This window comes from Zingiber officinale, chromosome 3B, assembly GCF_018446385.1.
Source record: "Zingiber officinale cultivar Zhangliang chromosome 3B, Zo_v1.1, whole genome shotgun sequence".
NCBI classification, from domain to species: Eukaryota; Viridiplantae; Streptophyta; class Magnoliopsida; order Zingiberales; family Zingiberaceae; genus Zingiber; species Zingiber officinale.
The window spans coordinates 88,173,800-88,245,888 of record NC_055991.1 but is presented as its reverse complement, the minus strand read 5'-3'; the positions used below and the strand labels follow the sequence as shown (position 1 = coordinate 88,245,888).

At 36.9% G+C, this 72,089-nt stretch overlaps 3 protein-coding genes and 1 long non-coding RNA gene across 5 annotated transcripts; 2 read left to right on the top strand and 2 right to left on the bottom strand.

The window, feature by feature from the left end:
* The first annotated feature begins 10,408 nt into the window (after positions 1-10,408).
* Positions 10,409-11,776, top strand: LOC121968427 (phenolic glucoside malonyltransferase 2-like). Its single transcript, XM_042518807.1, has one exon. It carries the CDS (start codon positions 10,412-10,414, stop codon positions 11,756-11,758), a length of 1,347 nt encoding a protein of 448 aa, XP_042374741.1. The 5' UTR covers positions 10,409-10,411; the 3' UTR covers positions 11,759-11,776.
* A 26,020-nt stretch (positions 11,777-37,796) lies between these two features.
* Positions 37,797-40,396, top strand: LOC122056736. Of its 2 annotated transcripts, none has more exons than XR_006133369.1 (3): positions 37,797-38,027; positions 38,871-38,931; positions 39,744-40,396. It is a non-coding gene; the product is annotated as an uncharacterized LOC122056736 (long non-coding RNA). The 2 variants fall into 2 exon arrangements; XR_006133370.1 differs by having other exon boundaries at positions 37,797-38,478.
* A 3,810-nt stretch (positions 40,397-44,206) lies between these two features.
* LOC122056735 (alpha carbonic anhydrase 7-like) lies at positions 44,207-45,892 on the bottom strand. Its single transcript, XM_042618826.1, has 7 exons — positions 45,642-45,892; positions 45,350-45,567; positions 45,153-45,259; positions 44,968-45,070; positions 44,707-44,874; positions 44,557-44,610; positions 44,207-44,443 (listed from the first exon to the last, which is right to left on the bottom strand). The coding sequence occupies exons 1-7, from the start codon at positions 45,727-45,729 to the stop codon at positions 44,342-44,344; spliced, it is 840 nt and encodes a 279-aa protein (XP_042474760.1). The 5' UTR covers positions 45,730-45,892; the 3' UTR covers positions 44,207-44,341.
* Positions 45,893-46,884: 992 nt separating this feature from the next.
* On the bottom strand, positions 46,885-71,530 carry LOC122056734 (nucleobase-ascorbate transporter 11-like). Its single transcript, XM_042618825.1, has 10 exons — positions 70,756-71,530; positions 69,985-70,082; positions 69,735-69,905; positions 55,899-55,999; positions 50,348-50,483; positions 50,131-50,181; positions 49,750-50,037; positions 48,811-49,045; positions 48,266-48,546; positions 46,885-47,425 (listed from the first exon to the last, which is right to left on the bottom strand). The coding sequence occupies exons 1-10, from the start codon at positions 71,414-71,416 to the stop codon at positions 47,207-47,209; spliced, it is 2,241 nt and encodes a 746-aa protein (XP_042474759.1). The 5' UTR covers positions 71,417-71,530; the 3' UTR covers positions 46,885-47,206.
* Positions 71,531-72,089: the final 559 nt, after the last annotated feature.

Below are 72,089 nucleotides of genomic sequence, written 5' to 3'. Positions count from 1 at the left end.
TCATTATGAATTCTAGATTTATGGTTAAGTAGGTAGGTAGATTTTAGATAAGCTTAATATACAGATTTTAGTTAAGTTTAGTATGCAGATTTTGTTAAGCTAGTATGCAGATTTCTGTTAAGCTATTAGCAGATTTTTATAAGTATAGCATGCAGATTTTTATAAGTATAGTATGCAGATTTTTAATAAGCAGATTTTCATAAGCATTGCTTGCAGATTTTGATAAGTATTGCATGCAGAACTTCAATTTTATGACAGATTTTTATTAAGCTTAATATGCAGAATTTTATTAGCATAGTAGGCAGTTTTTTTTTGTTTAAGCATTTCAAAGATAGAATTTGCTTAAACATTTCAGTTTCTCTTTAAAGAAGTATTCTGTTAGAAGTATTAACAAGTATAAGAAAGATAAAGAAAAGAAAGAAAAAGGCCAATGCCTTAAGTAGATCCCAAAGTCAAGACTTTAGGGATTTTTGGCACACAAGGTGCTTATTAAAATGCCAAGGCATTTAAAGAAGAAGTAATTAAGATAATAAGTATTTTACTTTTAAAGGGCATGTATCGGACACAAGGTCCAAGGGATGGGCTCCAAGATGCCCCTAGGCACAAGGCCTAGAAGTATCTTAGTAGTTTCGGGATTAGCTACCTCGATTCTTATTAAGAATGCGCGCAAAGTGGTACAATGCCGGGCCCAAGAGAAGTTGATTATTATTTTAAAGTATAAGTTTTGAAACAAATGAAACAAGCTTCAAATATGTTTAGAATTAGAAAGTTTAGTTTCTTGTTATTTGAAGCATGCAGTAGTAGTTTTATTTGTTTCTTGCTATTAGATTATTCAGCATGTTTAGCTTTATTTGCTCTCAGCATGCAGTTATAGTTTTATTGGTTTATGAGCATGATTAGCTATACATGTTAGTATTTCAGTTAGTATGATTCCTTCATTGGATTATGAGCATGATCAGCTATACATGTTTAGTATTTCAGTTAGTATGATTCCTTTATTTGATTTTGAGCATGAATAGCTATACATGTTTAGTATTTCGGTTAGTATGATTCCTTTATTGGATTATGAGCATGATTAGCTATACATGTTAGTATTTCAGTTAGTATGATTCCTTCATTGGATTATGAGCATGATTAGCTATACATGTTTAGTATTTTAGATAGTATGATTCCTTTGCTATTTATGAGCATGAGTAGCTTTACATGTTAGCATTCAGTTTTAGCATGTTTTTATTTATATACATGCATATCGAGTTTTTGTGAGTAGATAGCGCTCACTAAGCTTTATGCTTATAGACTGCACTTCCTCCTACTGCAGATAAAGGAAAGGAAAAGATTTAGCAAGGAAGGCGACAAGGTGGTGGTGATGAAGGTGTGTGATGGTTGGACTATGGGGAGATCAAGAGTTTGCTAAGTAATTGTTAAGACTTTTCTGTTTAGAGTTCTTTAGTTTTCTTTAAATGCTATTATGAGTCAAGATTGTAATTAAGTTTATTCCGCATTTGTAGTTGGGTTCTATTGATGGAGTGATATTGTTGTTTGCTATTATTAGGGTAGTTTCCTTCCTTTATTTGCGATATTATACTGCGTGGTTGTGAAGATATATGTTCCAGCCGCCTGTGGCTGAGTATAGTTTGTTTGTATTGATGATTTAGTCATCGGTACAGGGGAGACTCTGTCGAAATTTTTCGGTAGAGATTCCTCATGGTTTTTAATTATACCGGTTAAGTAGAGTTAGTAGTTAAGTAACGGTCACTCTTAGAGAATAGTAGTAGTAGTAAGAAGGTGTCACTCTTAGAGAATAGTAGTAGTAGTAAGAAGGGTGGTCGTTCTGTAACGACCACCCTTCTTACTACTACTACTACTCTCTAAGAGTGACCGTTACTTAACTACTAACTCTACTTAACCGGTATAATTAAAAACCACGAGGAATCTCTACCGAAAATTTTCGACAGAGTCTCCCCTGTACCGATGACTAAATCATCAATACAAACAAACTATACTTAGCCACAGGCGGCTGGAACATATATCTTCACAACCACGCAGTATAATATCACAAATAAAAGAAGGAAACTACCCTAATAATAGCAAACAACAATATCACTCCATCAATAGAACCCAACTACAAATGCGGAATAAACTTAATTACAATTTTGACTCATAATAGCATTTAAAGAAAACTAAAGAACTCTAAACAGAAAAGTCTTAACAATTCCTTAGCAAACTCTTGATCTCCCCATAGTCCAGCCATCACACACCTTCATCACCACCACCTTGTCGCCTTCCTTACTAAATCTTTTCCTTTCCTTTATCTGCAGTAGGAGGAAGTGCAGTCTATAAGCATAAAGCTTAGTGAGTGCTATCTACTCACAAAAACTCGATATGCATGTATATAAATAAAAACATGCTAAAACTGAATGCTAACATATAAAACTACTCATGCTCATAAATAGCAAAGGAATCATACCAACTGAAATACTAAACATGTGTAGCTAATCATGCTCATAAGAATAAAACTATAACTGCATGCTGAAAGCAAATAAAGCTAAACATGCTGAATAATCTAATAGCAAGAAACAAATATAACTACTACTGCATGCTTCAAATAACAAGAAACTAAACTTTCTAACTCTAAACATATTTGAAGCTTGTTGCATTTGTTTCAAAACTTATACTTTAATACTTCAAAATAATAATAAACTTCTTTTGGGCCCGGCATTATACCACTTTGCGCGCATTCTTAATAAGAATCGAGGTAGCTAATCCCGAAACTACTAAGATACTTCTAGGCCTTGTGCCTAGGGGCATCTTGGAGCCCATCCCTTGGACCTTGTGTCCGGTACATGCCCTTTAAAAGTAAAATACTTTTTTTTTATCTTTAAATACTTCTTATAATAAAATGCCTTGGCATTTATTTAAGCACTTAGTGTGCTGCTGATCCCAATTCTTAAACTTAGGGATCCTATTAAGACCTTGGTCTCTCTTTCTTATAGCTTACTTATAAAAATCTGCACTTAATGCTTAACAGAAAACTAAAATTGAGGTTCATGGCAGCATAACAAAGAAATCTAAATCAGGAAATCTCTATCTGAAATGCTAACTATAAGGGCTGTTCAAACTTAAATCTAACAGCAATAAAGAAAACTAACTACATGCTCAAAATTTAATCAAGCTATCTTATGTTCATTGCTTATTAAAACCAATCCAAAACTGATAAAACTTGTAAAGGAAAACATGAGCATTCTGAGCACAGTATCACCATCTCATCAACCTCTTTTAACTCTGATTAAGGCTTTAATATTGTTATTTACTAAAAAGAATGCTGCTGCTATCAAAAGTTGATGCATGAACATTAGAGCATATAAGGAACCAAAACATAATTCAATGCAAAATAATTCCTTAAACTACTCTTTTAATTCCAAGCTATCCTAATGTTGTTCAGGAAGGAAATCCGGAAGCAAGACAACAAGAAACACTTACTACTCTTACCTTTCTATTCATCCTAATGTTGTACAAAACTGAAGCAAGGAAACCAAGCCATTAAAAATCCAACAGAACTCCCAAATTAAAGTTATCCACACCCATTGCATGGCACAAACCCAAATCCGAATTACACAACAATAAGATGATCCCATAATCAACCTAGCAAACTTCGGATTTAATGATCATAGCAGCAACCACTACAAGCAACCCGAAACCACAGCTCTTCCCCCGTTCCAGATCAGTTGCCCTATATCAAAAAGAACAAACATGCCTAATTCATACCATTAGTTCCCCTCTTTGAAGTACACGGCAGCAAGATCCAAACAACAACCTTTACCACACAATTCAAAAACAAGGAGAAACAAAATCCGGAAGCAAAGAAAACAAATTGAAGCTCGGAACTACTCCTACTGCAGGTGAGAAGCAACTCACCGTGATTTGCTTGGACTTACAACCAATCGGGACGAACTCTAGGGCTGCTAGGGTCCGGAGAAGTTGTTTCCTCAACGATCTCTTGGTATCTACTTGTTCTTCTCAACGAGGGGATCACGAAGGTGTGGAGATCTCGTCGGAAAAAGTCCTCGCCGGCTGCTGGAGACGAGCCCTAGAAGGTGCTGCGTTTTCGTCCGAGCAGGAGTCGGCGCCGTCGCGTGAGAAGAGGAGAAATTTCGAGAGAAAATTTTTTAGGTTTTCCTCTCTTAACTTAACCTCTTTTTATAACCTAGGGTTATTTTATCAAATACTATACCTTAAATATTTGTCCATTCTTTCCTTAATTAACAATAGCCGCTGGCACAGTTGGTCAATTGGCTTTTAACCGAAGCAAGGGTCTCGACTTCAATCCCTCAGTCGTGCACTTTTTCCCAATTTATTCCCTAATCATTAACTATGCTATAATTTTAATTCTCACCATATAAGGTTAACAAAACCGTGTAGCTCAGCTGGTTGGGCCGGTTTTGCTTGGGTCCGAGGAGCTGGGTTCGAAATCTAGCTTCTACAACTTTTTTTTGTTTTTTATAACTTTCTCCTCTCGGTAAAAATACTAAACGGACTCCAAAAATTACGTAAAAATACTCTAAAAATTCCTAAAAATCTCTAGAATATTTTAAAAGTATTTCCAAATATTTTTATGGACTTTTAGAACTTGAAATAGGGAAAATTGGGTCGTTACAATTCCCCATACCTTATAAAAAGTTCGTCCTCGAACTTAGAATAGCTCTGGATACTTCTGTCTCATACTGTCCTGCCTCTCCCAAGTGATTTCCTCGTGCTTCTGGTACTTCTTTATTTCTCAATCTCTTGACTGCTCTGTCCACTATTTGTGTAGGTCTACTCTCGTAGCTAAGATCCTCTTGGATCTGCACTGTCTGAGGCTGAATCACTTGACTGGGGTCGTGAAGACACTTCTTTAACATGGAGACATGAAATACATTATGTATTGCTGACATGTCTTGTGGTAAGTCTAGCTTGTAAGCTACTTTCCCAATCCTTTCTGTGATCAGATAAGGTCCTACATAACGAGGACTTAATTTTCCCTTCTTGCCAAATCTCATCACTCCCTTCATAGGAGCGACCTTGAGAAAGACTGAATCCCCTACTTGGAATTCAAGTGGCCTACGGCGTGTGTCAGCATAACTCTTCTGTCTACTCTGGGCAGTCTCAATCCTCTATCTGATCTTCTGGATAGCCTGAGTGGTTTCTTCTATCAGCTCTGTCTGAATGCCCAGCTCTACTTTCATTTCCTTTCTTTCACCTGCTTCTTGCCAGCATATAGGTGATCTGCACTTTTTGCCATACAACGCCTCATATGGTGCCATCCTGATGGTGGCTTGGTAGCTGTTGTTGTAGGCAAACTCAGCTAAGCACAGATACTTGCACCAACTGCCTTTAAAATCTAGTGCACAAGCCCTGAGCATATCTTCTAGGATCTGATTTACTCGCTCTGTCTGTCCATCAGTCTGAGGATGGAAGGCTGTGCTGAACTTGAGTTTGGTGCCTAGTGCATTCTGAATGCACTCCCAAAAGTGTGAAGTGAAGCGCCCATCTCTATAAGAAATAATAGATTTGGGAACTCCGTGAAGTCTGATCACCTCTTTAACATACAGCTGTGCCAACTGCTCTATAGAGTGAGACACCTTGATGGCTAGAAAATGGGCAGACTTGGTCAATCTATCTACTATTACCCATATTGCATCATATCCATTCGTAGTTCTTGGGAGACCTGTTATGAAGTCCATGGATATGTCTTCCCACTTCCACTCTGGTATTGAAAGAGGTTGTAGCATCCCTCCTGGTCTCTGGTGTTCTGCTTTGACTCTCTGGCATGTCAGGCAAGTACTGACATATTTAGCTACATCTCTTTTGAGTCCAGACCACCAGAACCTCTGTTTCAGATCTTGATACATCTTGGTGGAACCAGGATGCATAGAGTACGGTGTACTGTGAGCTTCGTCTAAAATTTTCTTTCTCAGCTCTTCATCATTGGGAACACAAAGGCGACTCCCCTGATAAAGAATTCCACTATCTGATACTCGAAATTCGGAATTTTCTTCTTCTCGTATCCCTTGCTTGATCTTTTGGATATCTGGATCTTCACTTTGCTTCTTCTGTATATCCACAAGCAGGGTTGACTCTAGAGTCAATGCAGAGAGTTGCCCATAAATAATTTCAAGTCCGAAATCTGACAACTCCTTCTGTAGTGGCAGGGCTAATTATGACAAAGACATCAGGGATGCACTGGATTTTCTGCTTAATGCATCTGCCACTTTGTTAGCTTTACCTGGGTGGTAGAGGATTTCACAGTCATAATCTTTGACCAACTCTAGCCACCTACGCTGTCTCATGTTTAAGTCCTTCTGAGTGAAGAAGTACTTAAGACTTTGATGGTCTGTGAAGATCCTGCACTGAACTCCATACAAGTAGTGTCGCCAGAGTTTCAGTGCAAAGACCACAGTTGCCAGCTCTAGATCATGAGTGGGATAGTTCTTCTCGTAGTCTTTGAGTTGTCTGGAAGCATAAGCTATAATTTTTCCTTCCTGCATGAGTACAGCTCCTAAGCCCATCTTGGAAGCATCACTGTAGATGTCAAAACTCTTGTCACTCTCTGGAACAGTCAATATGGGAGCATTGGTCAGTCTCTTCTTGAGTTCTTGAAAACTCTGCTCACATTTATCTGACCATTCAAACTTCTTGTTCTTCCTGGTGAGGGCTGTAAGTGGAGAGGCTATTCTGGAAAAGTCTTCCACGAATTTCCTGTAGTACCCAGCTAAACCAAGGAAGCTTCTGATCTCCCTGGCATTCTTGGGTCTCTTCCAGTTGCTGACCGCTTCTACTTTGGCTGGATCCACTTGAATGCCTTCTTTAGAAATGATGTGCCCTAGAAACGCCACTTGCTCCAACCAGAACTCGCACTTTGAGAATTTAGCATATAGTTGCTTTTGCTGAAGGGTCTGCAGAACTATTCTCAAGTGCGTGTCATGCTCCTCCGAAGTTCTGGAATAGACTAGAATGTCGTCGATGAACACAATGACAAATTTGTCAAGGTATTCTCTGAACACTCTGTTCATCAGATCCATGAAAACTGCAGGTGCATTAGTCACACCAAAAGACATGACTACGAACTCGTAGTGTCCGTATCTGGTCCTGAAAGTCGTTCTGGGTATGTCTCTTTCTTTCACTTTTAGTTGATGGTACCCAGAACGCAGGTCTATCTTTGAGAATACTGTCGCCCCTCTCAACTGATCAAATAAGTCGTCGATCTTGGGAAGGGGGTACTTGTTCTTGATGGTCACTTGATTCAGAGCTCTGTAATCTATACACATCCGCATAGTTCCATCTTTCTTCTTGACAAACAACACAGGAGCTCCCCAAGGTGAATGACTAGGGTGAATGAAGCCTTTGTCAAGTAACTCCTGTAGTTGTTCTTGTAACTCTTTCAGCTCTGCTGGAGACATGCGATACGGAGCTTTTGAAATTGGACTGGTACCAGGAACCAATTCAATCTCAAACTCCACTTCTCTGTTGGGAGGTAGTCCAAGTAGCTCTTCTGGAAATACTTCTGGATACTCGCAGACTACCCGAACATCTTCTTACTAGTGATTCGAGTTTGTGTTTTTTTTTTTTTTTTCGAATTTGTGATTCGATTGTTCCTTTTGGTTAAACCTATGATTATATAAGGAAATTAAATATTAGATTTCATTGAAAGGCTTTGTGTGTTTTTTTTTTATTTTTCGAATTTGTGATTCGATTGTTCCTTTTGGTTAAACCTATGATTATATAAGGAAATTAAATATTAGATTTCATTGAAAGGCTTTGTCTAGGAAGTGGTGGATGCTCCCATACCCAAGAAGGCCTAGTGCCTCGCCATGTTTAACCTTGAAGCTGATTTCTGAAATTAATATTTAATTGAATTTGTAACATGGGTGGATTTAGATCAATAATGTTAAACATTGTTTGCGATCCAAGTCTAAACCGCTAAGAACATATAAGTTAAATTTGGAATCAATAATGTTAAGTTCCGTTTGCGATTCCTAATTTAATTTCTAAAGAACACAATAGGTTGTTAGTAAAGGTTCAGGACTTGTACAAAATTTTTGTACAGGGGAACCGGTATGATATTTCGCATAGCAACCAACAAATGCCATAGACGAAGCCTTGGGCGAGCTTGTGCTTCATCAGCCGTCGTATCTCCTCTAAGATCCACTCCTGGATTTACGCCAACCGCTTCCGCCGCAACTGCTCCTGTGCGTAGTCGACCAAGGCGGCGCGGGAGTCTACGACCTTCACAAAGCGTTGGCGATCCTTGAGCTATTTTAGGAGGGCAACGAGTGAAACCTAGGGTTTTTCTACTCTTACTTGATCTAGCGGTTCATATCATCCCAGATTAGATGAGAACTTGACAATAGACAACGCTTTTTAAAAATCGTTGTTGTAGACACTATAAAAATGTTAAAAGATAATGTTTTTCAAAAAGCGTTGTCTTTGACCCTAAAAAATCATTAATAAACAATGATTTTTAAAAAAACGTTGTCTATTAGTAAGAAAATGCAGAGATAGACAACGTTTTTTACTAAAAATGTTGTAAAAAAAAAGACAACGCTTTTTAAAAAAGCGTTGTCTTTTAAGTGTTGTAAAATCCTAATTTTCTTGTAGTGTTAGATTTTGTTTGTTTGTATGTGTTTGTGATATTATGAATTATAAAAAATGCATGTATGAATTGTTAAGATGTATGAAATGTATTTTTATAAGTGGATTGTATGAAATGTGATTGTATAAATGTAAATATATGAAATTTCATAGTCTATGATAGTTTTTTTTTATATATGAAAATTGTAAACAAGGTAAATACTTAATTTAAATAGTTCTTAGAATTTTTTTATATTACCAATGAACTCGATATTTTGTCGATACATATCGAAACTTTTTTAATGACGGAAACACTATTTCCGTCAATAAACTTTTGATTTTTATTGACGCAGACACTGTTTCTATTGGTAATAGTAAATGAAATTATCGACGAAAATACTATTTCCGTTGGTAATTATTGACAGAGACTTTGTTTTTGTCGGTAATTATTGATGACAAATTTATTTATGTCGGTAATTTTATTTGTTATTACGGATGGAAATAATATTCCGTTGATGTATTTTACTATGAAAAATAAATTTTATAGTAAATACTATCGATGGAAATATTGATTTTATCAGTGATTATCAACTAATCTTAAATTCAATCGATAATATCATTTCTGATGAATTAACTCCGATTAGATATTTCCTGTCTAAATCATTTTACTGAACGATGGACTTTCGATGAAAAATCTTATGGATGATGTTGTTTTTTATTTGTTGTTTCATTATCCGTCTTTATCTAATTTTTCTACATCAACCACCCAAAATAATCCACAACTCCCCAGATTCGTTTTTTTATTAAAATATTAATTTTACCTTCTAATAAATTTTATTTAAATAAAATAAAAATATCTCCAAATATGGTTGGTTATATGATCAGAACAGATTAAATTTCCATATTCGAATTAAAACTTCATTTATTAATTATTTATATTGTAATTAAAAAATTGCAATTTAATTTGTTGGAAGTGATAAAAATTGAGTCATTATCCAACACTCCAGTCAAATGTGCCAAAAAAACAAAAAGATTATTCTTTTTTTTATTTAAAAAATACAAAAAAAATATGGAAAAAAAAGGAAAATAGAATTTCTATCATTTTTATCCTTCTATTTTAGAATTTTTATCAAAGAGCACATTCAATTTTTTATATTTCTCAACAAGCACGTCATACTTTTATTTTTTATAATTTAATTAAGAAGTTTCATTATAAAAAAAAAGTCATCCTGCCTTTAAAAAACTGATTTTTTAAAAGAAATTATACGTTATTATTCCTAAATTTATCCATATTTTTTAAAATATTAAAGTTTGTTAAAAAATTTAAAAAAAATAGAAGCGAACGTTAATAACAAATTATTAAATTTAAAACGTTAATAAAAGTTATTTTTTTTATTTTTAATATCTAATTATAAAATAAAAAATATTTTATTTATTTATTTATTTGATTAGATTGGATTTAATTTGGTTAGATTTAAATAAAAAATTAGTTTTTGATTTTAATTTTACATTGAAAGACAAAGAAGGTATTTTAAGAATTAAGTACGCCTTTCATGAAAATTTTATGAGGAATCTGGAATTTGCCTCGGAATATGGTGCGGTGGTAAATCGCCTAGGTTCTGTCCCACGCAATGGATGTGTATTAGTGCAGCTGGGACCCTCTCCTTGTCCCCTTGCACTTAATTTAAAGCCATCTTTTGAGAAATTCAAAAACGCCCAAATCATGCTGATTTCACACACACATTTTAATACTCTTCGAATATCTTCGCTTATCATAATCTTTCACTACTGTTCTATTCTCGAGATGACGTCACCACCATCGGAGCTCAGAGTCCTCGAGGCCGCTCGAGTTGGTCCTCCCCCGGGATCGGTGCCGGAATCTTCCCTTCCCTTCACCTTCTTCGACATCGCGTGGCTCTACGGCCGCCCGGTGCAACGTGTCTTCTTCTACCGTTTCCCCCACTCCGCCTCCCACTTCATGGAGTCCGTCTTCCCCACCCTCAAGTCCGCCCTTTCACTCACTCTCCGCGATTTCTACCCCCTCGCAGGAAAGGTCCGCCTCGCACCTGGCAGTCAGAGTCAGTACGAGCTCCACTACGCCGAGGGAGACTGCGTCCCCTTTGTGGTTGCCGAGCACGACGGCGACTTCGACGACCTTTCTGGATGCCACCCGCGACAGTACACCGGGGTACGACCATTGGCTCCCCAGATTCCGGAGCCCACAGACGACGACCAGCGTCCGGTGATGGCCCTGCAGGTAACTCTGTTCCCGAACAGAGGCTTGGCCTTGGCCGTCGCCGTGCACCACTTGTCCTGCGACGGCTCGAGTTCCACGCGGTTCTTGTCGTCGTGGGCTCGCAGAGCTTCCGGACTCGAAAAGGCGTCGCCGGCCCCGCCCTCCTTCGACCGGAGCTCAATTCCAGATCCGAATGATGCCTACTCCAAGTTACTCGGCCTTGCGGCCGACGCACGAAACGACGAGTCCATGATGGTCCAATTCGCTCATCCGGACGCGGTCATCGGCACGATGACCCTCACTGCCGACGACCTCAGGAAGCTGAAGGCGACGATCTCCTCCAAAGCGAAGAACGCTTCTTTCCGTTGCTCCGACATCGTGGCGACGTACGCTTACGCGTGGGTTTCCTGCGTCAAGGCGCGAGCGCCGAGCGCCGAGAGCACCGTGCACTTAGTGTTCGCCGGAAACTGCAGGGGACGGCTACAGCCGGCGCTTCCGGCGGAGTACTTCGGCAACTGCATCGTCACCATTTTCTGCGAGGCGAAGGCCGGCGACCTTGCGGGAGAAGATGGAGTGGTGGTGGCAGCTCGAATCGTCGGCGAAGGCATCGAGCAGTTCAAGGCAGAGCCACTAAGGGACGCCGGCAAGTGGTTGGAGAAGTACCGCGCGATCGCGATGCAGAGGCCGCTGGCCGTTGCTGGGTCTCCGGAGTTCAAAGTCTACGACGTGGACTTCGGGTGGGGAAGGCCGGTGAAGGTGGACATGCCGTCGATCGCGTGGATTGGCACCATATCTGTGGCGGAGAGCAGAGACGAGAGCGGCGGAGTGGAGATTGGACTGGTGGCGACGAAGACCGAGATGGATCAGTTTGTGGCTCACTTCTCTCATGGTCTAAAACTGCTACACAAATTTTAATTAAAATAAATTTATGATCAAGCAAAATATATATATATATATATATATATATATATATATATATATATATATATATATATATATATATATATATATATATATAAAAGTGTTATATATTATAAATGTTGTCGAATTATATTTTAAGATGTGTTGGATTAAATAAAGAAAAAAGTTGATGTAATAAAAATATTTATGATTTATGAATTTATTTAATTTTTTATCAAATCTAAACGAACTTAATAAATATAAATTATAAATTTAAATATTTATTAAAAATTAAATTATATATTTAGAGAAAATTATAATATTTTTATTAAAATCTATAATTTTATTCTAATAAATAATTTTAATATATTTATTTATATTTTTCATAAATAGAACTTATAAATTATTATTTAGACTCGCGAGTCTAGTTAAAAGAATTTTTATCGAATTGATATTCTAATAATAACATAAACGATTTGATTGACTTACCCCCTCTAAATAAAATTACTGAGGGAACTACTCTGTGATGGTATAAAAGTTTTAAAAAATAATAAATTTTCTCTCTTAGTGTTTCCTCGGACAGTGAGAGCGCCGCCTACGTTCTGTAGGTTCTTCGCCTGATCGACCTTTGGTTTGATATGGTTGTTCCAGGGATGAATGTGGAAGAGATTGCTAAACAAATGGCAAAGATCTAGATTAACAACAAGGATGATTAGAAAATTACCATACAACCCGAAGAATTGATAGGAGTCAACGAGTGGCTCGTTGTCTCGTATCCAAAGTGCTCTCTCACTAAAAGCTGTTAACAGGGAAGCATTCCGTATGCAAATTCTCCGGATCATGCAACCCAAGAAGGAGGTGGAGATTGATGTAGTGGGAGAGAACACATTTGTTATGGATTTCTCCTCTTCAATGGACAGGAAGCGAGTACTTTGTGAGAGCCCTTGGAATTTCTTTAATGATCTAATCGTGATCAAGGAGCCTCTAGGATTGGTAGAACCAAGGTTAGTGAAGTTCGATGAGCGTTCCTTTTGGGTGCATTGCCATAACGTGCCTTTGGCCTTTTAAAGCAAAGGCATACTCGAGAAAATTGGGTTCGCAAGTTGGGGGAGGATACCATTGTTTTGCTGACATATGAACGCCTCCCTGACTTTTGCTATCAGACTGGTATAATTGACCACTCCTTTTGAGTGGCTGGATGAGGGCACAATCTTATGGGACTCGGGCAAGGGCAAAGACTCAGCAAAAATCTAACCCTACCCCAGATAGCATGGCTCTGGTGGTTAGGGGTGTGGATTTGAGTGCTGGACAAAAAGAAGGAACAAACACTGATGGTCAAGAACGATCTTTCGAGATCGATGTACACAAGAGGGATAGAGCAAAGAAAACAGCAGATGGTATAGAACATGAAACAGATGTGAGTCATCGTATGCTTGTAGATGGTGGAGTGGACACGCCAGAGCCCAAGCAGCTAAAAAGGAGTTGGGGTCGCTAGAAAAACTAGCTGCAATGGGCCAAAAACATGATGCTTCTTATGGCCGTAAACAAATCGTGTCAGCTCGCGAACTTTCCTCAAAAAATATTTAATTCCAATTCGAAATTTTCAAATTCGAATTGAATATGTTCGAACTATTTTTCAAGTCGAACTCGAGTCTAAAATATATATAGATAATACACTCATCTTACTAAATTCTAAACCCTAATGTTGAGTACTGCTTTGTGTCATCGTCTACTCTTCTTAGACTTTGGATTTTACAGTTCTAGCCTTGTCTCCAAACGCCACTCCTGAGTCATAGCCATCACCTTCCACTAGTCGGTGCAGATTTTTGTAGATTGAAGCTTCAATCAAACAATATAAATGTAAGTACTATGATTTTACTCCCTTTTTTCTTTTAGAATTCAAGAGTTTCTTGTTTTCATTTCTATTACTGAAAAAAATGCTCTCGTCTGTGTCCCAGGAAAACTGTTATTATGCATCATTGGCATGATCTTTCCATAGGTAATTAACTTTACTATCTGTGCAAGATTTACTATTCTTAAGTTGTAGACAAAAGTCAAATTTATTCTAAAAGCACCTGTGCTGAGTTTTTTTACTTTGTATATTTATTAGCCTCCCACTAATTCAATCCATATTTTTAGATATGGATGATCCGCAACTCCGCATGTTCTTAGATTCCCTTGCTTTTATTGCTTTTTTTTTTTCTCTGTTGGTTACTGTTTCATTTTCTCTACTTTTCATGGTTTATTTTAAACTCCCGCCATTACAGACTTGTACCTCAGGATCAATATCACAGCAATAATCATCCACAGAACTTGATTAGTATGACAACTTCTCTTGCAATGGAAAATTCAACAAGTCCAGCGTTACGTTCTGATGAGGTTGTCCAATAAATAAGTGATGACGGTGGTAATATAAACTGTTGGTCCTTTGTAGCGGTAAAAAGAGTTACATTATCTTGTACAATAAAAAAACATCTTTCTCGATTTTATAACTTGATTAAAATACTTATACAAAAAACTAATTAAAAAGAGAAAGAAGAGACAGATCTTTTACTTGATTTGCAATGAGGGGATTACTAGTCTAAGACGTTGAAAGCTTATTATCAAATCTCCTTCTGATGGAGAAGCCTCTTACAGCAGTTAAAGCGCTTGATTACAAAACTAAACAGAAAGAAAATCGTTTTTAAGTGTAATACCCTGGTTCTAAAATTCTAGTTAAGTATGGTTTAAAAGATTAGATGGTACTATTCATATCACCAAGGTGCACCTTCTTTTTCGGAAGCCCAAACTTAAGAACTCTAAAGTTAAGCGTGCTTGGCTTGGAGAAATCTGAGGATGGGTGATCTCCTGGGAAGTTTTCCAGGGTGCGTGCGAGTGAGGACAAAGCACGCTGAAAGGATTTCCGGTGGTCTGTGGAGCTAGTCGTCAACCCGATGGGCAATTCTGGTGGCGTTCCCGATTCGGTCCGGGTGGGGCCTATTGAAAATTGGACTAACAAACAAGTAAATAAATTACTTGTCTTACACTAACAATAACAACACTACAACACCTTTTTTTTTTTGGATCACTCACAATTCTAAGACAAAGAAGAAAAAACAAAAAACTTTGACTCACAAATTGATACTTGATTGATGAATGAAACTAAATATAAGGTAGAGTATTTATAGTACTCTTCATACAATCTGGACCGTTCAATTAAATTAAATTCTAGCCATTGAAATTCTAATTCTTATCCATGAAATGAGAAAAACACTCTTGACCACACATTTAATTTTATCTTTTACCAAGTCGTCATCTTTATCTATTAGAAAAATAAATAATTAAATAGCAAATCTTATCTATAACTCTTATCTTTTATTGGATAAGTTTTATCCTTTATTTGGGTTGGAGTTGATATTTAACACTCCCCCTCAACACCAACCCTTTATACTATGCCGAGTTGATCACGAAACCTTTTGAATTTGCTGGCGCTCAAGCCTTTTGTGAACAAATCTGCAACTTGATCATCTGTACTGATTTGTCTCATCTCAATTTCTTCTTGGAGAACTTTTTCTCTGATAAAATGATAGTGCACTTCAACATGTTTAGTTCTTGCATGAAAGATCGGATTTTCCGCCAAACGAATTGCCGATTGATTGTCACAATATATTGGAACTGCATAATCAACTGGTTGATGTAGGTTATTTAATAGTTGAATCAACCATGTGCTTTCTTGAGCTGCCATTGCTACTGCTCGATACTCAGCTTCAGTGCTTGATAATGATACAGTTTGTTGTCTCTTGCTGCACCAAGAAATTGCTCCAGAACCAAGCTTAAATAAGTAACCAGTTGTTGACCTTCTGGTGTCATGATCTCCTGCATAGTCAGCATCACAGTAACCAACTAACTTACAGTCTCCAATTCTTTTATACACAAGACCATAATCAATTGTGCTCTTCACATATCTTAGTATTCGTCGAACTGCTTCCAAATGGGGCTTCATTGGATTTTGCATGTACCGACTTATTACACTAACTGCATAAGAAATATCAGGTCGAGTTAAGGTTAAGTAGATGAGACTGCCTACCAATTTTTGATACATAGTTGTATCTTCTAAGCTTTTTCCTTCATGTGCACACATTCTGAAATTTGATTCCATAGGTGTTGAGATTGGTTTGCAGTCGAGCATTCCGAACCTTTTCAACAAGTCTTTGGAGTACTTTTGTTGACAAAGGAATATTCCTTTTTGTGTGCGGTCAATCTCTAAACCAAGAAAATGCTTGAGTTGTCCAAGTTCTTTCATTTGAAATCGAACTGATAAATTCTCTTTTGTCTGAAGAATTTCTGATCCATCATCACCGGTGATGACTAAGTCATCAACATATACAAGCACGATAGCTAGTTTTCCTTCATTTGATTTGACAAATAGGCTAGAATCTGCAGATGTTACTAAATAACCACTCTGAGTTAGAAATTCAACAATCTTACCATACCATGCCCTAGGTGCTTGTTTCAATCCATAGAGCGCTTTCCGCAGTTTACACACATATTCAGGATGATGTTGGTTCTGAAAACCTATTGGTTGGATCATATGAATTTCTCGATCCAATTCTCCATGAAGAAAAGCATTTTTCACATCCATTTGCCACAGATTCCAATCTTTGTTGGTTGCAAGTGCAAGTAGAACTCGTACAGTTGTAAGTTTCGCCACCGGACTAAACGTTTCATCATAGTCTAGTCCGTACTGTTGAGAGAAGCCACGAGCTACCAATCGTGCCTTATACCTTTCAATTGACCCATCTGGACGACGCTTTATTTTGTAAACCCATTTGCACGAAATGAGTTTCACATCTCTTGGTTTTGGTATGAGATCCCAAGTCTGATTTTGTTGCAGTGCATCAATCTCTTGTTTCATGGTTGTCATCCACTCAGAACTTTGTGATGTTTTTTCAAACGTCTCAGGCTCTACTGCTTCTTCAACTATGGCTGCATTTGCATATTTTGGATTTGGCCTTCGTGTTCTTGTTGACCTTCGGAGTTGAGATTGTGGAGTTAATTCTTCCACTTCATTAGGCCTTTCTTCTTCATTTGGATGTTGATATATGTCGGTTTGCCAAGGACTCTGAGCCACTCTTTGCTCTGCATCATTATCATTTGGACCTCCTGATTCATCTGAACCTGATTGAAGTTGAACTATATGCTCCCTCATCTTTTGTTGTACTTTATCTTCAAGGTCTTTAGATTCTGGCAAGACCTCCTTCTCTGTGGTCCACCAAGAAGATGCTTCATCGAACACTACATTTCGTGAAGTGTAACATCTTTCGCTTGTTGGATCGCAGCATTTCCACCCCTTTCTCTAGCTATCGTATCCCACAAAGATGCATCTAATAGCTTTCTTGTCAAACTTGCTTCGTAAGTGATCAGGAACAAATACATAACATACACATCCAAATACTCGAAAGTAGCTAACTGTAGGTTTTTTGTTCCATAACTTCTCAAAGGGTGAAATAAATTCTAACCTTGGTTGAGGAAGTTTATTGATGATAAAAGCTGCAGTCCTCATTACTTCATCCCAAAAACGTCCAGGTACATTCTTCTCATGCAGCATACTTCGACAAATTTCTGCAAGATGTCGGTTCTTTCTTTCTGCTACACGATTCTGCTGTGGTGTGTTGGCACAAGTGTATTGATGATATACTCGACTTTCTCTCAAGTATTGAGAGAACTCTCTTGAGCTATATTCTCCTCCATTGTCTGTGCGCAAGCAACATATCTTTTTTCCCAATTCTCCTTCGACCGACTGCTTGAACTCTTTAAACATTGAGAAGGTATCAGATTTTTCTTTCATAAATAAAATCCACACATACCTTGAGAAATCATCAATGAATGTCACCATATACCGCATACCACCAATTGACGACTGCTTAACAGGCCCGAATACATCAGAGTGAACTAACTCCAATGGTTCCTTTGCTTTGAAGTTTGACTCCTGATATGGTAATTGGTGTGCTTTACCATACTGACATCCTGCACATATTGTGTCTGTTCGTATGTCTAGTTGAGGAAGTCCCTTGAGCATCGACTTCTGCATCATCATGTTTAATTTGGAATAGCTAACACGACCTAGCCGCATGTGCCATATAACTGCTGTCTCACTTTTTCTTGTCTTGTCTATATATGCAGACTCTGCTGGAATCACGTAGAGCGACTCTAATCGTTGACCCTCCATTGTTGGTGTTTCTGAAATTTTGAGGTTTTGATATACCTTTACATTTTCAGGACCAAATAGAACATAATGACCTGAAGATGTTAATTGGGTCACAGACAGTAAATTCTTCTTCATTCCTGGGACATGATAGACATCTTGAAGAGGAACTTGGTTAGAATTATATCGAGGCGTAATTATCGTCTTACCAACATGTGCTATTGGTAACCTTGAGTTGTCGGCTGTAACCACCATACGAGCTCCTTTGTATTGAGATAAGTTTTGCAATTTTTCTTTATCACCCGTCATATGATTTGAGCAGCCTGAATCCACGATCCAATCATTTTTGTAGTCAATCTGTTCTGGCGTTGTTGTGAGAGCCAAGTCTTCTTCCTCCGTAGCCATTAAAGCTTCAGTATCCCAATCATCTTCGCTATTCTCTTTAGAATTGGAAGTAGCAGTGTTGCTTTGAACGAACCTTTTCTTGGACCAACAATCTTTTGCCATGTGGCCCACCTTCCCACAATTGTAGCACTCGCCAGAAATTTTTTTACGATCACCATAATTCTTCGAGGCTCCCCCTGGACGAGAGCCTCCATTCCCATGATAGATTTTTCCTTTGTCGCCATCCTTTTTGGATCCACCAGTGTGCCGTTTGAAGTTGCCTTTATTTTTGTTGGTGTAGAGCGCTTCTTCTTCATCTTTTAGTGAGAGTCCTCCCATTTGCTTAGCCATAGCTTCTTGACCTGCAAGTAAATTTTCAAATTCAAGAAGCGATGACTGTGTTGGCCATCCTTGTATAGCAGCAATAAATCCTCGATATTCTGGCCTCAAACCATGAATAATTATTCTTTTTATCCTTGCTTCCCCAATAGGAGCTGATGGATCTAGCTCTGAAATTTCGCGACATATCAACTTCACCTTGTGGAAGTATTGGGCAATCGTCTTATCACATTGCGCTATTGACAATAACTCGTTCTCCAGAAGTTGCAATCTTGTATCATTCTTCTTTGAAAAAAGTGTAGCAAAGATATCCCACACTTCCTTTGGTGTTTTGGCATCTCGGATGTGCTCCAACATTTCTTATTCAATTGTGATCTTTAAGGCAAACATTGCTTTACCTGCCTTAATCTTCCATTTTTGGAAAATGTCATTGGCGTCTTCTGCCGGCTGCGTAGCTTCACTACCACCAACAACCTCCCAAAGATCTTGACCTTGTAGGTAAGACTCCATGCATGTTGCCCACGTGTTGTAGTTTTTGTTGTTGAGCTTCTTGATACCTCCTACTACTTGAAGGTGGGGCATCACGTCGAAAAACTTTGATTATACCAAACAAGTTTGATTAAAAAACTTGTAAAGCATAAAACTCCTCACAATCTAAGATAGCTCCACCAAGAATAATCCCTGATTAACCTGGCTCTGATACCAATTGTTGAAAATTGGACTAACAAACAAGTAAATAAATTACTTGTCTTACACTAACAATAACAACACTACAACACCTTTTTTTTTTTGGATCACTCACAATTCTAAGACAAAGAAGAAAAAACAAAAAACTTTGACTCACAAATTGATACTTGATTGATGAATGAAACTAAATACAAGGTAGAGTATTTATAGTACTCTTCATACAATCTGAACCGTTCAATTAAATTAAATCCTAGCCATTGAAATTCTAATTCTTATCCATGAAATGAGAAAAACACTCTTGACCACACATTTAATTTTATCTTTTACCAAGTCGTCATCTTTATCTATTAGAAAAATAAATAATTAAATATCAAATCTTATCTATAACTCTTATCTTTTATTGGATAAGTTTTATCCTTTATTTGGGTTGGAGTTGATATTTAACAGGGCCCGCCCGGGCCGGGGCGTTACAGATGGTATCAGAGCTACCTTACGACCGTGAGTGCACCTGTGGCAGGAGCACCCAGGGCACCACCTAGCGAGGGAGATTCTGGGATTTGTCTGTAGTGTGATTCGTGGTTACACAACGAGGGCGTTGTGTCTTTAAGTGGGGGTGATTGTAATACCCCGGTTCTAAGATTCTAGTTAAGTATGGCTTTAAAGGTTATATGGTACTATCCATATCACCAAGGTGCACCTTCTTTTTCGGATGACCAAACTTAAGAATTCCAAAGTTAAGCATACTTAGCTTGGAGAAATCTGAGGATGGGTGACCTCCTGGGAAGTTTTCCACGGTGCATGCGAGTGAGGACAAAGCACGCTGAAAGGACCTCCGGTGGTCTGTAGAGCTAGTCGTCAACCCGATGGGCAATTCTGGTGGCGTTCCCGGTTCGGTTCGGGTGGAGCTCGCCCGGGCCAGGGCGTTACATTAAGTGTTGTGTTTAGCTACTAAAATCAGGGTTATATTTATAACCCTGATCCGGGCCCCTGGAAGGGTTTAGGACGTCTGTACGTTGATAAAACTTTCTCTACATTGCAACGGATTGCATCACAACGGATCTAGATAAAATCTCTGATTCGAGCGCCTAGAATAACTCCAGGCGCCAGGACCGCCTTCACACAAAGGCGCCTCGCCAAGACGCCTAGGCTAGACCAAGTCGGTCTAGGAGCCCAGAATAGCTCTAGACGCCTGGAATGACTCCGGGCGCTCGGACTCTAGTCAACTCCACGTTGACTTTTCATCCGGGTCTTCCGCTCCGGCTCCATTCGCTTGGGTGATTTCAACCATCTGGAATAGGACTCACTCGAACCTATTTTCCGGTCTTCTCGAGCAACATTCCGCTCTCGCTTCTCGTCCCTCGGAAATGCCACGCACTTTCTTCTCGTCCGCTAGCATACTCTTCCGCAGTGCCTTGTCCCTCGGATGCACCGAGCCCGTCAACTCTCTCATGTGTCGTCCTTCTCGTTAGCTGTGTCTTTTACTCGACTTCCTGTGCTCATAAGTTCTTGCACACTTTGACATAAGGCATCAAAAAGACAATAGGACCTAACTCTGACTTGGTTGATCACATCAAAACTACCACGGGGTACTTACAATCTTCACTTTTTTAATGTGAGCAATCCAAGTTAAGTTAGGATAAATTTAAGCAATTAACAGTAAGATAATTAGTATAAAAGCATAAAATTTTGTAATTAAAAAAATATGCAAAAAAAAATAAAGATGTACCCCTAAACTTAATCTCTAATTCTCCCCCTTTAATCACATTAAAAATAGGATAATACTTGAAATAAATTTAAAATAGAGTGTAAGGAATAAAAATACAGTGACTATCATCCATAAAAATCATGAAGTTATCTAGATTTTTATAAGTTATAAATTATTTTTGAAAAAAATAAATTAAAAAATATTTTTAATTATGGAAAAATTATGAAAATTGTTATAGCTATTAAACAGATATAGTCAAAGCAGAGATAAAATTTTCACTAAGAAATGAAATTGATCTAAGCAGTAATAAATTCTTTTCCATATAAAGATATAGTTTAAAAAAAATTTAAAAATAGTTTTTAAGCTCTAAAAATTTTGAAAAAAAATTATAAGTATGTATTATAGCAAGTAGCTTTGAAAAAAAAAAAATTTTAAAAATTACTTTTCAATAATTTTTAATATTAAAAGGTAGTATTTGGATAAATAATTCATATAAAATGCAATAATGGTAAAAAAATTTTAAAAATATTTTTTTAATAGGGAACATGATAAATTTTCACAAAATAATGTAGTTTACAAAAATTACTCTGAATTATTTTTAAATTGAAAAATATAGTTTTTATTACAAAATTTTTAAAAAATAATTAAAAGGTCAGAAAAATTTATAAGTTTTCCTACAAATAAGAGATGAAATTCTTTTTCTAGGAAAAATTTAAGAAGAAATTAATTTCCAACAAAAATTATACAAAACAATTTAGATAATTCTAAGTAAACAAAAAAAATTAATCAATTTAAAAATACGAGATGCATAAAAATTTAATTTAAACATAATTTTGAAATTCAATATAGGTTCCTACCAACTCGATTAATCAAAAATTTTCTATGAACATATTTTCTTGATAATTTTTTAATTTGACCCTTAAGGTATCTAAATTGTCAATTTAATCCTTGATACTTTTTGAAATTTGAAATAGCAATATTCGAACATGTAGAATTCTTTAGATTCTCTATTTCTACTTTTAATTTTTTATTTTTTATTTTTAGTTTGTCGAAATCTTCTAATCGACAAGATATTGCTAAAGTTCCTTTTAACTCATTATTTTAATAATTTTTAATTATCATGTTCTAATTGACAATATTTTTTTGATAAAATTTTAATAAATTTAAATAACTAGTCAGGAGGTACGATCTTACTTACCTTGTTATTCTCTGATACTCCCCCTGTAGAGCTGTTTTCTTCTGACGCTGCTCCTCCTTCATCGATGCTTTCAATGCTTATCTCCAATGAACTTGCTCTGTCGTCTTCTTGGTGACTTGCCATCAATGCAAGTCTTGTTTTCTTTGTGACTTGCCATCAATGTAAGTCTGGCATAGGCTATGACTTCCAAATTTAATGACGATGTTTCGCCCCATGTCGCTTTTAGATTCTTGTGTTTCTTCTGGGTCATTCTTTTGTCTTTTTTTCTTATCCTTATCCTTGTCTTCAGTTTTGGGCAGTTATCTAATTTTGAGCAGTTATCTTTAATGTGTCCTTCTTCATTGCAATGATAGCACCTTACTTTTCTTTTTCTTCTTTTGGTCTGCACTTGATTAAACTTATTAGTTTAAAAAAAAACTTTTGAACTTCCTTACCATGAATGTTGTTTCGTCATCATCAAGAGAAGTTTCGAATTCTGGTTCATCCATTTTTGCCTTTAAGGTAATGTTGTGCTTTGACTCCTTTAGATTTGCATATCTTAACTCATGAATTTCAAAAGTAGATAACAATTCTTCTATATTGCTTACCTCTAAGTCCCTAAAGATAAAATATGCATCTACTAGGGTTGCCCATTCAAGAATTGTAGGAAATGTGTTAAGCGCGTACCTTAGTGAATCTTAGTTGGTTACCTTTTCTCCGAGATTTATGACTCTAGTGATGAGTCTTTGATCCTTAAGTGGAGGTTTGTGACAGTTTCTCCTTCTTCTAATTGGAAGTTGTTGATCTAGTTCTGGAGCAAATCCCGTCTAGCGAGTTTTGCCTCCAAGGTTCCCTCATGGATTTCCAGGAATATTTCCTAGAGATCTTTAGCTGACTAGTAAGCTCAAATCCGATTGACTTCTTGTGGCAGTAAAACGCTCAGCAGATAAAATTTTATCTTATCGTTTGTCACGAAATCGACTTGCTCTTTTTTCATCCACTGATATTCTTCTTTGTCCTTTGGTGCTACAAAACTATACTTCATAATAATTAATAATTTAAAATCCATTTTGAAGAATACCTCCATCTTCTTTTTCTAGTTCACGAACTCCCCCTCAAATTTCAGTGGGTAGATGCTCGGTCCAGTCATCGTCTTCTGTGCTTCGATCGACGATTAGTCCTTCTGAAGTGGTTGGGCTCTAATATCACTTGTTGATCCCTTGCGGTCAGCAAGAGGGGGGGTGAATTGCCTTGCACAATAAAAATCTAAAACACCTTTCTTGATCTTATAGCTTGATTAAAACACTTGTACAAAAAGAAACTAATTAAAAAGAGAAAGAAAAGGCAGATCCTTAACTTGATTTGCAATCAGGGGATTACTAGTCCAAGACGTTGAAAGCTCACTATCAAATCTCCTTTTGGCAGAGAAACCTCTTACAGCAGTTAAAGCGCTCGATTACAAAACTAAATAGAAAGAAGATTATTTTTAAGTGTTGTGTTTAGCTACTGAAATCAGTACTGTATTTATAACCCTGATCCGGGCACCTAGAAGGATTATGAGTGCCTGACCATGGATAAAACTTTATACATGTCGCAACGGATCACATCACAACGGATCTAGATAAAATCTCTGGTCCGGACGCCTGGAATAGCTCTGGGTGCCTAGATCGCCTTCGTACAGGGGTGCCTCGCCAAGGTGCCCCGGCTGGACCAAGTCAGTCCGGGCGCCCGGATCGGGCGCTCAGAATGGCCCCGGGCGCTCGGACTCCAGTCAACTCTGTGTTGACTTTCCATCCGAGTCTTTCACTTCAGCTCCATTCGCTTGGGTGATTTCGGCCATCTGGAATAGGACTCGCCTGAACTTATTTTTCGATCTTCAAGAGCAACCTTCTGCTCCGGCTTCTCGTCCCTAAAAAATGTTGCGTGTTTCCTTCTCATCCGCTGATGTACTCTTCCGTAGCGCCTCATCCCCTCGGACATACAGATCCCATTGACTCTCTCCTGTGCCATCCTTTTTGTTAGCTGCATCTTTCGCTCGACTTCATGTACTCCTATGTTCCTGTACACTTAGACACAAGGCATCAAAAAGATAACATGACCTAACTCTGGCTTGGTTGATTACATCAAAACTACCACGGGGTATTTACACAAACTTGCATGTGGAGACTGATGATAATCCTTTTCTAAACTCAAGAGACAAAAGAAGTCTAGAGTATGGACAGAAATGACAGAAATTGTTGATTCAAATGGTGATTCCAAGTATGAGTGCAAACATTGTCCTTTGCTTTTAGTAAAAATAAAAACAGGAACCACAACACACTTGAAGCATCATTTATCTCATTGTGATAAATATTTAGAGGCTAAGAAGAAGCATGAAGACAAACTAAGACTACAACAACTTAGTTTTGGGCCTCTAGGTAGATCCTACAAGTTTTCCACCATTTCACGATGGAAAATTTTGTATGGAGCAAATGAAAGAGGCTATTGCTACATCGATTTTGATGCATGACCATCCATTTTCAATAATGGAAGAGGAAGGATTCAATATGTTCAGTAGATGTGGAATACCTGAATGGAATAGTATATCACGAACAACTGTAAGAAAAAATTACTTTATGATATATGAGTCAGAGAGAAAAAGATTGGCTAGTTTGTTGAAAACGGCAAGAAATATCTTAACTACTAATTTGTGGAAGTCAAAGAACAAAAATTGAATATATGGTGGTCAATTCCCATTAGATTGATTCAAATTGGAAATTAAATAAATGCCTTCTTAGTTTTTTTAATATTCCTCCTCCTCGGGGTGGCCCTCCGATATCTGATGTCGTTCTAAAGTGTACAAGAGACTAGGGAATTGAGAATAAGGTATATACAGTTTCAATTGATAATGTCAGTGTCAATGATGTTGCAATAAGAAATTTGTTGAATGATCTTTCAAGGATAAAGAATAATATTGTTTGTGGAGGAAAATTGTTTCATGTTAGATGTTATGCACACATCTTGAATCTCATAGCTCAAGATGACCTAAATGAAATCAAGGATATTATTGATATTGTTTGGAAAAGTGTGATTTTATAAGGCGAACGGATGTTAGTCTCCTTAAGTTTGTTGAGATTATGAAGTATTTAAATTTATCTGACAGAAAATTGATTGATGATTGTAAAACAAGGTAGAATTCCACATATGACATGCTCAAAGTTGCATTATCTTTTAAAGAAGTTTTTCCAAGATTCAAGGACTGGGAACCAAGTTATGTTGATTGTTTTACAGAGGGACAATGGGAAAATTGCAGAAGATATTTTCTATCTTAAAAGGTGTTTCATCGAGCAACAAAGGAAATTTCTAGAACTGAATATCCTACATCCAATTTATTTTTGAATGAGGTTTATAGAGTGAAGATGATCTTTGATGAAAAATATCATGATGAAGAAGACTTTATTTGTAAAAAACGACTCAAAAAATGAAAAATAAGTTTGACAAATATTGGGGGGAATGTAATTTACTGATGTGTATAGGTTGTGTTTTGGATCCAAGGTGTAAAATGCAAGTACTTGAATTTGTTTTTCCAAAACTTTATTCTATTTCAGAGGCACAAGAGAATATCATAAATGTTCGAAAAAAATTATCCACAATTTACAAAGAATATGTAGATACTGCCACTAAAAGCATGCAAGAATCAAGTACCAGTTCGGAATCTCAAGGTAGCAACTAGTTTAGTCGAAGTACTGAAGACAGTACCAATTCATCTTCAGGATGGATTGAGTTTTCTTCTTATTTAAGAGAGACTGAAACGGTACATTCTGAAAAATCTGAGTTGGATATTTATTTGGAGGAAGGATGTCATTGGTATGATCTGGATGAAGAATTTGATGCTTGGAGTTGGTGGAAGTTGAATACATATAAATTTCGAATACTATATCTACTTTAGCAAAAGAAGTTTTAGCCATACCTGTCACCACGGTTGCTTCAGAAGCTACCTTTAGTACGGGAAGTCATGTTATTGTTAAGTATCGGGCTTCTTTAACTCTCACTATTATGGAAATGCTGATGTGGGGAGGTGATTGGTGCCAAAAACGATATAGAGTGACAAAGAAAACAAAGGTAAAAAAAAATTACGTACATTTGATTTTATATTATTAAATAATTTAGTTATTTCTATTGATTGCAAGCTAAAAAACAACATTTGATGATAGAGTTAACATATTTATTTATTAAAGTTAACATCATGATTTTATTTTTTACTATTCATTGTTCATTTTAATCATAGAAAACTTGTATTTATTTTATTCAAATACAGGATTGGAAGACTTAAAGAAAATATTTTTAGAAGGTAAACAATTATAATACCTATCTTAGCATTCTTGTATATGTATTAATTTTAGAAATGCAAATACTCATACATTTATAATTTCAATATTATGTATGAATACTATTTTTAACATAAAGCTAGTTACTTTATTTGATTGCAGGAGTTTGGTGCTGGAGTCTAACTAAAAAGAGTTGGATCAAGTGATTTTGTAATTTGTTGATTTTGTGGGATGAATAACTTATTTTCCATGTTGATGGGTGTGATATTTATTGTTTAAGTTATTTTTATGGACTTAATCATTTAAATTCAATTTTATTGTTAATTGGATGTAGCATTTAGAATGATATAACTATATTTATATTTATATAAAATTGTGAATTTCGAGCCGAACCGAGCTTCAAACCGAGCCTTTTCATTTTTGAACCATGATCTATCAGTGGCTCGAAAAAAGTCAAGCTCGAGTTCGAAAGTTTCGAATCAAACTTGAGCCGCCAAAAATAATAGTTCAAACTTTGAATCGAGCTTCAAATATCTCTATTCAAATTCGAGCTCAGACTCGAATACTAAAATTTTTTCAAAGTTCAGTTCGATTCAATTTGTTTACAGTCCTAATGCTTCTGAGAATATTGAGGAGGTCTTTCGAGATAATAACAGATTGTGTAAAAAGCAATTGGTAGATAATGCATTGAGTTCCTCTTCACCTAGTTCACTGGCGATGGTTGTTGTTGGATCGGATGGACCAGCTAGAGGGTGGTGAATAACCTTCAGTTTAAAATTCAAAATCTCTTGCTTTCTAACTGGCACAGACACACTTAATTAATTAAAAAATAAATAACATAAAATGAAAAGGGACTCATAATTTACTTGATTATAATCTGAGTAGTTGTTAATCCAAGGCAGTAGGAGTGCACCAAGAAAACTCCTTCGACAAAGGTCGGAGGTGAAGAAACCCCTTACAATAATTGAACTCTTAGAAAGAAATACAGAAGTTGTAGTACAAGTGTGTGTAAGTACTCTGGATTAATTTTGATATGGCCAACAAAGTTAAGTTAGGTCTTGTTATGTTTAATCCTTCTGTCTAAGTGTGTAGAAGCTTAGAAACACAAGAAGTTGAGCAGAAGATGCAACTAACGAGAAGAATGGCACGGAAATGGAGTCGACGGGCTCGGTGCATCCTGTTGCTACAGTCTGACCTGGCTGTTGTTTTGATGTTGACACGGATTTAAGTTTGGATCAGATATTAATTAGACTCAGACTGATTAATGATCAAGGTTGATCATGTGGAGAGGAAAAGTCCAAGTACGGATACTTGGCACGCGAAGTCGGGAAGGGCTCGGCAGCTCGTTCTCCGGACTAGGTCAGAGAGGGCTCGGTAACTCATTCTCTGGACCGGACGAAGTCGGGAAGGGCTCGGCAGCTCGTTCTCTGGACTAGGGCTCGGTAGCTCGTTCTCTGGACAGGACGAAGTCGGGAAGGGCTCGGCAGCTCGTTCTCCGGACTAGGTCAGAGAGGGCTCGGTAGCTCGTTCTCTGGACCGGACGAAGTCGGAGAGGGCTCGGTAGCTCGTTCTCCGGACCGATCCACAACAATGTCGTTTGTTTCTGCTGCTTCTTTGATTTTTCTGATTCACTGATCAAATCTTCTGCTGTGAGATTGTTGAGTTACAGGTTGCAGGTGTCGTGCCATTGGTTAATTTCAAATGAAGCTCCATCAGAATAATAAGAACAAGTGCCCTTTATGCTATATTTCACTGCAAGTGGTGCAATTCGAGCTTCAACATTCACTGGCCACGATCAGTTGGACTCTTGCTCATTGGTTCGAGCTCAGAGACACCAGTGAAGACCATGGATGGTATTGGTGTGAGTTCAGAGAACCAGATGAGAAGGGAGAGTGATTGGCGACGCCTGAGTTGGTTGCAGTGATCCGACACAGGCGACAGTGATTCGGGACAGTGAGAAAGCAGAATAAGAAGAAGGAAGAAGAGAGGTTTGCTAAGGTTATGGAAAAACTCTCTGTCGATCAAGCAAGAGGCTGTGTTGTTGAGCTCTTGGCTGAAGCTTCCTTCTGTCTTTGCATTTTTCACTTCGTGGCTGTAAGTTCATTTGCTCAATCCTTTAGCCACTAAACTCTGTAAGTCATTGTGCTTTATTTTCAAATCTATTCTGTGACTTTTGTGGAGAGGTTACTCCACCGAGAAGGAGAAATACTTAGCCGGAATTTGTCCGGGGTGTGATCTACCGAAAGATCAAGGGATCGTCCACCTTACGGACACGCCGAGGAGTAGGGGCAAGTTATCCCCGAACCTCGTATATACTTGTGTAAGCTGTGGGTTGGTTTTCTTTCCTTGCATCAGTTTTTGTTTTGTTTATTTCTGCTGTGCTAACAAAGTTTTGTGAGGAAATTGATTGAGTTTTTAGTGGAGGCTATTCACACCCCCCCTCTCTAGCCATCCGAAGGTCCTGACACATCCGAGGGACGAGATGTTGCGAAAGAATACATTGGCAGACGAGAAAGAAGTGTGCAATGTTTTTGAGGGACAAGAAGTCGGAGGGAAATACTATTCGAGGAGAAGGCCAGAGTTGGGTTCTGGTGAGCTCAACTCCGGAAGGCCAGAGGATCACCCAAGCGACTAGAGAAGAAGTCAGTGATTGAAGAAGGTGTCAGATTGTTAGTGTATGGCTGACTGATCCGGGATCTCAGACCAATTGGTCCAGGCAACCAAACGGTCCGAGTGCCCGGACCACCAAAGTGTCTAACAAGCACCTTGTTGTAATGTCGTTGCTATGTATCACCTTTGGGTCTACATCAGCAATGGTTAAGGCACTTGGACATGGAAAAATTCGATCTCGAAGCCTTGCATGGAGATAAAATTTACCTCACTAGGGCGCTCAGAGAGGATCTAGATGCCCAGAGATGCCATGTTGGCAAACAACTAGTTTCAACAAGTGGGTTATAAATAGAATCCTGGTCTTCTTCATTCGAAGACAACACTTTATGTATTAGAGTTTTCTATTACGTTCTTCAAAGTTCTATGTGTTTAACATTCTATACGAGACTTCTCCACCTTCGACTTATGTCGAAGAAGGAGTCAGCTAATTGAGTTTCACTTGCTTTCGATTAGCAACCTCCTGGTCCAAGTAAATCCTTTTTTTTCTCATACTTATTTTATGCAATTTAGTTTCGTTTATTAAAGTATTTGTCTTAATCAAAGTCAAAAGTTTCAGAAAGGGTATTTTTTTTGTTATTTAAGGTAATTCACCCTCTCTTACCGGCTACATCGGAACTAACAAGTGGTATCAGAGCAAGGACATCTCAAAAGGACTAACCGCTCACCACAGTAAAGAAATCAATGGTCGGACTAAGCATCAATCCGCCAAAATTCAAGGGAGAGTTCACACACTGGAAACGCCGAATGGAGGTATTCCTAAAAACTAATTTCGAAATGCTTTTAATAATCAAGTATGGTTTTATAGTTCCCAAGGATCAACAAAGAGAGGAGAAAGAAGAATACTTATGGATGAAGAAGGAGCAAAACAACTTCGTAACCAATAGTCGAGCGTAATATCACTTGCTAAGCATATTACCACCTTAAGAAGTCAATCGCATCGAAAGCTACTACTCAACCAAAAAACTCTGGAAAAAATTCCTGGAGCTCCATGAAGGCACATCCAAAGTGAAGCTTGAATGATAGGACATTCTTCCCAATCAACTGACAAGCCTCCGTCTGAAAAAAGGTGAGATGATAGCTCAACTACATGTGAAGATCAAGGAGCTGATCACCGGATTGATCAATCTTGACAAAACGGTGACCAACCGGGTCTCAGTCCGAGTCAGACTCAAATTTTGATGGAGACCAAGAAGCGTATATAGTAAGCAAGTTTAATTTTTTTTTAAAAAAAATCTAACAAGTTTAAAGAGATACAGACCAAGAAAAAACTAAGAAGTAAAAGAAAGGTTTGATACTACATTTATTAAAAAGGACACATAAAAGATGATTGCCTAGAGTTTAAGAAGGAGAAAGACAAAGGGCCAAGGTGAACCAAGCACAAGAATCTCAAAGCCACTTGGAATGAAAGGTCTTCATCTGAATCCAAGATAGAAGCATATGTTGAACTAGCACTAATGGCTAGTCACGAAGAACCAAGCAACTCGAAAGCTAGCATCGATGAAGGGGAGCCACATTAGATGAATCCAGCGATACAGAGGGAGAATCCACTTTTAGATCCGACATGGTAAGTAAGGTATGTCTCTTACTTCCTAATCAACTATATTTAGGAATAAAGTCTATGCCCAAATCTTTATGTAAGCTTAAAACTAAGAATACAAATTTGAAAAAGGAAAATATGAATTTGAAAATAATTTTAGCTAAAGCATGTCCACTAGAAGAATTTGATAAAGTTAAAATTGAAAATGCAAAATTAAAAGAATAAATAGAAATTTTGAAAAATTCTACATGTTCAAATTTTGTTACCTCTAATTTAAGAAATTATCAAGAGATAAATTGGTATTATAAATTTTATAAGGGTCAAATTAGAAAAGTGACAAGAAAGTACATTCTAAAATTTTTTTGATTAATCTAGTAGGTAGGAACCTATCTTTGGTTCTAAAATCATGCTTAGGTTAAATTTTTATGCATATTCTAATTTTAATTTTCTTTAATATTTTCATTGTATGCTTAAAATTATCCAACTCTTTTAAATAAATTGTTTCATGTCTTTTTTATTTGAAATTAATTAGATCTTAATTTTTTTTGTAAAAAAAGGATTTTATTACTTATTAGTAGAAAAATTTTAAAATTTTTTTACTGTTAATGAATTTTCTACGATTTTTTTTTTCCAAAATATCAATTTTTAATATTAAAAATTCTCAAAAAGTTAATCTTTGAAAATTTATTTTTTATGAAGATATACTTTCTATTTTACATACTTAGAAAATCTTGCAAAATTTTCTGAGCTCAAAATCTATTATTAATTTTTTTTTAAAAGAAAATATATCTCTCTATATAAAATAATTAATTACTACTTATATTAATTTTATTTATTTATGAAAATTTTATCACAATTTTGGAATATTGTGTTTAATAGTGAGAAATATTTTCAGAATTTTTTAAAATTAAAATTTATTTTTAGAAAAATGGGTTTTAAATCATAAAAAATTCAAATTTAAAAAAAAACCATAATTTTTTTTCAATGTTCACCCCTATTTTTATTGTGATCAAAGGGGGAGAGAAAAGATTAAGTGTAGGGGGTGGTACAATTTTTTACATTAACTATTTCAATTTACATATTAAATGCTTTAATTTGCATATTTATTTACTTTACTATTTTGGTTTAATCCTAACTTAACTTGGATTGATGCACATTAAAAAAAGGAGATATTATAATTACCCTGGGTTTGATGTGGTCAATCAGGTTAAGTTAGGTCCTATTGTATTTAATCCTTGTGTCTAATTGTGCAGAAGATTAAAAATACAAGAAGTTGAGCAGAAGACGCAGCTAGTGAGAAGGATGGCACGGGAAGGGAGTCAATGAGCTTGGTGCATCCGAGGGACAAGGTGCTGTGGAAGAGTACGATGACAGATGAGAAAGAAGTGTGCGGCATTTCTGAGGGACGAGAAACCGGAGCGAAAGACTACTTGAGGAGAAGCCCAAAGTTGGGTTCATGTGAGCTCAACTCCGAAAGGCCGAAGGATCACCCAAGTGACCGGAGAAGAAGTCAGCAACCAGAGAAGGCATCGAATGATCAGCGCATGGCTAACTGATCTCGGCACCCAGACCGCCAAGGCCCCTAACCGCAATGTCGTTGCTGTGGATCAACTTCGAGTCCACATTAGCAATGGTCTGAGTGCTCAGACATGGTCTAGGCACACCGACATGGAAAAATTCGATCTCAAAGTCATTGCGCGGAGATAAAGTCTACCTCACTAGGGCACCTAGAGAGGGTCTAGGCACCTTGAGATGCCACATCAGCAAACGGCTGGTTTCGACCAGTAGGCTATAAATAGAGTCCTGGTCTTCTTCATTTAAAGACAACACTTTTTGTATTCGAGTTTTCCATTTTGTTCTTCAAAGTTCTGTGCATTCAGTGTTCTGTACGAGGCTTCTCCACCTCTGACTTGTGTCGAAGAAGGAGTTGACTAGTTGAGCTTCACATGCCTTGGATTAGCAACCTCTCTAGTTGCAAACCAAGTAAATCTTTTTTTATCTCGTACTTATTTTATGCAATTTAGTTTCATTTATTAAAGTGTTTGTCTAAATCAAATTCGAAAGTTTTGGAAATGATATTTTTGTCATTTCAGGCAATTCACCCCCTCTTGTCGGCCTCATCGAGACTAACAGTGTAATTTTACAACTAGCTCTAGAGTGGTATTTATAGCTCAACAGTCAAAGTGACTATTTTGCTAACATGGCAAGAGGCACCTCGGTTGACTGGGGGCCCCTCCAATCGGATGAAGTTTGTCAATATTTTGTTGATTTGGCTGAATGAAGGAGCCTCAGTTCATTTGAGGCGCCTCAGTTCCAATTGAGGCACCTCAATTTGACTGAAATGGATTCCACTACTTATCTTTTCGCTAATGGTCTCTAGCTCATCGGGGGTGCCTCAGTTGATCTGAGGCGCTTTGGCTTCTATTCACCTGAGGCGCCTCCAATCAACTGAGGCGCCTCAGGTCTTCTCTTCAACAGGGCACCTCAGGTCTTCGCTGTTGGTGCAATTTCTCCTGAGTTAAGATTGATCAAGTTGACTAAGCTTAAGTTGACTTAAGCTTGAGTCTTGATGTTTGAGTTTAGATATTTGATAATATGGAGATTGCAGGTGTAATTGTCCAGATGGGAGATTGATGGATAAAGGTTGATCAGAAGAGTCAAGTAGGTCAAGGTTGACCGAACACTTGACTGAGAAGTCCTAACTGGAGGTTAGGCAAGGGAAAGAGAATGATACGAACACATAAAAACTTATTTCATGAAATTCTGATGTCTCTAGATCCATATTTAGTAAAACATATTTAGTTTGATACTAACTAAGAAAGTTATTATTCAACGCATGTTCGTATATGTGGTCAAAACTTTAAATACGAACACATAGATATCAAAATTTCATGAAACAAGTTTCTATGTGTTCATATCATTCTCTTGATCATAATAATGTCCTCATAAATAATTTTCACCTAATATATTGAGTGGTGATTTTTTAACCCGAATTTGATCGAATTCGGGTTTAAAAATCACCACACTCAAAATATTATATTAAAATTATAGATGAGGATATTTTTATGATTAAGAGAATGATACGAATACATAAAACTTGTTTCATGAAATTCTGATGTTTCTAAATCCATATTTAAGCCTTCTATATTTTTTTTCCTTTTTTAATTTTTTTTTTTAATTTTGGGACAAATTCTAGATTCGTCCCAAATATGGGGACGAATTTTGGATTTGTCCTAGAATTGGGGACGAATCCATGGATTCGTCCCAAAAATCTGGGACGAATCCTGAATTCATCCCCAAAACTGGGACGAATCCAGAATTCATCCTAGAATTGAAAATTCTAAAAAAAAAAGAAAAAAAAACTTTGGAAGGCTTAAATATGGACCTAGATATATCGTAATTTTATAAAACAAGTTTTTGTGTGTTCATATCATTCTCCTGATCGTAATAGTATCCTCATAAATAATTTTCACATAATATATTGAGTGTGGTGATTTTTTAACCCGAATTTGACTGAATTCGGGTTAAAAGTTCACCACACTCAAAATATAAGGTTAAAATTATGGATGAGGATATTTTACGATTAAGAGAATAATATGAACATACAGAAACTTGTTTCATGAAATTTTGATATCTCTAGGTCCATATTTAAGCCTTCCCATTTTTTTAAAAAAATTTTCAGTTCTAGGATGAATCTTGGATTCGTCCCTAAATATGGGATGAATCCAGGATTCGTCCTAGATTTTTAGGATGAATCCATGGATTTGTCCCCAATTCTAGGATAAATCCAAGATTCGTCCCCAAATCTGGGATGAATCCAGAATTCATCCTAAAATTGAAAATTAAAAAAAAAAATCGGAATGCTTAAATATGGACCTAAATATATCAAAATTTTATGAAATCTTTTTTATGTATTCTTATTGTTTTCCTAATCATAAAAATATCCTCATAAATAATTTTGACATAATATTTTGAGTGTGGTAATTTTTTAACCTGAATTAGGTTAAATTCGGGTTAAAAATCACCACGCTCAATATATTAGGTCAAAATTATTTATGAGAATATTATTACGATCAACAGAATGATACAAACATATAAAAACTTGTTTTATGAAATTCGGATGTCTGTAGGTCCATATTTAGTAAAACATATTTAGTTTGATACTAACTAAGAAAGTTACTGTTTAATGCATGTTCGTATATGTGGTTGAAACCTTAAATTTGAACACAGAGATATCAAAATTACATGAAACATATTTCTATGTGTTCATATTATTCTCCTGATCGTAATAATGTCCTCATAAATAATTTTCACCTAATATATTGAGTGTGGTGATTTTTAAACCCTAATTTAACCGAATTCGAGTTAAAAAAATCACCACACAAAATAGTATGTTAAAATTATATATGAGGATATTTTTATGATCAGGAGAATGTTACGAATACATAAAACTTGTTTCGTCAAATTCCAATGTCTCTAAATCCATATTTAAGACTTCTATTTTTTTTTTCTATTTTTAAAAAAATTTTAATTCTGGGACGAATTCTAGATTCGTCCCAAATATGGGGATGAATTCTAGATTCGTCCTACAATTGGGGACGAATCCATGGATTCATCCCAAAAATCTGGGGCGAATCCTGAATTCGTCCCCAAATCTGGGACGAATCCAGAATTCGTCCCAAAATTGAAAATTCTGAAAAAAAAAAAACTTTGGAAGGCTTAAATATGGATCTAGAGATATCAGAATTTCATGAAACAAGTTTTTATGTGTTCATATCATTCTCCTGATCGTAATAGTATCCTCATAAATAATTTTCACCTAATATATTTAGTGTAGTGATTTTTTAACCTGAATTTGATCGAATTCGGGTTAAAAAATCACCACACTCAAAATATTAGGTTAAAATTATGAATGAAGATATTTTTATGATTAAGAGAATGATATGAACAAATAGAAACTTGTTTCATGAAATTTCGATGTCTCTAGGTCCATATTTAATCCTCCCCATTTTTTTTCTTTTTTTAATTTTTTTTTTCAATTCTGGGGCGAATCTTGGATTCGTCTCCAAATTTGGGATGAATTCAGGATTCATCCCAGTTTTTTGGGATGAATCCATGGATTTTCCCCCAATTCTTGGACGAATCCAAGATTCATCCCCAAATCTGGGACGAATCCAGAATTCATCCTAGAATTGAAAAATAAAAAAAAAATTGGAAGGCTTAAATATGAACCTAAAGATATCAAAATTTTATGAAAACTTTTTTTATGTATTCTTATTATTTTTATAATCATAAAAATATCATCATAAATAATTTTGACATAATATTTTGAGTGTGGTGATTTTTTAACCTGAATTAGGTCAAATTCGAGTTAAAAATCACCACATTCAATATATTAGGTCAAAATTATTTATGATGATATTTTTACAATCAGGAGAATGATACGAACATATAGAAACTTGTTTCATAAAATTTTGATGTCTTTGGGTCCATATTTAGTAAAACATATATAATTTGATACTAACTAAGAAAGTTACTATTCAACGCATGTTCGTATATATGGCCGAAACCTTAAATACGAACACAGAGATATCAGAATTTCATGAAACAAGTTTCTATGTGTTCATATTATTCTCCTAATCATAATAATGTCCTCATAAATAATTTGGACCTAATATATTGAGTATGGTAATTTTTTAACCTGAATTTGATTGAATTCAGGTTAAAAAATCACCACAATCAAAATATTAAGTTAAAATTATAGATGAGGATATTTGTACGATTAGGAGAATGATACAAACAAATAAAAATTTATTTCATGAATTTATGATGTCTTTAGGTTCATATTTAAGCCTTCCATTTTTTTCCTTTTTTTTAAAAAAAAATTTAATTCTGGGGTAAATCTTGGATTCGTCCCCAAATCTGGGACGAATCTTGGATTCGTCCCCAAATTTGGGGCAAATCCAGGATTTGTCCCAGAATTGAAAAAAAAAAAAAAAAAAGAATTAGAAGGCTTAAATATGGATCTAGAAATATCAAAATTTCATGAAACAAATTTCTATGTGTTCTTATTATTTTCCTGATCATAAAAATGTCCTCATAAATAATTTTGACATAATATTTTAAGTGTGGTGATTTTTTTAATCCGAATTAGGTCAAATTTGGGTTAAAAATCACCACACTTAATATATTAGGTCAAAATTATTTATGAGGACATTATTACGATCAGAAGAATGATACTAACATATAGAAACTTGTTTAATGAAATTCTGATATCTCTAGGTCCATATTTAATAAAACATATATAGTTTAATACTAACTTAGAAAATTGCTGTTCAACGCATATTCGTATATGTGACCGAAACCTTAAATACGAACACAGAGATATCAGAATTTCATAAAACAAATTTTTGTGTGTTCGTATCATTCTCCCAATGATAATATTGTCCTAATAAATAATTTTCACCTAATAAATTGAGTGTGGTAATTCTTTATTTGTATATGACCTAATTTGTGTGAAAGAAAATTACCACACTCAATTTATTTGGTCAAAATTATGAATGAAGTCATTTTCATGATCATAAGAATAATACAAACACCATAGAAGCTTATTTTATGATATTTCGATATTTCTAGGTCCATATTTAGGCCTTCTAATTTTTTAATTTTTTTTATTTTATTTGAATCTGGGATGAATCCAAGATTCGTCCCAGAATTGAAAAATTAAAAAAATAAAAAAAAATAATCTGAAACCCTAAATATGAATCTAGAGATGTCAGAATTTTATGAAATAAGTTTCTATATATTCGTATTTTTCTCCTCAAAGAAATATCTTTATCTATAATTTTAACATAATATATTGAGTGCAATAATTTTTTTAACCCAAATTTTATCGGGTTAAAAAAATGAATACACTCAATATATTAATTTAAAATTATGGATAAGGATATTTCTATGATTAAGAAAAAAATACGAACATATAAAAATTTATTTCATGCCATTCCAAACTTTATAAATATATTTTTGATATATTAATTAATTTTTTATTTTTTTCTTTGAGGACGAAAGATATTTTCGTCCCAAAGTTTGGGACGAAAACTGCTTTCCTCCCAAAATTTGGGACAAACTCTCTTTTCGTCCCAAAATTTAGGACTTATCCCTAATATCCCCACCTACCCGATACCTAATTCTCTCCCCTCGCAGCCTCCTCGATCGCGCGTTCTTCTTCTCTTCGATCTCCCCTCCCTGGGGACGGCGGTGACGAAGGAGACGACGACGACGAAGGTGACAAAGCGTAAGCTCCCCCTCTCCTCTCTCTTTTCTCCTCCTCAACAGCGGCCAGTCGTGGGTGCCCTCGGTCGGTCCTGCTTGTCGTGTCCGCCCCTGGTGGCCAAGCGTGGCCACGTCCGACCCCTGGTGACCGCGTCCGACCCCTGGTGACCGCGTCCGGCCGCTAGTGGCCGCGACCGGCCCTTGGTGGCCGCGTCCGGCCCCTGATGGCCGCGCCCGACCCCTGGTGGCTGCGTCCGCCCCCTGGTAGTGGATCACTCGCTTGATCCGACGCATGTGCTTGACTTCGTAGTGCTTCTGGGATGTATTTACATTTCTCCCTTGTTTTTTTTCGTCTGTGTTTGGTGTTGAGATGTGCCTGTGCTTTTTGTAGTTGTGACATCGAATGAGTTTTAGTTTGCAGCTGAATTTACTTGTGTCAAGCTGGCCATCGTGAGGAGGGCTGCTGGTCCAGGGTTAGTAGTGCATTGGCAAACAGGATTATTGCTACATCTTAAGAATAATTACCTGTGCAAGGATTAGTAGTGCATTAGCAAACCGGGTTTCCAGAAGCATGCCAGCCATTAAAGCCGCCATCCAAAACCATAACATTGTTGATTCCTGCATCTTATTTTATCTCTGATAAATAATCTAAAAACTTACGCGCACATGATGGACCTCGAACCTGCAAAGCATGACATTCAATTTAGAATAGATTGGTTACCATTAATTTCAAATTGCTTCATATTTAGTATAGTTTTCTTTATGTTAATGATGGTTGTTACATATTTCAATTGGATTACGAATAGTTATACATTATTGTTACCCTTATATTTGATTGTTGAGTTTGTAATGTTTTTTTGTGCAGATCTCATTTTCCTGTGATCTTAATGTGTTTGGAGATACTCTTTTTTCGTCACCTGTTTTAGGTATATCTACGTTCGTTACTAAGATGCTTGTTAAATTTTTCTAACTTATTAAATTTGAATTCAATTAACTTTCTACTTATTAGAGACATATTTTGTGTTAAACAACTTTAGTAGAAACATGGTTATAGGATTTAAACTAACAATATGTGTGTGCATGGCAACATCAATTAGACATTTTGATAGTTAACCTACATGGAAACTAATAATATGTGTGTGCATTAAGTAGACCAAAGTAGATTTTGCAATCAATGATATGCAGTGTCCAAATTTTACCTTCGAACCATTACGGATAGCCCCAGTCTCCAATTTTCCACAAGCTGCAACCTGCACCATAGAGGTCTTGACAACATCACATATAGGAAGAATACGAGACTTTGACACATCCCTCAAAGGTGTCTGCAATGAATCTATTCCATCCAACAGACAAACCCCTTGAAACCTGTGTCAACTTTTTTTAGTTACAAAAATTTAAGAAAGGATTTTCAATGTGCATACATAAGAAGGCATGGATTATTAAGGTCTTTAGAATTGAAATAAGTCTACTATTATCAACATTTTGATGATTTGCTATTCAATGCCAATAACCATAAATCTATATGAGAATAATTAATGATATTGAATATACATGGAAGACCCACTAAGATAATAATAGTACTGTAAATTGCATGGCTATCTTGAATATTAATCCCTAATATATAATCATCACCACACTAAAACACAGATGTGAAAACTAATAGTAAAATTAATAAAACACAAGTGTTGTGAGAACTACAAGCTGAATAGATATTTGAGCATGCTCTACATCTATGCAGCCTTTTGAGCATGCAAGCATTATTATCACCCTTCCTGAACACGAGAAGAGGCAGTATTGAAGTGTGTTTAATGGAGTCTTGGAAATTATCTAAAAGGTAAAGAATTCTACATCTATGCATCCTTTTGAGCATATGAGCATCATTACCACCCCTTCCTATATACTAGATAAGGCAGCATTCAAGTGTCCTTTATGGATACTTGAAAATGGTCCTATTATTTGTTTTCATTAACTGCTTACGTAGTTGCTTCAAAAAAACATGCCACTTCCTTATTGGAGTGCATCATAGATCTCCAAAATATGTTTTCTTTAATCAAATACAATTTTTTTTTACTTTAAGGTAAAAAGATATATTAGATCCTCTTTAGCAATTGACAATGGAATTATTAGTTCTATATCCACAAAAAAAAATAAGATGGCGAAGATAGTTTGTAGAAAAATAAAATGAGTTGATGTATGTATTGTTCATTTTGAAAAAACTTATATAATTTTTAGGAGGTGTTGAACTTATATTATTTTTTGGAGTATTGGACTTGTATAAGTTCTTAGAGTCTTGAAGAAGAAAGTTTTTGTATAACTTTTTGAGAACTTTGGAATTTATTATTGTAAAATTGATTTCAAATATTAATAGATGTGTATATATGTTAAATAGGATGGGATAATGTTAATCAGGATGTGTTGAATATTTATGATGTGGTATTTAATTTTGTTGTACATAAGTTTATATGTATTGGATTAGAAATTGCATAAACAAATTAGTTTTGCTAGAATTTTTGGGATTTAGGGATGAATTTGGCGATAAAAATAATTTGTCGTCAAATTATCATAATTATTTTGCAACAAATTATATTTCGTCCCAAAATTCGTCCCGATTTTGGGACGAATATGTGGATTCGTCCAAGAATCTGGGACAAAATTTGGGATGAAATTTAATTTGTCGCAGATCATACATTTTTTTATTATTATTTTCGTCGCTAAATTTTTTACAAATTTCGGGCGAAAATAAATTTGTCGCAGATCACAATTTTTTCATATTATTATTTTCATCTTCTAATTCATTGCAAATTCTGTAACAAAAATATTATTCCGCTCAAGAGTTGTTTTTGTCGCAGAGTTGTCTATGATAATTTTGTGATGAATTTTATTTTTTTTGCAAAATTTGCAACGAATTTGGCAACAAAATTATAATCTGTTGCCAATTTCGTCGTCAAATTCATCCCTAATTTTGTAGCAATTTGTAACAAATATTATTTTGTTTGTAAATTTGGTGACGAATTTGACGATAAAAATATTACTCGTCGCTAATTTCGTCCCCAAATTCGTCGCCAAGTTGGCAACAAGAATTTTGGGACGAAAATTTTTTCGTCGCAGAATTCGTTCAAAAAATTTAAAAAAATTTGTCTAGAATTCATCCCAAAACAGTATTTTTTTTTATTTTTTTTTTAGTGTTGCCCTCTTTAACTAATTAATTAGTTTCATCAGATAAAATTAAAATAATAGAACAAACAAAAATAATTTCCATTCCTATTTTCATGAAAATTTATCATACTTTCAATTCAGAATTTTTTTTCTAGGAAATATATCTTTGACAAACTTTAATTAAAATATACATTTCTTTAAGTATTAAATTATACAATGAGTATTTATATATCATACTCACTTCTCTAGCACCTTACATTTTGAGAGTTTTGAAGGAGTCTCATTATCATCTAGAAGAAGAAACTAAAAGAATAACAATTACGCCTCCGGAGCCATCTTATCACGGTAAGATATTTAGATTGTTATTCAGATATTCATGATTCGAATCCTTGCTACGACGTATTTGTAGGAAATTTTTCTCCAAATTTTGAGAGGGGGGGACGGGGATAACCAAAGATGCTCGGCTACCGTGTGCGCTTCTCGATTTACCTTAGTGATCAATGAAAAATTTTCATGAAACCGAACTGATCACCTCAGAGATAGTCTGTCAAATTAATTGAGATTATCATTTTTAAAAGAATAACAATCACAATGGAAGGCATTGCTACATCATCAAGATTTTAGGGTTGGGTACCCGCACTTTGCATTTGGAGGTTTAAGGGTGATACGTCATCGCTATGATTTCTTCCTCACTAAATAATGTATTATGAAATTAATTTTATTTTCACATATGGTCCATGGATAGTAATAGACCACCGTCCCAATGAGTATAGTTTTGTTTGCCCAAATGGTCCATGGGTAATAATAGGCCACTAGTTGTTCGTCTGAATATGAACCCTAAATTTTATCTTTGTATTAGCCTAAGATTGTTAGGATAGTATCTTGGATCGAATTATCAAGCTTTGTGTAGATCATTACAACTAAGACCTCACAATCATGTTGGGCGATAGAAACATTAGAAGTGTCATCAAAGGAAATGAAGATTGTCCCGAAACTACATAGATGAAAAAGCATAAAAAGTAGGTTTGATTTAGGTTGTCTCTAGTTCACCATTTTAGTTGGAGTTTAATACATTTCTTGCATTGAGACACCTCTTCAGATGAATGATGATGAATGTTTTGTTCGAGATCATAGGCATTCTCTTAGTAAGTTTGATTTCTTGTTTGTTGCTTGACATATATAGATCCAAACATGTTGTGTCGAGCATTGCCTTGTACTCGGTCTCGAGAATCTAACAATATTAAATATATATTTTTTTAAAATATGAAATAACTAATTTAGTAAAATTTTAATTTATTTTAAATTCTTTAGTAGTAGAATTTTTTAATTTTAAAAAAAACTATAATTCGGCTGAATCTCAATTGGGATTTATTTTAAATTCTTTGAAACATGATTCTTTTACGATATTTCATACTATTGTTATATCTCTAAATTGAAAGAAGTTAGTGTTGATCAGGAATGTGAGAAATATCTAAGATGACATTATTTTATAGGATATTTTTTTTACTGTTATAGTGCAAGTTATTCCTACACAACTTGTAGGTCGAGAAGCCTTGCTCGAAATCGACCATCAAACCGAACCAGGCCCGACCTAGATCAACCTAGATGCGACATCGATTTGCCTCTTTTTTCATCTATTTTTGCATCAATTGTCAACAGATGAGAAAAGTTGGTACCTTCCTTTTCGCCAAGACTTGGAAACTCGACATCAGTTTCTTTTGAAAAGGAGTAGACGAGCAAAGAGTTAGACAAATGAGAAAAAAGTGAGAAAAAAAATATTATTACTTTTCTTAGTTGAAGAATTCAAGATTCTCCTCCCATTTTTATCAAATTTTAGGAATTTAATTATTGGTTGTACGTAGACGAATTAGTTCAATTTTTTTTTTAAAAAAAAAAAACTGTCATTTTTTTTGTAGGTACCTATCTCAGCTTCTAGAGTGCTCGGTGGCCCAAGGACCCTTCTCAACCTTTAGAAATTAAGCTCGCCAACCACATGATCTTTCTTGGTACTTTTAGTGAGCTAGGCAACCTTAGTCGTCGTCTCGACGTCTCAAGCTCACATATACAAGACTCTACTCTAGGCCATGACCAAAGCTCCGTATGCAGCTTGTCCCGATAAGTTTATTTTTTAAAACATAAATTAATTATTTCGATTAAATCATTTAGAAAAATGGTTAAATCCATTGAATCAATTTTTTATTAAATAATAAAAGAATAAAAAATTTTAAAAAATATTAATATTTTTTTAATTTTTATTAAGCCGGTTTTTATTAAAAAAATTTAAAAATAAAATTGATTAATCACCTTTCTAATTTCTTATTTTTATAATGATATGATATTATCAAATTTAGACACAAGTCCTCATATATTTATTTTTATACTCTACCTAAAATATCTCTTTCTTCTTTTAAACTCATGATATTTTTATATACTTTTGATGTGGAATTTTTATTATATTTCTAACAATCTTCTTCTCAAATGAAGAATAATGTGACTCATGGTTCGGGCCTCTTTTTAAATATCACTCATAATATGCTTCGAACCTCCCCTCAAACACTCAATCACTATTGATCTGGACTTCTTCTTTTCATCATCTAGGATTCATACTTCCAAAATTTTTGACAAGTATTTAGTCACCCTTAGTCTATTTAAAATTTTAGCTTAGAATCCACTTATCCGAAAATCCTATCTCCTTGATTAAAGATTACTATTCTATTCATATGACTCATTTAAATCATGACTCTCACGTATTAGAATTTAAAAAATTCACACATCTTAATATTATTATTATTATTATTATTAATAATAATAATAATAATATTTATATATTTTAGATTAAGCGCTCCTAATTTTATTTTTTAAGCTGTACTTACAAAAAAAAATCTCATTCGCACGAAGACATCCGAAGATATCTGTTATCACGATCTTTTTCATATATATTATATTATATTCCCAACAACGTGTTCGAGTAGTACATATTTAAATTATGTTCGGGAGAGGCAATTATTTTCATTTTTATGAGTGAAAGTTTGTTGAGATCCACAAATAGTCATTAAGCATTTATTTTCTGATCAGTAAAATATCAATAACCGCGTCCGCGCCATACATGATACATGCCGCAATAACAACAAATCAAATCACAACCACCAAAACCAAAAGCCTCTCCTCCTCCTCTACGGACTACGGACGAACCACTTCGACGTCTTTACGATGCCAAGGACTGTAAAACTGGACCTCCCGCCCATTAATCGCCTGAACTGGCCTTGCGTTCGCCTCTGCATCCTGTAAAACAAACAAACAAATAAAACCTTCTGCCATCTAACCATTTTTCTCTCTTTAATTATATTTAATTTCAAATTTAACCGAATTAAACAAGCTAAGATCACTGAACTCACATCGTGCACAGCCTCTCTCAGCAACCCCATTTGCTCCCTCGACACAGTTCTGATCTGAAACCTCACACAAAATCCACGATCAGCAGCCTGAAACTCGATCGAAGCATTTTATAATTTAGTTCGCGGAGCATGCGCGCGTGCGTTAATTACCTTCTCGCTGATGGTCCAAGCGACGCCCTGATCGCAAGGTGGAGTTGTCAGCGAGCCCATGTACCTGTAGTACTTCCTGCTTCCTACTTTGATGTGCCGTGGATCCACCAACCCTACTGCTTTCTTCTCTTCTCTTCCATCCGCCACTTCCTGAATCTCCTCCATCAGCTGCGACGACATGACAACAGAAAAGATCATCAGTCTCGATCGCTGATGCACGATATGATCTAGCTAGGTTTATTATCCCATCGATTCTCAAACCTCTGCCAGGAATGTGTCGGGCCGCCCAATTGTGTACAGGATGCCGATCACAGCTACACGCTGGTCCGCTGACACATGCACCAGATGCAGCTCCATCGCGAACCTGCACGCCTCAGCCATCAGTTTGGTTGATCAAGAAATAAAGAAAGGCGATCGAGTTCAGAGAGTTGGAGGAGGAGGAGGACCTCTTTCCGTCGATGGTGTGCTCGGACGGGGAGTGCCAATGACACTGTCGAAGCTCGTAATGGGTGCCATTGATGCGGATCGTTCCGGCTCCTCCCTCCCATTGCAGCTGCAGCAGCAGCAGCAGTGGAATTAATTAAGGTGAGAGATTTTGCAGGGAAGGGCGATCGAGTGGAGGAGATGTGAATCGGTTACGTACCATTATGTCGTGGCCGCGGTTCCTCAGCGTGGCGTTGGACGCCCTGTAGCTCCTCCGGATTCTGCCCAGGGCAGGGGAGACGCGGACCCTCTCGTGCAGGAGGTCGATGGGAGATTGCATGTCTCCGTTGTTGCACAGAGCCCATTCATGCCGTATCTCTCCCCAGTGTTCGGGGCCATTCGGGCTGCCCGCCAGGTAGCTGAACTCGCTCTCGTCCTCTGCGCCAAAAAAACAGAGTTCATGCTGAAGCGCAGGAGAGAGAGAGAGAGATAGAGAGAGAGAGAGAGCCTACCGACTTCTTGAGCTGCAGCAAAATGGGTCCAAGGGAAGAGGAGGAGAAGGAAGAGAGCAGAGAAGGGCAATCCTCGAGCTTGCCTCATCGCTAGGCGCTAGCAGTGGATGATTGCTCAGGGAGGAGTTTGTGGAGGGCTTTTAAGGAAGGAAATCAACGAGGGGGTCCTCTGTTTTTCTCTGAATTGAAAGCCCGAAGATGCTCAGATTTTTCAACCACAAATGCTCAGATTGAAGAAGCAAAAGGGTTAGGTAGGTGGGGGTGAAAAACTGAAACACAAATTTTGTGCAATTATCAAAAGAGATTTTTTTTCCTTTTTTTTAAATGTTAATATTAAAAAAAACTTTGACTATTCCATTGATAGGACGGACTAAAATGTATATAGAGTCAGGGCTAAAGTGCCACGTTTAGGCTTACAAAACAACGTTGAAACTTATGAAGAAACACATTAAATTTTCTCTTGCCATGACGATTCAGCTGTGATGCTAGGCCAATTGGAACCTAATCCCTCTCTTTTTTTGAATTATTTTCAGTTTGCAGAAAAGTCTCAGATGTTTACTTGGTTTGTACTAGTTGTACGCAGAGTCAATTGCATCAGTCAAAAATGCTTCATTTCTTCTAAACTTTTAGGTGGCTGCCCCAATGAATTATCATTCCGATTAGTCTAATTCTAGGTCCGGCCCGCACCAAATAAACTCAGAAATCCATCTCAACCTCACCAATAGTTCAAGCGTGGTTGATATATTTACCATCACATCACGCCCGAGAAAATGAATTATCATTCCATGTAAAACTGGGTGTCTAGATAGTTTTACTTTTTATTCACCTAAAGATAGTTGACCTGGTCCCACAAAACTTTCTCATTGACCACTGAATAAATCTAAAAAGACCTAACACCACGAATCGTTCGAAAGCCATAGCATTTTATTTGCATTGCGTGAAAATTAAATCATCGTTGTTTGAGAAATACATCATTCCGTTTATCATCGCACCAAGCCTAGAGGCATATGCTACATGTAAACGTCATATGCACATTAATATCAAGGGGAAAATAGACATTGTAGATATTGGAAAATAGTCATTCAAAAATAATAAAGCTTGGTTAGAATTTTCAAATACGAAGAAAAAGAAAATTCTAGACAAGTAATACGTGTGCTTCTTCTACGCTTAAGGTGGTCATTAAGTCATTAGACAAATTTTTTTATGGTTGTTTAAGAGTTAGTTGGTAGTTTCCTTTTGAAAAAAAAGGAACAAATGGGAAAAGCATGTTATTGTCTATAAAAAATGAACATATAACTACGCTATAGGTAGATACAACCAATACAAGTTGTCAATTTACCTCCTGTCTTTACCTTCATTTACAGTTGTAGTGGAACCTTGCTGTTCAAACAGGCTAATCTTACGATAACAGAAATCGGTGTCCACCCTTAGCTTGTGCGTATAGAGAGGAACGAAATAAATATAATCTCATTATGCAAGAAGATGATTTCAGAGTAATGAGATGCCACAGGAGCTGACAATGACTGCACTTGCAAGGCTGATGAAACTTCTCAAATATCAGGTGGCTAGCCAACCCATCTAGCCCACCTGAACAAGGGTCGAACTTTTGCTGGCAAAGAATAGGGTTCCAGAGAAGCCGAATCAAAGTCTAGTGTACTTCTATCAGACCATATGTATACCCCTCTTTCCTGCTTGCTACCAGGAACCGTGTTGTCGAGTATAAATGCCACAAACAGTGCAACCACCATGTTAAGAGATAAAAGAGCATTTAGAGCAAAATTGAACTGCAAAAATTAGGAAACCCCTTAGAGATGAAACTAAAGCATAAAATGGCGTACTGACTACTTATGATAAATTTCCCTGCTCCTATTTTATCCAATTGGCACTAGGAAAACTCCCATTCAAAACAGAAAGAAAAACCAAATTCGTAGTGCTTATCATATGATCAAGCAATTGATCTACTTGAATAGAAGTAAATGCTAGATCTGAAAGCTTGTTTGGCACCAACTCTGAAAAGAAAATAATGCAATTCTAGGGTTGAAAGAATTCTCAATAATTAGAAACCCAAATTTTGTGCTTTGAGGAAAAAGAAATATCCTTTCATTCCTTTACCGTGTCTTATTATTATTATTTTCATTTTTGGTCTTGACCATTAGATATCCCCGCACCATATTTATTCGAGAAAAGAAGCAAGGCTAAATCCCTCTCAACAGTGCTGTTATACAAGGATTTGAATATTCAACTTTTGGTCAGAAAACTTCTGAATCTAGTTTCATGTTCCATTAGACCAAGTGTTGGTTACAACATGCTATTAAACTCCAAAAGTCAATTAAATGTAGTCATACAAGTAATGTAGCAAAGGAAGTACGGTGGGCGTTAGAAATACAATCACTTATGATAGAATTGGGGGAAAAATCGCAAATGTTTTGAAAAAGAGTATATTTTGAAAAAGATCCATAAAAACAGTTGTCCGCTAAAATATCCCCATTCATATAAACTGAAATATTTAACAACTTAAATGTCACAATTCAATGTGAAATACTCAGTACCACTATTTCGATAATTGCGATCTCATAAGAAAGGCTTAGTAGGGTATCAACAACCAAAAACGATGTTAAACTTACCCCCTCACTGTTTGTATGGACTGGACCACTTGATGCTGCTCCGTAAGGCAATAGATAACTTGGTAAAATGAGAATGGAATTGGGTTCATATTGTTGAAAATATGCAGGGATGGTTAGAGAGATAAATAACGTGAATCCAACAATAATTATATTCCTTGAACTTCTTGTTTGTGTATACTGCAAAGTAGAAAGGCCTAGTGCAACTATCAAAGCCCATGTAAAGCATAAAACAGAAGCAGCCAAGGCAAGTGGAATAGACGCCAGGAGAGCACCAACTTTTCCTGTCAAAGGAGGGAGCGAAAAATCAGTGTATTGGCAAGGAATACTAGCATGGTTCTAGTATGCTTGCAGATTTAATGCCATTGTGCTGGAATAATTATTGGTAATATATCCTTGCATAGAGTTTAATAAGAGATAGAATCATAAAGTTGAGACAAAATAGATGGGACAAGAACAGTTATTTAAGCTTTAATTATTAATATAGAGAGGAACTGAGAATACTTTCATTAGACTATATTTAATTTTTGCACAGAAAGCTACCTTACCTACAAATGAAAATAGAATCAATAGTGCTGCTCCAAGTTGCAGAGCCTTTCTGGATGCCATTCTAGTTATATCAAGAGTGTGTATATTCTGAGTCAGTGTCACTGATCCAGTTCCAGTTCCCCAGAGTCCCGCTAGAATACTTGTCAACCCTTCCATGCCTATTCCCCTGCTGACAATTCCAGGAGTGGGAGGCTTTAAGTTGACTAATAATGATGTAGCATGGTATGAACCAATCTGGATGAAATAACAAATAAGAAAAATTAAATAGCACATTGATTATAGAAATATGTGAGAAAGCAACAGGAAATATTTTTGGCTTCATTCTCTCTTGCATACTACCTTATTGCAAAAAACAAATTATTTCATATATATGAACATTTTTATGATTTTAACTATTATAGAATGAACTATTAATAATTAAATCAGAATGCATATTCGTTAAGAATGCAATAGATTAAAAATATGTATTTCTTAGAACAATGAAAACAGAACTTGGATTACTTTTTCATAAAAATTCATGAGTAAAAAAGGAATTCACATTATAAGATTCAAGACTCAAGTCGAACTTGGCAATTCTGATTTTAATTTTAGAAGTTGCTGCATGATTTTTGAGCAACATATAAGCTAGTCAGTTCGGGTTCAACTAATAAAATGGGATCATAAAAACAAGAATACCAAACCATTGATAGACACCCATTAATCACGTCCCCTACAAATAAATGGGAAGCAGTCTCGAGTCAAAAATAGATAAGCAGCATATTTCTTTGGTGGCATAAGCATCCATGTATTAATTATTGTTGAATGTCTCTAGACAAATGCAAAAAAAATCACATGTTCAAGTTTGGATAATCAACAGATTTGAACCTAAATGACGAGAAAAGTGTGTCCTCCATCAACAATTAACTTTTCCTAGGGTAATTAACATGAAAACCACTTACCGAGTCAACTGATGCAACCAGTGATGCAATGACCATGATAAATGACGTCTTGAAATGGAAAGTGGGAGAGCCCCACTGGGATGGATAAGGAACCCTGACCCAAGCAGCAGTTCGCCATGCACTAGAAACATCAGTTCGACAATGCTTCATAATAGTTGCATGTTTTCTACATCCATCTGTTAATATGTTTGAACTTGGTACATTTGAATTGCAACCCTTGTAGTTGTAAGCTCCTCCTGCTGTCAGAAAGAATGCATATGTCCATACAATGACGACACTAAGTGGAACCTAATAAAAGAGGAAGAAACCAGGCTTCTGTATTAGGTGTTGTAAAGATATACTAAAGCAAACTAAAACAAAAGATGAGGAAAAAGGTAATACCGCATAAATTAAGAATAAACGGTTCCCAAATAAGGATAGTCTTCTGAGGTACTGCCATTACATCAGAAAGACAAGACATTCATGAACATTCATTCTATAGAAATATCATCTACTTTAGTAAAAGAATGCTAAAAGGATGCTTAATGATTGCAGGGGACAAACTGCTAAACAAAGGAACATTCTACAGAATTACCAGGAAGTGCTTCATAGTTCTTACCAGTGTAAAAATAAGAATCAATAAAATCAAAGGAATGCTGATCTCCACACAATTTCCAGCTTGAGGAAATGCAAAACTGAAATATGCCAATCCTACTGCAGCAACAGTTGGAGCAACTACGACTGGATTTATTAACCTGCAGAATTATAAGGAAACAGTAGCACCGATAAGTCAAGAAGTATGCTATTGTCGTACTTCTTTCTGTTACTCGACATTTATATTTGGTGATAAAGGAGCCAAAGCATCTACCATTATGGTAGATTTTTTTTAAAGCATTTTATTATTTCATCCTTCAAAAATATTCCTCAGTAGAATTGACGCCAAAAATTCTACTTGGGACAATCCAATTGCTCAGGTGACGAGCCTTCTTTAATGCCACTGCATGCTTTTTTGAGGCAAACTCTATTCTCGAGTCCTAGAAAATATGAATCACTTAAGGAGGTCATAGGAACTCTAAGGGTCATTTAAAATAGTTTGATTCATCTTGACAAGTGCTCCAAGTTTCCCCTATAAAATGTTATCATTTGTATTGTTGAAGGAGCTTTTTTTGGATGATAAAAATATTGTGAGCTTTTAAGCTTTTGAAGAATGATCTTCTGATTACCCTCTAAACTCTTCGGTGGATTCCGTCGAGTGTGAGTTGAGAGTTCGCCTTGTGTTCCCTCCTATTTCTCCGATACTTTCCGGTGTCAAGTGGTATCAGAGCCATGTTCACCATGGCTAGTTGGAGAAGACAAAGGCCAAATGGTGATGATCCTGCAGTTCGTCAAAGAAACCTTCGTGACATCGAGTTGGATGACTTACGGAGACAAGTGCACAACTTGAGCAGCGCCTCGCCCGGGGCGAACCTGTGGATCATGATGCTGAGGGTCATGGTTCGGAGGCTAATTCTACAATGCATGAGATGGGTTATAACCCATTTCATGGTAATGGAGGCGATGATTCCAGTGATGATGCAGCACGAGATCAAAGATATCAAATGAACATTGATCGTAAGAAATCTTTTAAAGTTGACATTCCAGAATTTGATGGACGACATGATCTGAATGAGTTCATAGATTGGCTTAACTCTGTTGAGAGGATCTTTGAGTTTCAAGAAATTTCATAAGATCGCAAGGTAAAAGTTGTTGCTATCAAGTTGAAGAAATATGCATCTATTTGGTGGGAGCATTTAAAGAAGCAGCGAGCTCGTGATGGCAAACAAAAGATTACAACATGAGACAAGATGAAAAAGGTATTGCGCAGAAAATTCTTACCAGATAATTATTGTCAAGATATGTTTCTCAAATACCATAATTTCAAACAAAAAGATTTGTCCGTAAAAGAGTACATCGCTGAATTTGAGAATCTCATGATGAGATGTGATATTCTAGAACCGGATGAGCAAACTATCGCTCGATTTCTTGGAGGGCTTCGATATGAGATCGGGAATATTGTGCAATTGCAACCTTACTGGAGTTATAATGATGTATGCAAACTGGCTCTTAAGGTGGAAAAACAACAAAAGGATGCTCGTCAATTTGGTGGGCGTTTCTCTTCAAGTAGTGGTGCTTCTAACCGAGGGAGTGCCTCTCCGTCTAAAAATGCATCAACATCAAAAGATACAAAACAAAAAGCTACTGCAAGTAAGGAAACCCATATTGATTTTGTAAAACCAAGTGGTCCTAACAACTAAAAGATATGTTTCAAATGCAAGGGTTTTGGGCATTTTGCTGCTGATTGTCCAAACCGAAGGGTTGTTACTTTTGTTGAGGAAAAAGAAGAGGAGGAATCTTATGGCACATCCCCTATCTACGATGATTCCGGTGATGATGGAGAAATTACTTATGCAGATCATGGAGAATCCTTAGTGATACGTCGCAACCTCAATACTACCTATGGAGAAGATCAATCATGGCTTCGCAATAATATCTTCCACACTAGATGCACTTTTCATGGTAAAGTGTGTGATGTCATTATTGATAGAGGAAGTTGCAAAAATGTTGTCGCTACTACAATGGTCGACGAGTTGAAGTTAAAGAACGAAGACCATCCTCAGCCTTACAAATTATCATGGCTTCGTAAAGGTAACGAGTTGAAGGTAACTCAAAGATGTCTTATTCAATTTTCTATTGGCAATAAGTATCAAGATGAAGTTTGGTGTGATGGCTTCAAATGGATGCTTGTCATTTGCTTCTTGGTCGACCGTGGCAATTTGATAGGAAAACTCATCATGATGGCTTCAAAAATACTTATAGTTTTGTCAAGGATGGCGAGAAGATTATTCTAGGGCCGGCCAAGACAAACACTATTCCAAACCCTTTAAAAGGGGTGGAAATAATTTAGTCTCCAAGTCCCAAGTGGAAAGTGCTATGTAGGAATCCGGTGGGGCCTTTGCATTGGTAGTCTTGGAAGAAAATGAAGATGGACACGCTGTCCCTTCCCAAGTGCAACCTCTTCTCCAAGAATTTCAAGATGTAGTACCAGCCGAAATTCCATCCGGACTTCCTCCCATGCGAAATATTCAACATTGCATTGATTTAGTCCCTGACGCTTCAATTCCAAACAAGGCAGCCTATAGAATGAGCCCCAACGAGTATAAAGAGTTACAAAGACAAGTTGAGAACCTTTTGGTTAAAGGTCTTATCCGAGAAAGCAAGAGCCCCTGGGCTGTCCAGCCCTTCTTGTACCAAAGAAAGATGGTTCATGACGAATGTGCATTGATAGTAGAGCGGTCAATAAGATCACTATCAAATATCATTTTCCTATTCCTCGCCTTGATGATCTTCTCGACCAGCTTCATGGGTTTAAGGTCGGCTCTAAAATTGATCTTCGAAGTGGCTATCATCAAATTCGTATGAGACCGGGCGATGAATGGAAATCGACATTCAAAACAAGGGGCGGTCTTTATGAATGGTTGGTAATGTCATTCGGTCTTTCTAATGCTCCCTCTACGTTTATGCGGCTTATGAATCATATCTTTAAACCATTCATTGGGAAGTTTGTTATTGTCTACTTTGATGATATTCTTGTGTACAACTCTAGCCCGAAAGAACATTTGGAACATCTTCGACAAGTTTTTGAATTACTACGGGAGCAAAAGTTATATGCCAACTTGAAGAAGTGTCATTTTTTTACTAATAGCCTGATTTTTTTAGGCTATATTATTTCCTCTGATGGCATCAAAATGGACAAGAATAAGATTGAAGCTATTATGAGTTGGGCGACGCCTAAATCCCTGGATGAGATTCGAAGTTTCCATGGTCTGACATCTTTTTATCGCAGGTTCATTAAAAATTTCAGCACCATCATGGAGCCTATAACTGAATGTTTGAAGGGTGGCAATTTCAAGTGGACGAACGAGGCGCAACAAAAGCTTTGAACTTCTTAAAAGAAGGGTTACAGAAGCTCCAATATTGCAACCACCAGATTTTGACCAAGTTTTTGAAATAGACTGTGATGCTTCAAATGTGGGAATCGGCGGTGTCCTTAGTCAAAATGGGAGACTCATTGCTTTCTTTAGTGAAATGTTGAATCATTCTCGCCGCAATTATTCTACCTATGAAAAGGAATTCTTTGCCATTGTCCGAACCTTGGATCATTGGCAACATTATCTCCTCCATAAGGAATTTGTCTTTTTCTTGCATCACGAAGCCTTGAAGTATTTGAATACTCAACACAAATTGAAACCTCGTCATGCTAAATGGGTTGAGTTTCTACACGCCTTCAACTTCCTTATCAAGCACAAATCTGGTGCTCTTAATCGGGTGGCGGATGCTCTTAGCAGACGACATACTCTCTTGTCTACTTTACAACTAAAGGTAATTGAATTTGAGGTAGTCAAAGATCTCTACAAAAATGATCCCTAATTTGGTCATATTTGGGAAGAGTGAATAAAAGCTCCATTCAAACTCTTCTTGATTCATGATGGATTTCCCTTCAAAGAAAAATATCTATGTATTCCTGATTGTTCGCTACGACTTGCCATCATCAGTGAAGCTCATAATGGAGGGTTGGTGGAACATTTTGGTAGCGACAAAACTCTTACACTCATTCAAGAGAATTTTTATTGGCCACGCATGGACCGGGATATCAAAACACATATTGACAGGTGTCGAATTTGTCATATTGCCAAGAGTCATGGATAGAATACGGGCTTGTACACTCCCCTACCCGTACCAACAAGTCCTTGGGAAGATTTAAGCATGGATTTTGTGATTGGATTACCACGTACTCAAAGGAACAAAGATTCAGTTATGGTGGTAGTTGATAGGTTCTCTAAAATGGCCCATTTCATTCCTTGCACCAAAACGTTGGATGCTACACATGTAGCTGATCTTTATTTCAAAGAAATTGTAAGACTATATGGAATTCCCAAAACCATCACTTCTGATCAGGATCCTAAATTTATGAGTCATTTTTGGCGCACCTTGTGGCGAAAATTGGGAACACAACTCCAATTCAGTTCCTCTCACCATTCCCAAACAGACGGACCAACGGAAGTAGTGAACTGAAGCTTGGGAAATCTTCTTAGAAGTTTGGTTGGTAAAAATCCCCGCCAATGGAATGCAATTTTAGCTCAAGCCGAGTTTGCTTATAATCGGTCTCTCAGCCAAACAACAGGACGAAATCCCTTCGAGGTTGTATATGGAATTAATCCTCTCACTCCATTGGATTTGGCCCCCATTCCAGCCTCTCGTCTTCTAAGTGGACATGGAAAAGAGTATGCACAGTCCATCAAAAAGTTGCATGAGCAAGTTTGGCAAGAAATTATTAAACAAAATGAGAAGTATCAGAAAAATGCGAACAAACACAGAAAGCAAGTAAGTTTCAAGGAAGGAGAATTGGTATGGATTCACTTAAGAAAGGAACGATTCCCACGTGATCAACATGGAAAGTTACAACCTAGAACTGATGGTCCTTTCAGGATCTTAAAGAAGATTGACAATAATGCTTATGAAATTGATTTGCCGAGCAAGTATGGTGTTTCTACAATCTTCAATGTTGCTGACCTCTCTCCTTATATTGGTGATGAACCTCCTTTTTATTCGAGGACGAATCTTTTCCAACCGAGGGAGACTGACGCCAAAAATTCTACTTGGGACAATCCAATTGCTCGGGTGACGAGCCTTCTTTAATGCCACTGCATGCTTTTTTTTGGGCAAACTCTATTCTCGAGTCCTAGAAAATATAAATCACTCAAGGAGGTCTTAGGAACTCTAAGGGTCATTTAAAATAGTTTGATTCATCTTGGCAAGTGCTCCAAGTTTCCCCTATAAAATGTTATCATTTGTATTGTTAAAGGAGCTTTTTTTGGATGATAAAAATATTGTGAGCTTTTAAGCTTTTGAAGAATGATCTTTTGATTACCCTCTAAACTCTTCGGTGGATTCCGTCGAGTGTGAGTTGAGAGTTCGCCTTGTATTCCCTCCTATTTCTCCGATACTTTCCGGTGTCAAGAATAACATTATTCTTTTTCTTATTTATGTCATTTGGTTCAGGTCAACCCGTCATGAATGCTCCAACTCTAATGTTAATAGAAACAATATACATGAAATAAAAATTATAATACCTTATAAGAAGTGACATGAGGCCACTATAACCCAAAACAGTCTGAAAAACTGAGCCAACGACTATAGCTCCTTGCAATTCCCTCATTATATGCTTAAATTTCTGCATTTGATAAAAAAAAAAAACTTTCTATGATTATCAAACAATAGAAGAGATAAAATGCGACGTTCAACAAGAAAACTAACTTCCTACATTTTAACAAAAAAAAATGGGCATACTTTTTCTTATTGAGGACCAAACCATTAACTACTGCCTTGATTGAACCAAGTAATCTACCAAATACCATATTAAACAATATGATTTGAATCAGATTAAATAAAAACTGGTTAAATAAAAAGACTGCAATCTATTTGTATGGAAATTTTTTTTCAAGATTCCTAGCACCAATCTTGAGAGGAACTAAAACAGCAATGAAAATTGTAATTGAAAAAGATATTGTCTATCAGTACTTTGTAATACCATGCACTGAAAGTAATTGGTAATATGACATCTTATTGAAAGTATCAATAGCGTAAATTTCAATGTCACATGTTATTGAAAATATGCATTGCAACTACTGGATGTGCATAAAATTCTGACAAGGAGAACTTATTTATGGCCATGGGTCAATGAGAGTTGTTACTATGACCAAAAAATTATCACCTTGTGTCTCTTCACAGCTTGACAGTTGTTCTTTTTTAATGTACATCCTCTTTTGTTCTGATTTTATAGATATTTAGCTATTTCTACTTGTCCTATGTATCAATAATTCAATAAGAGTTGTTTCTAGGACCATAAACTTATTATCAGTTTTCTCAGAAAAGCTTGGGAACTTTTAATGTATATCAAATGCATCAAACATTAATGACGAAATTGTGCTATAAATTGATAGAACAAGAAAGTGAATCAAGAAACTATATTTTTTTAGTAAATATTGTTGGGACCTTGACGCCCGCTAGAGGGAGATGAACAATTCTCTACAATTGTTAGTCGCAGCGGAAACAAAAATACTAACAAACAAAAGAAAAGCTAACTCTAGAAAACAATAAACAAGAAAGCAAATCAATACACATTCGTTTAACGTGGTTCGGAGATTAGGGCTCCTACTCCACGGCGTGTCCGTAAGGTGGACGAAATCTCAATCCGTCGATGAATCAATCCCCGGCAAACTTCGGCTAGCTCGCGTAGCTCCTTGTGAGTGGAGAAACCTCACCACAACTAACACAAGACCACACTAGATCACTTATGCACTTGGACACTCTAATTAGGGTTAACCACTACTAACTTCGTCAACCTTTGCCAAGCACCCCGAGCTCTATTAAATAGAGTTTGGGAGGAAACACCTAGCCGTGTCTCCTGCCACCAGTCAACTGATAAAGACATCAATCGACTGGTCCTAAATGAAATTTGACCGTTATAAGCCAACGGCTCGATACCAATCAACTGATACAGTGTACCAGTTGACTGCTACACGAATGCTTCAATAATGCAACCCGAGCATATTTATTCACATTGGCTTTGGATGACACTCTCTTGCCCTTGGTCACTTTTCCATTGTCATTGTCATGTGTCACCCTAGCACTTGACCTCCTTTTAGTTTTGGAGGGACCCAATTTGATATTTTTAGGTCTTTGACCAGCCAAACATATATCAAGTATTCAAGGTCCAATAATAAACCTATCTAGGACTTTCTCCATTTCCTCAAGTCTTGCCTTCAAGGCTTGATTTTCCAATTCTAGGGTTCTAACCCTAGAATCAACATGTCCACCTTGGACATCCCTAGACCTATCCTTCCTGGACATATGACTCTCTTTCTTGGGATTGATGTTTAGGTTTTCAACCACTTTCCTCTCCTTAGGCAAGGTAGGTTGTTTCTTTTTAAGTTTAACCTTAGTGTATGATTTCCTAGGGTTATCTACCGTGTTAACCCCTATTCATATTATTATACCTAAATCCATAATTATGCATATGCATGGGTACATAATTTTCAATATTCCTAACAAGCATGAAGGAATTTGATCTTGGATTAAACTTCAAAATAGGGATTACCTTCCCTTTTACCTTTGAATATCCTACCTGACTTGAACTCCTCTTCTTTTCCCATTTCTTCAAGTGCGCCAATTTCTTGAGCTCTCTTCTCCTTGGGCACTTCGTGTGGTAGTGTCTCCACTCACCACATGTGAAACACCTAATGTGCTTCTTCTCCTTGACTCCATCCTTAAACCCATGTTAGTTCTTAAAGCAACTTTACCAGATTTAGGGATTATCTCCTTTACCTTTTTGAGCGAAGGATACCTACTCCGCCCCATTTTACCACACTCAAAGCATTTGATGTGGTTCTTTTTGCTCTTCTTGGTAGTTGAGGTGGAGAGTTGAGCTTCCAAGATCTCCTCTTCCTCGGATTTCTCTTCTTCCTCATCCCTTGAAGATGTGGACAGTTCCACTTCTTCCTCCCTTGAAAATGTGGATGATACCTCCTCATCTTCCTTCTCCTCCTCGGATGTTGAGCACGTGTCAACATCTAATTGGTCCTTCCCTTGGACCAATGAACCCTTCTCCTTGGGTTCCTCCACTCCTTGAAGTTATGTAGTATCTTTATAGAGCTCAATCACCTTGCTCCAAAGCTCATGAGTACTCTTGTACTCACCTACATTCAATACCACAATAGGAGGTAATAAATTAATTAAAATTCTAGTTACCTCTTTGTCCGCCTCTTATTGCTCTCTTTGCTCCTTGGTCCGATATCGAGGCCGGAGGCGTTTTCCCTTCTTGTTAGTTGGAGTCTTGAATGACTCCTCTAATGTCATCCAACGGTTCCAATCCATTTGGAACCACGTCTCCAAGCGCGACTTCTAATAGCCGAAGTCTTCGCGCTCATATGGAGGTGGGATCCGGATGTCCCATCCGAGAGGTCCCTCCGACTTCATCTTCCTCTTTAGTGATTACTCCTTTAGCGATTAGTCCAACAAAAAGATACCACTTGTTAGGACTTTGACGCTCACTAGAGGGGAGTGAATAGTTTCCTATAATTGTTAGTCGCAGCGGAAATAAAAATACTAACAAACAAAAGGAAAGCTAATTCTAGAAAACAATAAACAAGAAAGCAAACCAATACACGTTCGGAGATTAGGGCTCTTACTCCACAGCGTGTCCATAAGGTGGATGAAACCTCAATCCGTCGGTGGATCAATTCTTGGCAAACTCTGGCTAGCTCACGTAGCTCCTTGTGGATGGAGAAACCTCACCACAACTAGCACAAGACCACACTAGATCACATGAGCACTTGGAGACTTTAATTAGGGTTAACCACCACTAACTTCGTCAACCTTTGCCAAACACCCCGAGCTCTATTAAATAGAGCTCGGGAGGAAACACCTAGTTGTGTTTCTCCCCACCAGTCGACTGGTAAAGACACCAATCAACTGGTCCCAAGTGGAATTTGACTGTTACAGGCCAACTGATACAGTGTATCAGTTGACTACTACAATACAGTAACGATTGACTGCTACAATAACGATTGACTACTACAGTACCAAACGACTATTTTCACAACTGGCGGGCACAGAAACATTTTGTGCCCTGTCCCAGTCAATTGGTCAAACCCTAACCCTAAGATTTGACCCCCGAGTACATTCACCCAACACTTGTCCTCGCCCGACCAACCTAGACCTAGCCTTCTAGCCTCCTCCATCAGCCTCGCATCCCTCGAAGCTTCCCCATTCTTCACGCCTTACCTTTTGGAGCTTCCTTCGGCCTTGTCCTTGTTGTCGGGTCTTTCTTTGTTAAGAGGCTCCTCACCTCTGGGACTTCAACCATTGCCAAGTCACACTTGGACTTACGTTGCCAAGACTGCATGTTTGGACTTACATCGCCAAGATTCCATTTGGACTTTCACCTTTGCCAAGATCACACTCGGACTTTTCCTTATTGTACATGTATCCTGCACACTCACAATGCATATCAAATATAATTAATAAACCTAACTTAAACTTTTGCCCAAACATCAAACCTAGGGTCCTAGATTGCTCCAACAAATATGTTATTAGCTCATTTGACCTATGCTAATATATTATTACTTTGGGAAAAAGTAATAGAAAAGAGATTAAGAAAAGAGACCATAGTGACCGAAAATAAATTTAGGTTCATGTCTGGAATGTCGACAATAGAAGGTATACATCTTCTTAGACAATTAATTGAAAAATATTAGGAGCAAAAATAAAATCTACACATGGTATTCATTGACTTAGAAAAAACTTATGATAGAGTCCCAAGAGAAATTATATAGAGAATTTTAAAAAATATTGGTGCAGTTAGAACTAATAGTCAAACTCATGTTTTGATAAATGACAAATGGATTAAAATTATATTATGTTTTTATGTTGATTTTTTTATCTCTCTAACCCTTCCCTCCCCCTTTGGCATTCATCAAAATCACATAAAATCAATGTGTAACAACAAGGCAGAAAATAAGTAGCAAAATACAATAAGCATAATATCAGTTCATAACAAAAGTCAAATGTAGCAAAAATACACATCCAGAAGCAATACACATAAAGACGACAAGAATCAAGAACTGTAAAATCAAGAATCATAAAGTCTACCATCTGCTCCTTGATTCATGGGTCCTAACAATTGGTTCGAAAATAGGACTACAGAATTTGAGTACATGAACTATAAAATAAATATTACCGACAAGAAATGAGTATAAACACAATTGCTTGATCATCGATTGTCGGAGCAGTCTTTTGGTGTCGTCGGAGCCTTCTCGAAGTAGCGCATAAGAACGAAAGTCGGTGCGAATGTTGTCCTAGAGATGCTAGTCGAAGTCCTTTTTATAGGCCATCTCCGGGCGCCCAGACCACCCCGAGCGCCTCCAACAAGGCCTAGGACTTCGCTGACTTATTCTCCTCCGGATGCCTGGACCACCCCCGGGCGCCTTAATCGCTGATATAGTGGCTCCTCGGCGAAACTCTATCTCTGAAAGTTTATCCACCTCCGGGCGCTTGGACCCTGACGTGTACCGACGTATCAGAGTCTGTCACCTCAGCTAGTCGCCTGTGTGGTTCGGCTCCTTCCCGAGCGCCTGGACCAACTCTCGGCGCCTAGATTATGTTTTTATGTTGATTTTTCTATCTATCTAACCCTTCCCTCCCCTTTGGCAATCATCAAAATCACATAAAACCAATGTGTAACAACAGAGCAGAAAAGAAGAATCAAATATAATAAACATAATATCAGTTCATGACAACAGTCAAGTGTAGCAAAAATACACATCCAAAAGCAATACACATAAGGTACGAGCAAAATACATCTAAGATGATCTACTGAGAAGATGATGGAGGATGGCCCGAGTACCATGAATGTAACATAACCATCAGCTCGAGATAGCGAGTCCTCTCCTCCTCTCGAAGACAAGATACCTCCTGCCGAAGACTCATCAGAGACTCCTCAAGTTTGTAACTCTGTCGTCTAGAGTAGGAGGGGCCAGATGTGGAGACAACTCAAGAAAATCAGTAATGATATCAGGAATGTCTGCCTCCTCTGCTGGAGCTAGGTCAGGCTAAGGCTGGACTACGAGGTCAGGTTGATGTTGGACCTCTCTCCTCCATGATCATCTATATGAACATCAGCTAATGACAGGTCAAACTCATTTAGGACTTTGACATCACCAGTGGCGACATCAAAATCTAATGATGCTAAGTAGGAGGTCAAAATATGGGTATCCGTCGGCTAGTGCTAATACTAGTTGAGTAAATGATGGTATGAAATATATACAGATTGATGTCTATGTCTAGCTTCTGACATAATGCATAAAGAAGGAATGAGTGAAATGGGCACATCATAACTACATCTCGGGTAGTCAGAATACACATGACTAGGACCCTATAGAGGACATAGTCCTAGATTCTAAGGGTGACAGACCTGAACTGAGTAATAGTGGGTACGCACTGTCCCCCAAAAAATATGAATATATCGTATCTAGAGTAACATGAGAATAAGGATCACTAAAAGTAGATCCTTAAGGAGTAGCACAGAAAAAGACATGCAAAGGGTTGTAATCCTTAGTGGTCTCTAATGATTGTAGGAGATAATGTAATATCTGTACCTACTACCGTGGTAGTGTATGTAAGATCATTGACTTTAACTAAATTGTTGTATAGTTAAGCACATAAGTCAATGTTTACCGAACTAGAACAATAAACTAAATTTTGCAACCTATAGTTCGACACAAGGAATGAACGACCGTGTGAAGAAGCTCCTATCAAGATATCTTGAATGCAAAGAAATATAGGAGATGGATGAAAACCTAATCCTAAGTTCCTCTGTAGAAAACCTAGAGTCAGTACTAGGAGTTTAAGGGGGTTACAAAATTAACACAATTTGTACAACCACCAATCAAGTAGGGGGTTCTCTTATTTTCTTTCTTTTTAAGTCCCGTTTGGTTTTGAGCTTTTCGATCTAGTTCAAATTGATGCAATCACCTCTTTTGGACATGTTTTCTTATTGCAAAATACTCTGAATTGGTGCAACCTAATCAAGTTTCTTTTTTTTATTATCATCTCCCACACTACTAATCCAAGACCTAGTCTTGGGATTTTCCCACACTAGGTCTTGGATTAGTAGTGTGGGAGATGATAATAAAAAAAATCGATTGGTGTTGCTCCAATTCAAAGTATTTTTTAACGAGAAAACCTGTTCAAAAGAGGTGATTACACCAATTTGAACTAGATTGGAAAGCTCAAAACCGAACTAGGCTTAAAAAGAAAGAAAATAAAAGAACCCTACAACCACCAATTGTGTTGATTTTGTAACCCTCTCAAACTCCAAGTACTGACCCTAGGTTTCCTATAGAGGAACTTAGGATTAGGTTTTCATCCATCTCCTATATTTCTTTCCATTCTAGATATATTGCATTCCTTGTGTCGAGGTCACTACCTACTATAGGTTGCAAAATTTAGTTTATTGTTCTAATTCGGTAAACATTGTCTTATGTGCTGAACTATACAACAATTTAGTTGAAGTCAATGATCTTACATACACTACCAGGGTAGCAGGCACAGACATTACACTATCTCCTACGATCATTAGAGACCACTTAGGATTATGATCCTCTGCATGTCCTTTTCTGTGCTACCCCTAGGGATTTACCTTTTGGTGATTCTTAATCTCATGTTACTTTAGATACGATATATTTGTATTTTTTTTAGGGGATAGTGCGTACCCACTGTTATTTAGTTTAGGTCTGTCACCCTTAGAATCCAGGGCTATGTCCTCTATAGGGTCCTAGTCATGTGTATTCTACCTCTGACTACCCGAGATGTAGTCATGATGTGCCCATTTCACTCATTCCTTCTTTATGCATTATGTCAGAGGGTAGAAATAGGCATCGGTCTCGATATAGTTCATACCATCATTTACTCAGCTAGTATTAGCATTAGCCGATGGATACATATGCCTAATTGCCATGTTTTGACCTCCTACTTAGCATCATTAGGTTTTGATGTCGCCACTGATGATGTCAAAGTCCCAAATGAGTTTGACATAATAGGTGCTAGGAACTGTCATTAGCTAGTGTTTATGTATATGATCATGGAGTCCTATCATGGAGGAGAGAGGCTCAGCATCAGCCTGACCCTATAATCCAACTTCAGAGGAGGCAGACATGCCTAATATCATTGCTGATTTTCTTAAGCTGCCTCCACCTTCAACCCCTCCTACTCCTGATGACAAAGTTACCAGACTTGAGGAATTTGTGACGAGTCTTCAACAAGAGGTATTCAGTCTTCGAGAGGAGGAGAGGACTCGCCATCTCGAGCTGATGGATATGTTATGTTCCGGCACTCGGATCATCCTCCATCATCTTCTCAGTAGATCATCTTAAATGCAATTTGCTCATACTTTACGTGTATTGCTTCTGGATGTGTATTTTTGCTACACTTTGTTATAAATTGATATTATGCTTATTGTATTTTTCTACTTACTTCTTTTCTACCCAGTTATTACACATTGGTTTTATGTGATTTTAATGAATTCCAAAAGGGAAGGAAGGGTTAGATAGATAGAAAAATCAACATAAAAATATAACCTATCATTTTTTTTGCATATATTATTTTTTTACTTATTTTTCTAACTTTGTTGTCATTACATAAAAAGGGAGAGATTGTTGGTGTAATTAGCACTAATAATCAAACTCAGATTTTGATAAATGACAAATGAATTAAAGTTAGATGCTATGTTGTCTAATATATCTACAAAGTATGCAGGATATGAACTTGATGGGTTTAGAGAATAGAAATTCTAGGCTGAAGTCCAACGTTGACAGTTGGCACGAAGTCCAGATTGGTTAAGATTTGGCAGGAGGAAGTCCAGTTGGGTTGACAACTGGTTGAAGTCCAGATTGATTCAGATATGGCAAGAAGTCCTAGTCGATCAAGGGACCTAACATCAAGGAAGTCCACAAATGATAAATAAAGGTAAGCGATTAGAGGAGAGATTCAGTGAGGATGCGTTCCCAGTTGAAGGAAAGCGTCGGTCCGACCTAAGATTTTAGCGAAACTCAAAGTTAGGATCAGACAGTCTAGAGACTATCAAATATTTTATTACTATTATTTTCATGTTATTGCTTGTTATGCTAACCTTGTGATGGAGGAGATCAAAAAGTTAGAAAGAAGGGTCCAGGCACCTGGGAAGGAGCCGAACCACGCAGGCGACCAACTGAGGTGGTAGACATACGTTGGTACATGTCAAAGTCCAAGCGCCCGGAGGTGGATATGTTGGAGTGTATACTAAAAGCCTAGCTTTTGTATAAACATTTATAAGAATCACATTGGTCAAGTGTCTACATTTATATATATCAAATGTAGATGTTCAATTAATTTATATTGTAGATAACATAGTGTGTGGTGTCACACACAGAAGATCGTGTTATCAGTTCTTTATAAATTATAAACAGTAGCTCACGACTAAGATGGAAAGGAACAAACCATTGGAATAGTCGTAGTGTAATTAGGTATTAGTTTATCTTGACTAATAGATTACACTAGTACACTCTAAGTGTATTGAGTAGGACCATTTAAGATAAGTTCTTTTTATATTGATTTAATAAAAGAACTATACCTTAGTTATTATGGAAGTGTGTGCTCTTAATCCTAATATAATAACAAGCACATATATTTAATATTTATTTCTTTGACTTATCAAAGGGTGCGATTTAGTTCGATAGATCAATAGACCCGATAAGTTGGGAAATTGTATTATTTATATAGTGTGTTGTTGATTATAGAATGAAACTGTGTCTTAGTAATCTAGGTTGAGAATGACCCCAAGAGGAACTCATAAGGATTGTCCTGTTAAACCCAGCAGGTGGACTTAGTCCGACATGACGATAAGGATTAGTGGTACTACTTTTGGACTAAGATATTAATTAAAGTGAGTTGTCAGTAACTCATTTAATTAGTGAACATTCGACATCTTAAACACAGGGAGATTAACACACTCATAATAAGGAGCCCAAAATGTAATTTGGGATTTGTGCGGTAGTTCAATAATAATTCTTTTATAGTATGAATTATTATTGATAAATTAAGTTGGGTGTTCGCGGCGAACACGGGAAGCTTAATTTCATCTGGAGACCAAAACCAATTTCTCTTCTTGGTCCCTATCGTAGCCTCTTAATTATAAAGTGTTATACCCACCTATACCCAAGCCAAGACCAAGTGGATGAGCGAGTTGGTGGCCGGCCAAAGCTTGGGTCTCAAGCTTAGGTGGCCGGCCACTAGAAAATTAAAAGGAATTTTTATTAAAATTATTTCTTATGTGGATATCATGATTTTAAAAGAGAGTTTAAAATTTAAATATTTCCTTTTATAGCTTTCTACAAAAGATTAAGAAAAGATTTGAAATCTTTCCTTATTTGTAGATTGAAAGGAGATTTTAATTTTGAGAAAACTTTCCTTTTTAACCATGTTCATGATTTAAAAGAAAGTTTAAAAAAATTAAATATTCTCTTTTATTAGTTTCTACAAAAGATTAAGAAAAGATTTGATATCTTTCCTTATTTGTAGATTGAAAAGAGATTTTAATTTTTAGAGATAACTTTCCTTTTTGGAAATTATCCACATGTTTAAAAGAAAAATTTTAATTTATAAAATTTCCATTTTACTAACCAATCATGAAGGGATTAAAATTATTGGAGAAATTTTTTATAAATTTCCGGAAGCAAATAAGGAAGTTTTAATTTGTGTTTAAAATTTTATTTGCTTGGAGATTTGAATGTGGCCTGCCATTGAAATTGAAAAAAGAAATTTAATTTTAATTAATTAAAATTTTCCTTTTCATGGCAAAAGAATTAAGGAAGTTTTTATTTAAATTTCCTTATTTGCCAAGACCAAGGATTATAAAAGAGGGGGTAGAGGTGCCTTCAGGGTGAACAACTCTATTCTTTTCTTCCTCTTTTTTTCTCCTTGGTGTGGCCGACCCTTAGAGGTTCTCCCTCTCCTCTTCTCTAGTGGCCGGCTTTATCCCCTCTTGGAGCTCTTGATGGTGGCTGGTTCAAGCTAGGAGAAGAAGGAGAGAAAGGAGGTTTTGTTTCTTGCATCCCTTGGAGTTTGGTGGTGGTGGTCGGACCTCTACTTCTCATAGAGAATTCTTGGTGGCCAAATCTAGCTTGGAGAAGAAGGAGCTTGGTGGTTCTTGTCTCGGAAGATCGTTGCCCACACAACGTCCGAGATAAGAAGAGGAATACGGTAGAAGATCAAGAGGTTATTTTGCTTACAAAGAAAGGTATAACTAGTAATTGTTTTCCGCATCATACTAGTTTTCTTTATATAGTTATTTATGGAAATACCAAACACAAGAGGCATATGATTCTAGAGTTTTCGAAATAGTTTTTTCGAGTTTGTGTTTTCTTCTTTTTCGAATTTGTGATTCGATTGTTCTTTTTGGTTAACCTAGAGTTATTTAAGGAAATAAATATTAGCTTTCCTTAAAAGGCTTTGCCTAGGCGGTGGTGGTTGCTCCCATATCCAAGAAGGACATGTGCCTCGCCATGCAGTCCTGGAAGCCAATTTTGGAAATTAATATTTATGGAATTAATAACTTAGGTAGATTTGAATCAATAGTGTTAAGTTCCGCTTGCGATTCAAATCTAAACCATTAAGAACAGATAAATTAAATTTGGAATCAATGATGTTAAGTTGCGTCTGCGATTCCTAATTTAACTTCTAAAGAACACAATAAGTTATTTAAGGAAAGGTTCGACACTTGTGCAAAAAAATTTTGTACAGTGAAACCGGTACGATTTTCTTAGGACTAACTAACAGGATAAGATCCACCATATCTGCGATCCAGACGCTTGGAGGAGGATAAATCAGTGAAGTCCTCCCAGGCCTTGTTGGAGGTGCCCAGGGATGGTCCAAGCGCTAGAGAAGGCCTATAAAAAGGACTTCGACCAACATCTCCAAGACAACATTCGTTCCGACTTTCGTTCTTGCGCACTGCTCTGAGAAGGCTCTACAACACCGAAAGGCTGCTTTGACAACCGACAATCAAGCAATTGTGTTTATACTTCTTTCTTATCGGTAACATTTATTTTACCGTTAGTGTACTCAAATTTTGTAATCCTTTTTTCGAACTAATAGTGATTGTCCAACGAAAGCACTCAATGAGTGTGAGCCTTGGAGTAGGAGTCGTTGAAGGCTCCGAACCATGTAAAAATACTCATGTTAACGCTTATTCTTTGTTCTTTCTCCTTTCTCTTTTCTGTTGCATTTATTTTAACTCATAATTGAAAAACGAAAACATTAAGTGGTATTAGATCCCCGGACTGCAGGACTAATCGTTGACTGTGCACAGGAGTTATGGTCTAATTAAAGCATGTGGGTGGAATATTGACCTCTAACGAAGGAAGTGGGGGCTCCCATGTCTAGATCAAGACGACCAAACACCAGGTAGGGAAATCCTAGTTGCGGCTAGGTAAGGAAAACCTAGTAAGTCGGTTGGACTGAGAGGCAAGAAAGTCCTAATATGTCGGGTGGGCCGAGGGGCAAAGAAGTCCTAGTAGGTCAGTTGGACTAAATCAGATGACATCAAACAGATAGGCTTGAGGGGGTGGTCCTTTGGGGGTTTGTTGGGTTGCAATGGTTACAAACAAATTCTCACATTGAAAACACATAGAAAGGATCATAAACTTATAAGGGAAAGATATCTCTATTGGTATGAGGTCTTTTGAATAGAACCCCAAAAACAAAACTATGAGGGCTTAAGTCTAAAGTGGACAATATCATACTGTTATAGAGATATCTAAATTCTTTTGGTCCTAACAGAAAATAGAAGTGTTAGTGTAACATATATTGAACTAATTAAGGATATGTACGAGGATATAACGATCAGAGTAAAGACTTCAGGCGGAATAACTGAAGCATTTCCAATAAAGATAGGGTTACATCAAGGATCAACTCTAAGTCCTTATCTTTTTACACTAATTATGGATAAACTACCCACATTCAAGACACAGTACGCTGGTGTATGTTGTTTGCAAATGATATTGGTTTGGTAGATGAAACACGTGAAGGAGTAAATGCTAAACTAGAATTTTGGCGGGAAACACTAGAAGGGAAAGATTTTAAACTTAGTAGAATAAAGACAGAATATATATAATTTAAGTTTAGCAATATTAGATGTAATGAGACAATTGTTAAGAAAAAAGATGACGAGTTGCCCGGAACCGAGAACTTTAGATATTTAAGATCATTTTTGCAAAACGATAGAGAGATTAAGAGAGAAATCTTACATAGAATACAAGCAGGATGGTTGAAATGGAGGAAAGCGTCGAATGTCTTATGTAAGCGTAAAGTACCTCTAAAACTTAAAGAAAAATTCTACAAAACCACAGTAGACCTGCTATGTTATATGGAACTGAATATTGGGTTATGACTCGAGCGCATGAGTAAAAGATAAGAGTTGTAGAGATAAGGATGTTAAGGTGGATGTGTGGACATACGAGGATGAACAGAATAAGAAATGAGATTATTAGAGAAAAAGTCGAAGTTACATCTATTGAGGGAAAACTCTGAGAGACACATTTAAGATGGTACTAACATGACTTAGATGACCAATAAATGCTCAAGTTAGGCGATGTGAAACTATGACAAACACGCATATCAAACGAGGAAGAGGAAGAAAAAAAATATGGTTAGCAACAAAAAAATAAAATAAAATTTATTTAAGTATAGATGATGATATAGTAGGAGATAGAGCTCAATGGCATAAAAAGATTCATATAGCCAACCCTACTTAATGGAATAAGGCTTGGTTGTTGTTGTTATAATAGTGAGTGAGCTTAGTTGGGTCAAGCCCAAATTGACATGTAATATAAGCAATTGATCTACCAGCCCAACCAATGAACTGAAGCTTGAGTGACTACCATTTTGATAAATATCTACATAACTGTTGATAAAAGTAGACCCACATGTTACCATGAGAAGGTTAACAATCTAGAATAATGGAAGAACATTTTTCATTACAATGCTCTCAAATTCATGATGCGTTATGTTATGCTAAAGAGTGATTAGACATATGAGCAACTCTAAAAGTTTTGCATTGAGAAGGTCTCAGTTACGTATTAATATTTGGCAATTATACATTTGATATTTCATAATGATAATTAGTTATACCTAACAACCATCCTTTCTCAAAGATTTCCTTCAAGGAGAAACTATAGTGAATAGACAACTGGTAAAAGAAACAAAAAGGCTTGGAATTTAAAATTGAACTCAATCTTGATAGAATTTGCTACAAATCACTAGTGGATGATAATAAAGACAATTAACAGAACAGATGAAAGGAGGCAGAAACGTACATTTTCACTAAGATTTCTATACTCCTCTGAATTAATGATTACTAAGGCAGGAGCCAGATATACAAAAGAGCTTCCCTGGACAAGTGGAAGCCTACTACCAAAATAAGAATGCATTATTGTTGTAACGCCAGAAACTAGTAGCATTGTAGAAATGACAGCAGCTGTCTCCTCCTGCCAGTGTAAATTATCAATTCTAATTGCATCTGCTAACTTTGTGCTCGAATGTGAGAAACACAATAAATTGACTTACATCAGTACCTCCCATGACTGGTACCATGATCAAAGGGATGAACACAAGTGAACCAGCCAGGGATAAGTAATGTTGTATTCCATAAAATATCAGGAGCACTGCAAACAGATCGATACAATGGTTAGTTGTGCACAAGCTGAAATTTGTATAATACAGCAGAAGATCCAGTTAAAAATTCATATGCCCTAGAAATGTAATCAAGAAATGTTAAACAAGATAATAACTCATTCGACTTGTTCAGACAACTAACAATAAATTTTTAAGACTATCAAATGTGCAAGTTTAATAGCTTGTAATTTTTATTTTTTAAAAGATCTTTGGATTTCAACTAATTTTAATAAAACAAGAAACACAAGGAAAATGTGAAATGTCACAAAGGAAAAACACATGGTTAATTGAGTAGGAACAAGTTTCCTTGGCTCTCACCATCATCTTTATGGATGAGATTCAAGCGAATTCAGAAAAGAACTTTCCATTCATTCCTCATATTTAAGAACGCAACTAATTTGTATTTCATATTTGATGTAGAAAAAGTAAATGCCATGGATCCAGTTTTCTTTATAGAAACTGCTGAGATATTGATAAGAATTAGAAATTGCATAAAGAGGTCAAGAAAAGTAGCTTCGTGCTGTATAGAGGTGGTCTTATCCAACTTTTAGACAGAAGCAGGTGCCCAAAGATTGCACATGCGTGCGAACCAGGTGTGCTGGGGATCCAACTAAGACCAGAGCTATTTGAGTGTCAATTTGGAAAAAAAAAAAATGGACTTACTAACGCCAGGGCTGTCGGTAAGAGCAGATTGAAAATCTGATGGCGGCTTGTGGACGGATGGACCCTCAGACTCCTGATCGTCAGAAAAGAAGTCGATTTCCACTCCCTTTTCATCTTTTTCTGCTTCCTCCTTTGAATCTTTGTCGGGCTTTACGGGAAACACTGGAGCAGAGCCATTACTGAGTCCATTACGCACCGACCCGTCACTCTTAACTCTCAAAAGAGGCTCATGTCCAGCCTCCCTTCTCTCATCCATAATCCCGACTCCCCCCGGCTCGATCCCAACTTTCCTCTTTTCCTTCTCAGCCCTCGGAGCCGTGGGGCCGATCTCGACACCCCCGTCCTCCGCTCCATTCCTCCCCCGACCCACCACCGGCTCGATCTCAGGCTTCCTGGGTATCCCATTGCCCCCTCGGCGAATCCCGTTCTCCAAATCCAACCTCGCGGGGGCCTGCGGCTCGTCAGCATAGTCCTGGTCGCTTAAGACGCTGGCGGTGTCGCCCGAAAGATGGGGTTTGAAGCCGGTGCGCCTGGCCCAGGACTTGAGCTCCTGGGGGTTGTGATCCGTCCTGGGGAAGAAGGGGTCGATCCGGGGTACCCAAGGGCTGGCTCTCTTCCCCCTCCCCGGCGGAACTCCTGAGCTCGATCCAGACGCGTCCATGGCTCCCGACTGCAACTGGAGAAGTAAGGGGACAAGATGGGGGGAATGGAGGCGGAGCGAGGAGTAGAAGCTAAGGGGGATCAGAGAGGAGAGGTCACGTTTTGGTGAGTGGGGAGAGCAGTGAGGAGCCGGTCGCACGTCTTTTTCCAGTAACTTTTCTTTTTCTTTTTTTTTTTCCGATCGGACCGGGTTAATTTTACTGGATTTGGTAGAGACGAAGTAACTGAATTGAAGACGAGCTCCGGGGAGGAGAAGCTCCTGATTGGCTGTTCCATTCACGATACGGATTACTCTTCCTCTCAATTCAGCACACCAGAAGTATTAAAGCTCTGTGAAGGGGAAGGTATCTCGCGTGGTGCTTCCTGAAGCGTGACTCGAAAGATACACAGAATGAGGTGAAGATTCCGGATTCGGTTGGGTGGAACATGAACATGTGGCCACGTGGCTATATATGTTTTTTTATTAGTTTGAAAAATGACCGTTGTTGAAATTTGGCGACCTCGTGACGCAAGAAAGAAGATGGTAAAATACCAAAACGAAAATAAGGACAAATTTTTACAGAAAATAATTGGTAAAAAAATCAGTAAATCTTCAAAAACCAAAAAACAAAAAGTCAAAAGATATTTAAAATGCTCTCTATCGGAACGTGGTTGAAACAATTTGTATTATTTCA

Coding starts and splice junctions, on each gene's coding strand:
- LOC122056734 (XM_042618825.1), bottom strand. CDS start 71,416: ATGGACGCGTCTGGATCGAGCTCAGGAGTTCCGCCGGGGAGGGGGAAG. Junction 56,000..69,734: donor ATAGAAATCTTAGTGAAAAT/GTACGTTTCTGC, acceptor TATCAAATGCAG/AAATTTAAGCATATAATGAG. Junction 50,182..50,347: donor TGATTCTTATTTTTACACTG/GTAAGAACTATG, acceptor ATGTAATGGCAG/TACCTCAGAAGACTATCCTT.
- LOC121968427 (XM_042518807.1), top strand. CDS start 10,412: ATGACGTCACCACCATCGGAGCTCAGAGTCCTCGAGGCCGCTCGAGTT.
- LOC122056735 (XM_042618826.1), bottom strand. CDS start 45,729: ATGAGGCAAGCTCGAGGATTGCCCTTCTCTGCTCTCTTCCTTCTCCTC. Junction 45,568..45,641: donor TGCTGCAGCTCAAGAAGTCG/GTAGGCTCTCTC, acceptor TTTTTGGCGCAG/AGGACGAGAGCGAGTTCAGC. Junction 44,611..44,706: donor CTTGGACCATCAGCGAGAAG/GTAATTAACGCA, acceptor GTGAGGTTTCAG/ATCAGAACTGTGTCGAGGGA.